This window comes from Mustela nigripes, chromosome 12, assembly GCF_022355385.1.
Source record: "Mustela nigripes isolate SB6536 chromosome 12, MUSNIG.SB6536, whole genome shotgun sequence".
Taxonomy (NCBI): Eukaryota; Metazoa; Chordata; class Mammalia; order Carnivora; family Mustelidae; genus Mustela; species Mustela nigripes.
In genome coordinates, this window is record NC_081568.1 from 96,574,877 (window position 1) to 96,646,610 (window position 71,734).

Here is a 71,734-nt window from a genome sequence, read left to right on the forward strand (position 1 = left end):
TGTGATTTCTCTCTGTCAAATTAATAAATAAAATCTTTAAAAAAAAAAAAAGAAATAAAATCCCTTTCTGGAGAAATAAAAGAACTATAATGTAACCAAGTTGGAATCAAAAAAGCTATTAATGAGGTGCAATTAAAAATGAAGCCTCTTACTGCTAGGATAAATGAGGCAGAAGACAGAATTAGAAGACCAAATGACAGAGAATAAAGAAGCTGAGCAAAAGAGGAACAAACAAGGGAAGAATTCCAGAGATAAGTGATACCATAATCAAAACAATATTAGAGGGCGCCTGGGTGGCTCAGAGGATTAAGCCTCTGCCTTCGGCTCAGGTCATGATCTCAGGGTCCTGGGATCGAGTCCCACATCAGGCTCTCTGCTCAGCAGGGAGCCTGCTTCCTCCTCTCTCTCTCTCTGCCTGCCTCTCTACCTGCTTGTGATCTCTGTCTGTCAAATAAATAAATAAAATCTTTAAAAAAATATATTGGAATATTTGGGATCCCAGAAGAAGAAAGAGAGAGGGGGACAGAAGGTATATTGGAGCAAATTATAACAGAGAATTTCCCTAATTCGATGAAAGGAACAAGCATCAAAACCCAGGAAACAGAGACAATCCCCCTCAAAAATCAATAAAAATAGATCCACACCCCCATCATCTAATAGTAAAACATAATTATAAGTCTCAGTAATGAAGAGAAAATCCTGAAAGGACCTCAGGACAAGAGATCTGTAATACACAATGGTAGAAATATTAGATTGGCAGGAGACCTATCCACAGAGACATGGCTGGCCAGAAAGGACTCACATGATATAATCAGAACACAAACAAGAAAAATATGCAGCCAAGAATACTATATCCAGCTAGGCTGTCACTGAAAATAGAAGGAGAGATAAAAAGCTTCCTGGGCAAACAAGAATTAAAAGAATTTGCAAACACCAAACTAGGCCTATAAGAAATATTGAAAGTGGTCCTCTAAGCAAAGAGAGACCCTAAAAGTAACAGACCAGAAAGGAACAGAGACAATATATGGTAATAGTCACCTTACAGGCAATACAATGGCACTAAATTCATACCTTTCAATAGTTACTCTGAATGTAAATGGGCTAAATGGCCCAATCAAAAGACACAAGGTATCAGAATAGATTTTTTTTTAAAGATTTTATTTATTTATTTGACAGAAATCACAAGTAGATGGAGAGGCAGGCAGAGAGAGAGAGAGAGAGGGAAGCAGGCTCCCTGCTGAGCAGAGAGCCCGATGCGGGACTCGATCCCAGGACCCTGAGATCATGACCTGAGCCGAAGGCAGTGGCTTAACCCACTGAGCCACCCAGGCGCCCAGAATAGATTTTTTAAAAAAGACTCATCAATAAGCTGTCTTCAAGAAACTCATTTTAGGGCGCCTGGGTGGCTCAGTGGGTTAAGCCGCTGCCTTCGGCTCAGGTCATGATCTCAGGGTCCTGGGATCGAGTCCCACATCGGGCTCTCTGCTCGGCAGGGAGCCTGCTTCCTCCTCTCTCTCTCTCTGCTTGCCTCTCTGCCTACTTGTGATCTCTCTCTGTCAAATAAATAAATTTTTTAAAAATCTTAATAAATAAATAAAAATAGTTTTAAAAAAAAGAAACTCATTTTAGACACAAAGACACCTTCAGATTTAAAGTGAAGGGGTGGAAAACAATCTACCATGTTAATGGACATCAAAACAAAGCTAGGGTGGCAATCCTTATAGCAGATCAATTAGATTTTAAGCCAAAGACTATCATAAAAGATGAGGAAGGACACTATATCAAACTTAAAGGGTCTGTCCAATAAGCAGATCTAACAATTGTAAATATCTATGCCCCTAACATGGGAGCAACCAATTATATAAACCAATTAATAACAAAATCAAAGAAAGACATTGCCAATAATACAATAATAGCAGGGGACTTTAACACCCCCCTCACTGAAATGGATAGATCATCTAAGCAAAAGATCAACAAGGAAATAAAGGCTTTAAATGGCACATTGGACCAGATGGATATCACAAATATATCCAGAACATTCCATCCCAAAGCAACAGAATACACATTCATCTCTAGTGCACCTGGAACATTTTCCAGAATAGATTACAACCTGGGTCACAAACCAGGTCTCAACCGGTACCAAAAGACTGGGATCATTCCATGTATATTTTCAGACCACAGTGCTTTGAAGTTAAAACTCAATCACAAGAGGAAAGTTGGGAAGAACTCAAATATGTGAAGTCTAAAGAGCATCCTACTAAAGAATGAATGGGTCAACCAGGAAATTAAAGAATTTTTAAAATTCATGGAAACAAATGAAAATGAAAACACAACTGCTCAAAATCTTTTAGGATATAGCAAAGGTGGTCATAAGAGTAAAGTTTATAGCAATACAAGCCTTTCTCAAGAAACAAGAAAGGTCTCAAGTACACAATCTAACTCTACACCTAAAGGAGTGGGAGACAGAAGAGCAAATGAAGCCTAATCCCAGCAGTAAAAGAGAAATAATAAACATCAGAGCACAAATCAATGAAAAAGAAACCAAAAGAACGGTAGAACAAAACTGGGAGCTGGTTCTTTGAAAGAATTAGTAAGATCGATAAACCCCTGGCCAGACTTATAAAAACCAAAAGAAAAAGGACCCAAATTAATAAAGTCTCATGAATGAAAGAGGAGAGATCACAACCAATACCAAAGAAATACAAACAATTATAAGAACATATTATGAGCAACTATACACGAGCAAATTTGACAATCTGGAAGAAATAGATGCATTCCTAGAGACACATAAACTATCAAAACTGAGCCAGGAAGAAATAGAAATCCTCAACAGACCCACAACCAGTAAGGAGTTTGAAGCAGGCATCAAAAGTCCCCCAACAAACAAAACCTCAGGCCAGATGACCTCCCAGGGGAATCATACCAAACATTCAAAGAAGAATTAATACCTATTCTCCTGAAACTGTTTCAAAAAATAGAAATGGAAGGAAAACTTCCAAACTCATTTTATGAGGCCAGCATTACCTTGATCCCAAAACCAGACAAAGACCCCATCAAAAAGAATTATAGACCAATATCCTTGATGAACACAGTGCAAAAATTCTCACCAAAATATTAGCCAGTAGGATCCAACAGTACATTAAAAGGATTATTTACCACAACTAAGTGGGATTTAATCCTGGGCTGCAAGGTTGGTTCACCATCCACAAATCAATCAATGTGATACAATACATTAATAAAAGAAACAACAAGAACCATATGATACTCTCAACAGATGCTGAAAAAGCATCTGACAAAGTGCAGCATCCTTTCCTGATCAAAACTCTTCACAGTGTAGGCACAGAAGGTACATACCTCAATATGATCAAAGCCATCTATGAAAAACCCACAGTGAGTATCATTCTCAATGGCCAAAAACTGACAGCTTCTCCCCTAATATCAGGAACATGGCAGGGCTGTCCCCTTTCACCACTGCTATTCAACATAATACTAAAAGTGCTAGCCTTAGCAATCAGACAACAAAAAAATAAATAAATAAAGCCATCCAAATCGGCAAAGAAGAAGTCAAACTCTCCCTCTTTGCATATGATATGATGCATTCGGTAGAAAACCCCCCAAAGATGGGGCACCTGGGTGGCTCAATGGGTTAAAACCTCTGCCTTCGGCTCAGACCATGATCCCAGGGCCCTGGGATCGAGCCCTGCATTAGGCTCTCTGCTCAGCAGGGATCCTGCTTCTCTCTCTCTGCCTGCCTCTCTGCCTACTTGTGATCTCCATCTGTCAAATAAATAAATAAATAATCTTAAAAAAAAAAAAAAAAGAAAGAAAGAAAGAAAGAAAAGAAAAGAAAACCCAAAGGATTCCACCCCAAAACTGCTAGAACTCAATACAGGAACTCAGAAAAGTATCAGGATATAAAATCAATGCTCAGAAATCAGTTGCATTTCTATATACAAACAGCAAGACAGAAGAAAGAGAAATTAAGGAGTTCATCCCATTTACAATTGCAGCCCAAACCGTAAGATACCTAAGAATGAATCTAATCAAAGAGGCAAAGAATCTGTACTCAGAAAACTATAAAGTACTCATGAAAGAAATTGAGGAAGACACAAAGAAATGGAAAAAACGTTCCATGGAAGAATAAATATTGTGAAAATGTCTATGCTACCTAAAGCAATCTACACATTTAACGCAATCCCTATCAAAATACCATCAACTTTTGTCAAAGACATGGAACAAATAATCCTAAAATTTATATGGAACCAGAAAAGACCCCAAATAGCCAGAGGAATGTTGAAAAAGAAAACCAAAGTTGGCAGCATCACAATTCCAGACTTCAAGTTCTATTACAAAGCTATCGTCATCAAGACAGTATGGTACTGGCACAAAAACAGATACATAGATCAATGGAACAAAACAGATAGCCCAGAAATAGACCCTCAACTCTATAGTCAACTAATCTTCAACAAAGCAGGAAAAAATATCCAGTGGAAAAAAGACAGTCACTTAAATGAATGGTGTTGGGAAAATTGGACAGCCACATGCAGAAGAATGAAACTGGACCATTTCCTTACACCACACATGAAAATAGACTCAAAATGGATGAAAGACCTCAATGTGAGACAGGTATCCATCAAGATCCTTGAGGAGAATACAGGCAGCAACCTCTTCGACCTCAGCCGCAACTTCTTCCTAGAAACACCACCAAAGGCAAGGGAAACAAGGGCAAAAATGAAGTACTGGGATTTCATCAAGATCAAAAGCTTTTGCTAAGCAAAGGAAACAGTCAACAAAATCAAAAGACAACCCAAAGAATAGGAGAAGATATTCACAAATGCCATATCAGATAAAGGACTAGTATCCAAAATCTATAAAGAACTTATCAAACTCAACACCCGAAGAATAAATAATCCAATCAAGAAACGGGCAGAAGACATGAACAGACATTTTGAGAAAGACGACATCCAAATGGCCACAGACACATGAAAAAGTGCTCAACATCACTTGGCATCAGGGAAATTCAAATCAAAACCACAGCGAGATACCACCTCACACCAGTCAGAATGGCTAAAATTAGCCAGTCAGGAAACAACAGATATTGCTGAGGATTCAGAGAAAGGGGAACCCTCCCACTGTTGGTGGGAATGCAAACTAGTGCAGCCACTCTGGAAAACAGTATGGAGGTTCCTCAAAAAGTTGAGAACAGAGGGGATCCTGGGTGGCTCAGTTGGTTGGGCAGTTGCCTTCGGCTCAGGTCATGATCCTGGAGTCCTGGGATCAAGTCCCACATTGGGTTCCCTGCTCGGCAAGGAAGCTGCTTCTCCCACTGACCTCTCCCGTCTCATGCTCTCTCTTTCTCTCATTCTCTATCAAATAAATAAATAAAATCTATTTTTTTTTAAGTTGAAAATAGAGGTACCCTATAACATAGTAATCACACTACTGAGTATTCACCATAATGATACAAATGTGGGGATCTGAAGAGGAATGTGCACCTGAATATTTATAGCAGCGATATCCACAATAACCAAAGTATGGAAAGAACCTAGATGTCCATCGACAGATGAATGGATAAAGAAGATGTGGTGAGTGTATATATATATGTGTGTGTATGTATATATATATATATATATATATATATATACAGACAATGGACTACTATGCAGCCACCAAAAAAACCAAAATCCTGCCATTTGCAACAACATGGATGGAACTAGAGATTATTATGCTAAGTGAAGTAAATCAATCAGAGAAAGACAATTATCATATGATCTCTTTGATATGAGGAATTTGAGAGGCAGGGTGGAGGGTCATGGGGGGAAGGGAGGAAAAAAATGAAACAAGATGGGACCAGAGAGGGAGACAAACCATAAGAGATGCTTAATCTCAGGAAACAAACTTAGGGTTGCTGGTGGGTGTGGGGAATAGGGTGGCTGGGGGATAGATATTGGGAAGGTTATGTGCTATGATGAGTGCTGTGAAATGTGTAAGCCTGATGATTCACAGACCTGTATCCCTGAAGCAAATAATACATTATATGTTCATTTAAAAAAAAAAAAAAAAAGAGGGGCGCCTGGATGGCTCAGTGGGTTAAGCCTCTGCCTTCAGTTCAGGTCATGATCTCAGGGTCCTGGGATCAAGCCCCGCATCAAGTTCTCTGCTTGCAGAGAGCCAGATTTCCCTTCTCTCTCTTTGCCTACCTCTACTTGTGATTTCTGTCTGTCAAATAAATAAATAAAATCTTAAAAAAACAAAAAAAAAAAAAAGAAAGAAATGTCCTAGTACTTAGTAGAGCCTCTCGGAAAAGATATTTCCCTTTGTTGCTCCTTCCAGCTGACTAAAAGTTAAATTGCGAGAAAATGGTTCATTTCCATATTTGTCACCCTCTGCAAGTGAGTCAAATCCAGATTAAAAAATAAAAGCTGGGATGGAGGGGCACCTGTTTGGTTCAGTAAATTGAGCATTCAACTCTTGATTTTGGCTCAGATCCTGATCTCAAGGTTATGGGATTGAGCCCCATCTTGGGTTCTGTGCTCAGCCTGGAATCTGCTTGAATTCTCTCTCTCTCTCTCCCTCTCTCTCTGTCCCTCCCAGCTGCTCACACCCTCTAAATAAATGAATAAATAAAATAAAATCTTAAAAAAAAAAAAAAACTGGGATGGAGGAGAAGTGTCAGCCAGCCCAGGCTAGCATGAGCCTTCCTGCCAAAGAGCAGATGGCCCACATGGTCAGGGGATTGGTTACATAAAAAAAGACTGAGAAATTATTGAGAATAATGTGGATAATGTGAATCATGTTCCTCAGTCCCAGGGAAGAGCGGTACAAATATAGAAGGAAAAAGTCTTAGATAAAACATCTAAGGTTGAATTGTAATTGGATGTATCAATGTGAATTCCTGGTTGATTCAAGTTTGTCTTAAGAGTAATGGAAAGCCACTGCGGGACTACAGGGTGAAGTACACTGGGATAAGCAGTTCATTGTAAGATGTACATTTAGAGGCACCTGAGTGGCTCAGTTGGTGAAGCTCCAACTCTTGATCTCAGCTCAGGTCTTGACTTGATCTTCTGCTCGGGTCATATATTTAAGCCCTACATTGGACTCCACACTGCGTATGGAGCCTACTGAAAAAAATTGCATTTGGAAAATGTTATGATTATTGTGGCAAAATGTGGAAAACTGACTGAAGAAGGAAAAGAGCAAAATTGCAAAAGCAGAAACGGTTTACCAAAGTGGCTAAAGCAAAAGTTGAACTTGATGGTGGTAATAGAGATGGTAAAATTTGGATTGATTGAAGAAATATTGAAAAGATAGAAAATGACATGACTTGGTGGTAGGGAAATGTATAAGATGATAGCTAAGCTTTTAGTTTGCTAAGCTGAACAAATAGCACCATCCAATGAGGTAGGAATCATTAGAAGAGAATTAGGCTTAACTGACTTTTAAACACAAAGAATTTGAGCTTCCTTTGAGACAACAGAATGTGGATTTCTGGAAACCAAGGAAAGGGAAGGAGAGAGAGGGGTTCCTGGATGGCTCAGTTGGTTAGGTGTCCAACTCTTGACTTCTGCTCAGGTCATAACCTTGGGGTCATGGGATGAAGTCGTGTTGGGTTTTGCACTGAGTGGGGAGTCGGCTTGAGATTCTCCCTCTCCCTCAGCCCTTCTTGCACTGTCTCGAAGAGGAAGAAGAAGGAGGAGGAGGAGGAGGAGGAGAAGAGGAAGAAGCAGAAGAAGAAGGAGAAGAAGAAGAATGAAGTTCAACTATGTTGAAAGCTTTAGAGAGTGAGGTAGTTGTATATGGCTGAAAAATATCCATGAGGGAACTGCTTCAGAGGACTGATAGATGGAAAAGCCAAGGCTGGCATGGGCTGAGAAGCAAGTAGGCAGAAAAAAAATAGAGGCTCTTCTCCTCCCACTACAAACAACAACAACAACAAAACACTGTAGGAAATGTACTTATATTGGCCTAAAAGAAAATGAAATAATTCTAAACAAATCAGAAATATCAAGTGAGTTCAAGCTCCACTTGGAATGAAGTTAATTTCAATCCATAGGTGTCATGATACTTAGTCTTCTGGGCTCCAAAAAAATGAAACATGCTCTAGAAAACACAATATACAATAGTTACTCATTGCCCTGCCATTCTGATTGAAAAATAAGAATTCTACAAAAAAAAAAAATAGTACAAAAAAGTCACTCAGAGTCCTTTAGCCTTCAAAGGTCATGCCTTGCTCTGTGTTTGACACATAAGATGTGTTGTCCCACAATACTTTTCTCCCATATCCAAAACCTTATCCAAATTTCAGATCACAGCCTGTCAGAGAGTCATACCACACCTTACTTGGAAAACCTTAGCATTTATGCCTTTAACCTGTAATTTTGCCAACCAGGCCTTGCTCTCAAATTAATAAATATTTTCACAATAGATTATGAAACCTCAGCAGGCACAGGAAGTGATTTCTCAATCTTTTATATGTTACTAAGACTTTTTATGTATATTCAAATTAAGTAGAATATTGTAAACTGCTCCAAACTCCATTTCTATCTCCTAGTCCTCAATTTCTCTATGAGTAATAATAACTAACATTCATTGATTACTATGTACAATTCACTATTCTAGACATTTTCCACGTAACACAAATAATCCTTCCAACAACTCTGTAATATAAATATTTCAATTCCTATTTTACAAATTTAAAACTTGAGGTACAGAAAGGCCAGTGAACAATTATTAAGTAGCCGAGTTGGGATTCACACAAATACAGTAAAAAGAGCCCACGTTCCTAAATTTTGACCAACAGAAAAATAACCCTAATACGGCCTGGTCCTATTTTACTGACATACCAGGGTTAAGTAGCATAGTTTAGCAGCAGGATTTCATAAAAGATACTCTTGTCCACTCAATCACACGTTGTCCATTTTCCCTGCCCTCTTCCGCTGTTTTCCGGACGGCCCAGAGGTGGCGCTGCAGGGACAGGTAAGCGCAGAGGCAGAGTGGATGGGAGGGGCCGATCCGTCACCCGGCGGTAGGCGGAACCTAAAGAAGGGCAAAAGAAAGCGAGTGTTCGGTTGTGCGCAGGCGCAAGGCTGGGCACACCTCCCCCCCCAGGAGTGAGGGCTGCTGGGCCTGATGACGTGGCCTGGCAACGTCCGCTCCGGTGCGCCTCCAGGGAACCCGGCGCCGCTGGAACTGCCCGCGGCCTAGTCCCGACGCGCTTGTGCTTGTGAGCCAGAGCCGGGTACAGCGGCGGCGGCGGCGGTCGGGCCTGCGGGGACACGACGGGGCCGCTGCCATGGGGGAGTGACGCGCCTGCGCCCGCTTTTCCGCGGCAGCGGCGAGACATGAGGAAACCCCGCGGCGGGGGCAGCGGCGGCGGCTCCTGAGCCCCGGAATGGAGGAGAAATTCGGAGGGGAGGTGCTAGCCGGCCCCGGCGGCGGTGGCGGCGGCGGCGGCGGCGGCCTTGGGCCCGTGGACGTGCCCAGCGCTCGGTAAGAGACGGACGCGGCTCGCGCCTCTCTCCCGCGCCTGCGTTCGCTGGCTCGCTCACTCGCGCACCCGGACGCGCGCGGGCACCCGCGTCGCTCCCGTCCCGCTGACAGCGCGGAACGCCCTCAGCCCAGCACGCGTCCCACAGGGGTCCGTCCCGTCCCGGCGCTGCCCGCGCCTGCGGCTTTCATTGGCTCCCCCGTTGCCCGCTGCAGAATGAACGCTCTAAAGCCCCGGGAGGTTCCGCTTGAGTTTCTGGTTTCCGAGGTACACCGTTAATCTTCCCTCTGCCAGCCGGTTCACGGGAGGGGTTTTTCTGGTCTGTGACAACCCTTTCCGTTGGCTCTTTCTCCCTGAAATAGTAGTTTAGTGGCTAGTTAACCTTTCTGACGTCTCCCTGCGTAAGTGAGGGGAAGGTGTCACCAGCTTCAGGCGAAGAAAGCAAAGTACAAACGGATGAACTTCGACATTCAGGTTAACCCCGCGCATCAAAAATTCAGCCCGTCATCTAACTTTCTTTTCCTTGGCTTCTTTTATTTTATTATTAAATAAGAAATGTGTGCTCATTGTTAAAAACAAACGCAAACGCTACAAAAATTCGTAGAATAAAAAGCGAAAATTCCTCTTTACACTGCCTCCTTCGTATGTTCCCACAAACCTCCCAGAGGTGAGTACAGTAACCACTTTCGAGCGTGTCCTTGAGCTGTCTTAAGTTGTGAGGTAGTGTCAAAGAGGCATAAAATACTGTCCGACGGTGTTGTTGGAATTTGGTATTCATTGTCTTCATTTTTAATGAGGTTCAGTTTTTTTTTCGTTCTTCAGTACTTTTTTTCAGATTTAAAGTTTGCTTTGATAAATTCTTTGGAACTGTAGAAATAGCATTGCTAATATAATTTTTTTTAGTGGAAAATAACATTTAAAATGCTGGGACAGAACTTAGGTCAACTGCATTTTTGTAGTTTAAGTTTAGTTTTCTAATCTCTTATAAATAACAGCATATCAGATACTGTTTACTGAGGTATGACAAGTAAATGCAGTTGGCGACTCATCTAGATTTTGGTAGCAGAGTGGGGCAAATGCTGTAAAGGACAATAATAGGTCTGTTAACAAAACTGGACTAGGGTGGTAAAGTATAACCATGTTAAATTTTCTGAAGTTGATAACTTTTCTGATTTTATAAGAAAATGTACATATTCTTAGGAAATCAAGTATTTAGAAGTACGATATAAGTAACTTATTTTTAGTTGAGGAAGAAAAAGCCTGTATTTAGAGAGATAATAAGGCAAATGAGACATGTAACAATGAGGGAATCCAGGTAAAGGGCATACTATTCTTGCCACTTTTCTGTAAACTGGAAATTATGTTTAAACAAATAGTTTAAAGTTACTGTTTATTCAAGAGATTATTGTCTTAGGTAGATGGGGCAAAGAGTCTTTTGCTATCCTGTTGTATTGCTTAGCAGAACTGCCCTTCTATTGTAGCTCATTGCAGAATCAAATTCAACTCAGGAGTGGTGAATTTTTAGTAGATTACAAATTGCACGAATTTTCCTTTGTGTAGACTAATCAAATACTAGTTAAAATCTGCAACAAAAACTAGTTTAAAAATCCTTTAATTGTGGCTATTTTTGTGCCTGAATTCACCAATAAAGAATTGTTTCAAATATTGCTATCTGGCTTCTGTACGACCTCTTTGCAGGAAAGAGGGTTACAGTCAACATTTGTTGAACAACTGTGTTCGATTTGCTTTGAGTGTAGCATCTCACTTAATACAACAGTGCTGTAGACTACCTAACACACCCTTGTTTCACAGATCAAGAAACTGAGACAAAGAAAAAAGTTTATTTTCCCAACTAGTAAGTGGGAGTCCCTTATCCTAAACCCCATTCATTTCACACACTGTGTATTATTTGCTGGAGAACCATGATCTGCTGCAGTGGGCAAAGCTAAGAAGCACATTTAAACCCAAACCGAAATTTCAGTAATTTCAGGTTTAGAGAACCAGAGATTTTTGTACTCTTTCACATAAAAGACCAATGATAACGTTTAATGAAACTAGTTAATGGCAAATAATGATTCATCAGTTGGGTAGGTAGAATGTATCTCCCTGAGTCCCCCAGAGTCAGTGAGTGACTCAAGGGCCACTGCCCCTGTTGAAGAGCATTTCTCTCCTAAACACCCTCCCCCATCTTTCCCTTTTAGTAAATGAAGCTGTTCACTGTTTTCCTGCACAATATGAACTGCAGATATCTACTTACTAGTATGTGGTTATTTAGCCTTATCTAGTGTTTCATCTGTAGCCCAAGAGGAAGACCTCACTAATGAGGCTTTAAAAATCAGTGAGTCCAGAGGTTCCTGGGTGGCTCAGACCCTGTTCTCAGGGTCTTGGGATTGAGCCTCAAATCAGGCTCCCTTCCCAGCGGAGAGCCTGCTTTTCCCTCTCCCACTGTTGCTCCCCATGCTTTGTCCTTTCTCTCTTTCTGTGTCTCTCTCTCAAATAAATAAGTAAAATCTTTTTTTAAAAAATTAATGTTTTAGGACCACCAGGGTGGCTCAGTGGGTTAAAGCCTCTGCCTTCCGCCCAGGTCATGATCCCAGGGTCCTGGGATCGGGCCCCACATGGGGCTCTCTGCTCAGCAGGGAACCTGTTTCCTCCTCTCTCTCTGCCTGCCTCTCTTCCTACTTGTGATCTCTGTCAAATAAATAAAATCTTTTTTAAAAATTGTTTTATAAATAAATTAAAAATAAAAATCAGAGTCCAACTTTTAACTAAATGTTAAAATAATTTTCCTGAAAAAAAATTTTTTCCTGATTTAATAATGGTAGCAAAAATCTGGAACATATATTACATGAAAAGTCATATAACTAGCAACATATGTATATGATTGTAAATATGTGAATATATGAAATATGCATATTTCATACATGAAGATGCAAGGGAAAAGGTTTGAAAGGATGACCGCTTGGTCACCTGTGAGGAGAAAATTAGGAATGATTTTATCTACAACTTTAATAACAAGCAGCTACTCAGAAATTACTTTTATAATCTTTATATTTTAAAAATTAAAAAAGGAATAAAGAGAATTGCTGTCAGATCATAATGGTAATGTTATCAAGAAGTATTTTACTTAGGGGCACGTGGATGGCACAGTATGTTGAGCGCCCAGCTCTTGGTTTCAGATCACATAGTGATCTCAGGGTCATGAGATCACTCAGCATTTTGGGCTCCAGGTTCAGTGTGGTGTCTGAGAGTCTCTCTCCCTCTGCCACTCCCACTCATGCTCTCTCTCAAATTAATGTTCCTTATTACTAAATCTTGCCTTTGAAGTGCCAAATTTTTAAAGTTTAATTAATATTTCAAACGGAAATTACTTAGAAATTGGGCACCTGGGTGGCTCAGTCAGTTAAGCGTCTGCCTTTGGCTCTGATCATGATCCCAGGTGGGATCGAACCCCCACTGCCCTCCCATCATTCCTGCCTCAGCAGGGAGCCTGCTTCTGCTTGTGCACTTGCACCCAGGCTCTCTCTCTGTCAAATAAATAAATAAAATCTTTTTTTTAAAAGAAGAATTTCACATGTTGTCCTATCTTTTTAAAACAAATATATTAAATATAATTTACCTTTTCCTTGATCTCTGGTCATTCTGACCATCATCTGGTTAGCTGACCTTACATACAGTCATTCATCAAAGGCTTGTTCCTAGTACTAGTATTTTGCATATGCTACTCTCTGCTCCGCTTTCTTGTTAGTCTTTATTTTTATTTTTTTAAGTATGCTCCGCACCCAGCATGGAGCCCAATGCGTGACTTGAACTCATGACCCTGAGGTTGAGACCTGAGCTGAGATCAAGTGTCAGATGCTTAACCAACTGGGCCACCCAGGTACTCCAAATTCCTACGTAGTCTTTAATATACACTGACTCGTCCCGAACTCTAAAGATGGACCTTTGCTTACCAAGTTAGTTAGTTGCTTCCAGTATTCTTTTAAAACTGTATTACATATTAGGTCACATAAATACTTGTTTGGTTGCCTGTCCTCCTTAGGCCTCAGACTCCTTGCAGACTGGGTCTGTATTACACATTAAGTGTCGCAGATAGCTCCTAGAAATATGTTTATAGTTGTAAGTAACCTAAGGAAAAGAACTTTAAACAAATAAGGAGATATTCTCACAGAAAAGAAACCAGACATTGTAGGTATTTGGTCAGCACCTAAGTGATATCATCTAGGACCCAGATTCCTTGTCTTTACTCTCTGCCATCCTACCCGTATTGGCTTTCATATTCAGGCTTGTTATAAGATGGATAAGTCTTATAGATAATGTTAACATTTTGATAACATTTTTTAGATAAAGGTCCTCCCCTGAAGGCAGAAAGAAGACAAGTATTTCCAACTGCATCTTCTCTTTTGATCAGGAAGAGGGAAGGCTATGCTTGAAGCCACCGTGTCAGTCTTCCCTTAGGTCTCATTGGCCATGTATAGCATTTGTCATACAGTAAGTGTGCAAAGAATATTTGAAGAATGGCTGTATAGCCCCATGGAGAATATACAAGGCTCTTTGCTGACATTGAGAATTCCTGGACTGCTGTGATTTTTTAATATACTTCTGTTTTTCCTGGTCTTTGTTTTTTCCCTCCCTGTCTTGACTTTATTGTTCTTTGTGTCCTTGCTTCTATCCTGCTGCCTTATTATTACACCTAATTAAAAGCTTAAGGAGTAAAGCCCCTGAGGTTTTGAGTGTTGCTATTTGATTTCTTTCTTTTCTTTCATTCTGAGTCTGTAGCTCAGTTGCTGATTATTCAGATTGCCAGAAGCTTGGTTGCCACTTAATGTACTGTATTATTGCATTATATATGTTACTGTATGAGATATCACCATATCACAAAGTATAGTTGTAGAATTAACATTCTTTTTTTTTTTTATAAACATTTGCTGAGTACATATAATGCTGGTCTCTGTGTTGGGAACTAATAAACAACAGATTTCTAGCTCAACTTTTATTTTCATTGGCTAATTTTGAATTGCTACACTGACTAGAATATTTAATTAGTATTAATATAGTTAATATGCTCAGTGTACCGAAGTCTATGTGACTTTTTTCTCTAGCTTAAATGGTCCAAAATATAAATAAATCTTAGGTTTTATTTATTTTTTTTTTAAAGATTTTATTTATTTATTTGACAGAGAGATCACAAGTAGGCAGAGAGGCAGGCAGAGAGAGAGAGGAGGAAGCAGGCTCCCCGCTGAGCAGAGAGCCCGATGCGGGACTCGATCCCAGGACTCTGAGATCATGACCTGAGCCGAAGGCAGCGGCTTAACCCACTGAGCCACCCAGGCGCCCCAGATTTCCCTTGTTTTACTGTGTTTTTAGCCAGTCTGCAGAGAGTTCAAAAACAAAATACACTTGATTTTTTGTTGCTATTATAGCCATAACTTTAAATTTATTATTCTTTGCCATATTCCTTTTTTCATTGAGATAAAATTTACCTATAATAAAATGCATAGATTTTAAAGGTACAAGTTTTCATTTTTCACAAATGTGTATACCTATGTAACTTTCAGTATAGTCAAGCTATAGAACAATTTTTTTTAAAGATTTATGTATTTAGAGAGAGCAAGCATGCTCAGGGGGTGGGGCATAGAGGGAGAGAAAGAATCTTGAGCCGACTGCCTGCTGAGCACGGAGCCTGACGCCTAACAGGCTTGATCCCATGACCCTAATATCATGACCCCAGCCAAAATCGAGTCCGGCACTTAAACAACTGACCCACTCAGGTGCCCCAAGCTATAAAACATTTTTGTCATCCCAGAAAATATGCTTGATCTTTGAAACATATTTGAATGTTCAACAAATGAGTTTAATAGGAATTTCTTTAAGGTGCTTTAGGATGTGACGTACACGTTATTCCACAATAACATTTTTATTAGCTTTTGGGTGATTAATTATCACATAGTTAAAATCTCCAGACTACACTGTAAAACGCCCCCCAGATGGTGTTCATAATAAGAAAAAGCACTTTGGTCAAATCTTCTTTTTTTTAATTTACTATAATATTATCTGGACTAAAACAGAAAATGAGCCATCTTGGATGGTAAAGATACTGAGATTCATTCTTTGAAGAACTGAAATTTATTTTAATAATTGCATCAAAATCTTCCTAAAATGTGTTTTTTGTGCCTTCTTAATCAAATTACTGTATGTTTACAGTAATATAGTTTAGCTCTTGTTAATTCAGTGCCATCTTACTGGGTTATACATACTCATCAGTTTTTATATAATACCTTGATATCCCCATTGTATGCCAAATTATTTTAACTTTGTTTGAACGACTTCGGTTTCTTTTAAACTTCTGGGTTTGTTTTTGTATTTTTTCTTCCACTGATAGAGACTTCTTATCCCGGTCAGTATGCCAGACGTGGAAATCCTTCACACATCGTGTTTTGTTTTGTTTTCCCTTACACCTCCTTTTTCATATAGTAACACCTGTTTGATGTAAACTTAAGAAGTCATGTACTTGAGTGGCTTGCACAAGATGTCCTATTAGGGTGAGGGAAAAAATACTAAGGATTTCACCACTTTTTATCTCATTCTTTTTAATTTCTAATTTGTGTATGTTTTATAATGTATATAACATCAGTACAGTAATACACTTTTACAACATAGAGATTAGTAGTGGGTTTCATGTGCAAAATTTTTTTTTTACTGCTTGAGAGTAGATGATCAAAGCTTACTGCTACTACTAGGCTAGAAGACTGAAGTAATTTCTTCCCTAATTTCAGGTTTTTTTTCAGGAGCTCTTTTTTTCTTCCTTTTTATGGCAGCGTAATTTTTTCATGCATTCAGTATTCTTATGTCTGAGAGAATGTTATTTATAGTTCTTTTTGTTTTCTGCTGCTGTTACCTATGATCCCTTTATCTTTTTGGTTTGTTGTTGACTTTGATTGGTCCCTCCCAAGCTTATCTTAAAAGGGGCTTAAAAGATTGATTATCTATGTTTACCATTCATATTTGAGGGAGCCCTAAAAAACTAATTAGAACACCTGGTGGGGCTTGTCCCTAGTGGATCCCTAAGAGGGTTCTGCTGAGAGATTGCAGCCTGGCTGTTAGGATATTAGAGGTAAAAGACGAAAAAGAGGTCGGGTGGAGTTAAGAAGGAAAGTTCCTTTTAATTTCCATGATTTTATTCTAGCACCTCACCCCTCATCTCTGCTTTGCCTTATGTCTAGACCTCTCCAGAGACTAAGCCTCATGTGTCCTGTCATGATTGAGGAGAGCTAGTTGCCTGGCTATGATGGGTAGGAATGTGGGGATCCAGCTACCTGGAGGACTTGTTGAAGCTGCTTCTCTTTTCAGCTCCCCAGGCCTTTCTGAGGTGCTTCAGATTCCTGAGCTTTTACACGGCTCTGTAGGGCAGGTTGCTTAACTTTTCAACCATGACTCTCACTGCACTCATATAGCAAAGCAGAGGAGGGGCAAACCTAAGGCCTTTACCTTTCCTCTTCTAGTTTCATCGCAGAAAGAGTTTGATGTCTCTTTTTATTCTCTTTGTTTGAAGTAACTGTTAAGTTTTAAAAGGCAGATTAGAAAGTAATCTGGGCAACTCAATTAGCCAAGAACATATTTATTTTTAGTTTGGGCCCCCCCCTTTTTTTTAGCAGATTGTGTCTGTTAAAAAAGAATCTGGAAGTATATGTACCAAGATATTATTAGTTGTTATGTGGATGGGGAGTTGTTTGGTTTTTTTTGTTTGTTTCATTTATTTTAATGAGTATTTGTGGTTTTTATAATAATCCCTAGTGTATAATGAGGAAAAAAAATTACAGAGTTGTGATTTTAATGATACTAAAACTTGTTTCTGCTTTTACTTTTCAGATTAACAAAATATATTGTGTTACTATGTTTCACTAAATTTTTGAAGGCTGTGGGACTTTTTGAATCATACGATCTCCTAAAAACAGTTCACATAGTTCAATTCATTTTTATATTAAAACTTGGGTGAGTGTCTGTAGTTCTTTTTTCCTTAATGTTTTATTTATTTGAAACTCTTGTTTTAACTGATTATCTCTAGGAAATTTTAGATAAAGTATTTTGTGCTTTTTATTCCTCTTTACACAGTTATGATTAAGTTTTCAAAAAAATAAAATACCTAAGGTTAGATGTACAAAGAGAATGACTGTTTTTTTTTTGAAGACTGTTATACTATAATAGCTTCCCAAAACTCGACTTGTGCTGTAGTTTGTGTTAAAGAGGTTTTTGCACCTTTCTTTCAATGTTCAGCTTAATAGAGGTTTGCTGAATTTTCATGTCTGTTTCAGCATTCAGTCTATGCAGGATTTCACATCATTTATCCTCTGAAGAGCTCTACTGTACACCCCTGGGAGAATAAGAGTGAAGAAGGCAGATAATTTCTTAGTATTTTCATAAAAATGGTTTTGACCCCACAGGCTTCTGAAGAGTCTCCAGTCCCTAGGGATTCCCAGACCATACCACTGGTGTAGGTCAGCCTTCCAGCAGGCATAGAATGTAACCTGAGACTTGTTCTGGCACAGATGTTCCTTATTTTCTAAGTTTAACTATGCTGGGCTTTGTTCACAGTATGCTCCCTTCACAGTACAGGCTCCTCATATAAAATAAGTTTTACATTATTCTGCACATAGTAAGAAATTCTTTCTGAATAAAGTTTCTTTGGACCTTGAGCTTGATGGTGACCACTCTCTGTAAATAAAAATCCATTAAGACTACAGGAAGTTAATTTAATTACTAAAATTAAGTGACCATTTTGGGCATTTGAAAGGTGAGGGCATTCTTCATTTCTGTTATTTCTAGACTGTTACTAAGTTTTGGAGAAGATAGGTTGGGTTTTTTTGTTTTGTTTTGTTTTGTTTTTTCGTATTTCAAAATATGAAAAAATATTGAGACTCCTTTCTTTTGTGGCTAGTGAACTGATTCTGACAATTACAAAATTACTGATTCTGGCAATTACAAAATAAGAGTTCTCCAGATATTGCAGTGAAAGCCTTAGTATTATTAAGCCTTATTATTAGAAATATTGTTTTCCAGTATAATTTTTTAGAGGGTAACATATCTTTCAAGTTGTAGTATATTTATTTAAAGTGAGAATCTTTACTTAACATCATACTTTATATATAAGATAAATATTAATATACTAATATTTATATTATATAATGTTTCCTTATTCACAGGACTGCATTTTTTATGGTTTTGTGTCAAAAGCCATTTTCTTCTGGAAAAAGTATTACCAAACACCAGGTGAGTTTTTGCCACAGTCCTTTTTTCCTAGCACCTTCCTAGACATTGGGCCAGGAGAAATGCTCTTTCGTTGATCAGATTACTTAAATGATTTAAGAACACAGCAGAACATTTCCAGAGTTAAGTTGCTTTTGACTTGCCTTTTAGTATCAAGTCTTCAAGAGTAAACTGTAAAGTATTAAGATAACAGAATGTTTAAAAATGGAGAAGAGAGTAGAAAAATTTTAAGGTCTAAAGTAATTTTTTTTTAAATGCAAGACTTTATTCTAAAGATTTCTGAATGAGATGTGGAGACATGGCCCAAAGCCTAGGACATATGTCATTAGGAGGCAGATAAACCATAGAGGTTAAGAATGAAGCCTCTGGAGTCAGCCAGATTTCATGTTGTGTTTGTCCTCTTTTCGAACTCTTACTTGGAGCAAGTTTCTTAATTTTTCTCTACCTCAATTTTCTTACCTGTAAAATGGAGTTAATAATACCTTTTAATGGAACTGTGAGGAATAAATTAATTAATACATATAAAGTTCTTGAAATAGTGCCTGGCATATAGTCAGCAAATAATACGTATTAGCTGTCACCCTTATCATCATCATTATTTTCTTTAGGCACCTGAGGTTCAGGATGCATACCAGAAATCTCCTGCATTCTGTATTGTCATCTCATATTATTACCTCTTTGGACAATAGTTAGACCCTACTACATGTTTACTTTGTGCAACAACTTAGAGTCCTGTGCCATGACTTTTTATTAGAATGACAAATTTACGTACCTCTGTTTTAGAGACCATGCATGTTTTGAAAAACAGGATTAATATTTTAATGCCCATCATAACTTTTTTCCCTCTTTTCAAGTAATTCAACCTCCGAATATCTGGTGGAAAAGAATTTAAAGACTAAAACATTACGTGTTCTAGCAAACTAGTGAGAAACTAATGAAAAAAACCCACAAATTTGTATTTTATAGAAAAAGATCTCAAGATCTAAGAACAGACAAGAACATAGAAAATGGAAAACACAATGCTGTCTTACAAATCTAGATTTAGTCAAGGGATCTTAACATTTTCTGTTTCAGTTCAAAATATGTGATTATTTTTAAAAATGTAATTATTGGGGTGCCTGGGTGGCTTAGTTGTTAACCATCTGCCTTCAGCTCAGGTTATGATCCCAGGGTCCTGGGCTCAAGCCCCTCATTGGGCTCCCTGCGCAGCAGGAAGCCTGCTTCTCCCTCTTCCATTCCCCCTGCTTGTGTTCCCTCTCTTGCTCTGTCTCTCTCTGTCAAATAAATAAAAATCTTCATTAAAAAAAATTAAAAAATAAAAATGTAATTATTTAGCCTTTAAAATATTTAAGTGCTACCATTATTTTCTTTCCTTGTATATTTTATTTAAGATTTCGAGATACTAGCAAAATATATATGACTAAAATTTTTAACTTTTTATTTCCATTCATAGTGGATCAAAATATTTAAACATGCAGTTGCTGGGTGTATCATTTCACTCTTGTGGTTTTTTGGCCTCACTCTTTGTGGACCACTAAGGTAAATAAAAAATGCATATTTTGAATGTTTATTTGTTTTTCTTAATTTTTAATATTAGTTTTATTCCATTATATTTTATGTCAGGTATTTTAAGTTATATATAAATGCTTCTCTTACTCCTATAGCATTGGTTACAACTCAATATTTATACATGGGGCGTTGCTGACAGAACCTGTTTAATATGTGGACTATCTTTTGGTGAACACTGTAAATGTACTGTTCATGTTCTGTTGTGATATTATACTAGTTAAGAGTCCAAACAGTTTCAGAAAATTTTTAACATAGGTGATTTTTTATCATCCATTGGTGATCCCTTCTAGCACATGATTTTAGAAACTTAAAGGTCTGAAATGGTAAATGAAATCAATCAGTAGGAAAATCTTTGGGGCACCTGGGTGGCTCAGTCAGTTATGTGTCTGCCTTTGGGTCAGATCATGATGCCAGGGTCCTAGGATCAAGCCCTGCGTCAGGCTCTCTGCTTACTTGGGAGCCTGCTTCTCCAACTCCCTCTGCCTGCTGCTCTGCCTGCTTGTGCGTATGCTTTCTCTAAAATAAATAAATAAAATCTTTAAAAAATCTGGGGATGCCTGGGTGGCTCAGTTGGTTAAGTGTCTTCCTTCAGCTCAGGTCATGATCTCAGGGTCCTGAGATCAAGTCCCACATTGGGCTACTGGCTCAGCAGGTAGTCTGCTTCTCACTCTACCCTTCCCCCTTGCTTGTGATCTCACTCTTTCTTTTTCTCTCTCTCTCTCTCTCAAATAAATAAAATCCTTTCTTAAAAAATTTCTTTTCCGGGCGCCTGGGTGGCTCAGTGGGTTAAGCCGCTGCCTTCGGCTCAGGTCATGATCTCAGAGTCCTGGGATCGAGTCCCGCATCGGGCTCTCTGCTCGGCAGAGAGCCTGCTTCCCTCTCTCTCTCTCTGCCTGCCTCTCCATCTACTTGTGATTTCTCTCTGTCAAATAAATAAATAAAATCTTTAAAAAAAAAAAAAAAATTCTTTTCCATTAAATTATATTTTGTTCTGTATGTTATTAAATCACTGACTGTCCCCGTGTGTTAGGTAGGGAAGAAAGGTGGAATATTGTTAAATTTTTATTTGACTTCTCATTTATACTTATATTTCCTACTTACAACCTGTCACAACCACCAGCTCCTCTGCCGACACTGCCCCTCTTGTTCTTTTATGAAAACCATCAGGGGCCCCTGGGTTTTCAGCTCAAGCCATGATCTCAGGCTCCTGAGATTAAGCACTGCACTGGGCTCTGTGCTTAACATGGAGTCTGCTTGTCCCTCTCCCTCTGTTCCTTCCCCTGCTTTTGCACTCTCTCTCTCTTAAATTAATTAATTAAATTTAATTTAATAAGCAAAAGCAGCCATCATGCTGGGGTCCTTAGGTGGCTCAGTCAGTTAAGTGTCCAACTCTTGATTTTGGCTCAGGTCATGAGATTGAGCCCTTATCAGCCCTCAACCAGTTAAACATCTAACTCTGTTTTGGGGCTGGTCATGATCTCATGGGTAGTAGGATTGAGCCCCACATTGTACTTCCTCTGTCCCTCCCTCTTTCTCTATAAAAAAACAAAAGACAAAAAAAAGTCAGGATGTCTTCTTGAGTTTCCCTCTGTCCCTCCCTGTAGCTCTCCTTTTGGTCACTCCTCTCTCTCTCTCAAATAAATAAATAAATCTTCAAAAAATAATAAAGGGAACCTTCATGTATCTAGCACCCAGCCCCCAATACCTTTGAAACCCTGTGTGCCACTCCTGACTGTGTCCCCATCTCCCCCTACCCTTGGGTGCAATCAGCATCTTAAGTTTTGTTTTTCTTTATTTTTTAAGATTTTATTTATTTGACAGAGAGAGGAACAACCAGAAAGGGAACACAAGCAGGGGAGAGTGGGAGAGGGAGAAGCAGGCTTCCTGCTGAGCAGAAAACCCAACTCTTTGTAGCTCGATCCCAGGACCCCCAGCATCATGACCTGAGCTGAAGGCAGATGCTTCATGACTGAGCCCCCCCAGGCACCCCTTAAGTTTTGCTTTTCTTCGTTTTCTATATAGTTTTTTCACATATGTATCTTTTTTCACGTTTAACTTTGCAAGTTGTTTACTTTGTATGAGTAGAATTCCATTGCATGCATGTTCTACAGCGTACTTTTCCTACTTACTTATTTATTTTTAAGATTTTTTTTTTTGACAGAGATCACAAGTAGGCAGAGAGGCAGGCAGAGAGAGAAGGGGGATCACAAGAGGCAGAGAGACCGAGCAGAGAGCCCGATGTGGGGCTCGATCCCAGGACCCTGAGATCATGACCCAAGCTGAAGGCAGAGGCTTAGCCCCCTGAGGCACCCCGGTGCCCTACTTTTTCCTTTAATGTTATATTTGAGACTTGCCCATATTGATGCATATGATGTATATATGTAGTTCATTCATTTGATGGCAGTTTTTTGAAATATGATATATATACTGTAACATTCATTCTTTTTATTTTAGTCCATTTGGGCTGTTATAACAGAAATACTTTGTCGCCTGGGTGGCACATTTTTTTTTCTTTTTTAAGATTTATTAACTTATTTTATAAGGAGCATGATTGAGTGGGGTGAGGAACAAAGGGGGAGAGAGAAGCAGACTCCCCACTGAGTGCAGAGCCTGATGTGAGGCTCGATCCCATGACCCTGAGATCATGATCTGAGATGAAATCAGGAATTGGAAGCTTAACCAACTGAGCAACCCAGGTGCCCCATAGACTGGGTGGCTTTTAAACAACATAGATTTATTTCTTAGTTCTGGAGACTGGGAATTCTAATATCAAGGTGAGGCAGATTGTCTGGTGAGGGACTACTTCCTGGTTCATAGACAGCTATCTTTTCTCAGTAACCTCACATGGCAGAACAGGCAAGGAGAATACTCTTATGGTCTTTTTGATGAGGACTCTAATCTCATTCATGAGGGAGGGTTCCACCCTCGTGACCTATATACCCCAAAGGTCCCACTTCCAAACACCATGACACTGGAGGTTCGGTTTAACATGAATTTAAGGGGGACTCAAATATGCAGTCTGTACCACATTTGAAGTGTACAGTTCAGGTGCACCTGGGTGGCTCAGTGGGTTAAGCATCTGCCTTCAGCTCAGGTCATGATCCCAGGTCCTGGGATTGAGCCCCTCATCAAGCTCCTTGATTAGCAAGGAGCCTGCTATACCCCCGGCTTGTACTCACTTACTGTCTCTCTCTGTCAAATAAATAAATCTTTAAAAAAAAAAATTCTCTTAATAAAAAAATATGGCATACAATTCAGCATTTCTTAATATATTCATAGAATTTCATTCATTTTTATTGTTGTGTAATAGTCTGTTGAATGGGCATATTCCTTATTATTTATTCTCTTATGAGTGACATTTAGGTTGGGGCTACTGCGGATAAAGCTGATAGGAGCACCCTCTAAGTGTTTCCTGGTACACATATACAAGAAATTGATGTGATATAATCCTATAAGTTATACCATTTCAGCTTTTATTCTCCTTTTTTTTTCTTTTTTTTAATTAAAATTAAGTAGGCTCTACGCCCAACCATGGTACTTGAACTGACCACCAAGATCAGGAGTGAGGTGCTCTACCAGCTGAACTAACCAAGTTACCCTAGTTTCACCCTTTCTGGGGTAGATAAGGCCAGAAGATAGATTATTCCAAAGCAATTGTCCCTATTTATTTTTCTCAGTGTTTTGTGAAATCAAGGAGAAATATTTATTTTTTCTTACTGCAGTTGAATTCATGCTTCTTGGTGAAAATCAGATATATTTTGTGAATGATAATGTTGTATTTTTATAGGACTTTGCTGCTATTTGAACACAGTGATATTGTTGTCATCTCACTACTCAGTGTTTTGTTCACTAGTTCTGGAGGAGGACCAGCAAAGGTAAAATTTTCTGTTATTAGTTACTTGAAAATTGAAAGTTATACATGTGAAATATTATCCAAACCAATTAAATAAAATGTTTCACCATTTAAAAGAATGCAGGGGCTTTTTCTGCTAATTTTAACTTTTTCTTACAAACTTTTTTTTACTTTTTATTCTGAAATCATCATATATCCAGGGAAGTTGCAAAAATAGCACCAAGAGTGCCCTTCACTCAGTTTCAGTGGTAATTTCTTACCCAACTCAATTACACTATCAAAACCAAGAAATTAACATTGGTACAATTCATAGACCTTATCAGGACACTGAACAGATTGATCACCACGAAGATTTCCGTCATGCTGTACCCAAGTCTCTTGCTCACCTCGTTTTTAACCCTTATCCATAATCTTTAGAAAACACTTATGAACACTTGTTATAAAGTCTGATGGATATTTGCCCAACATTTTGCCAACTAGGCCTTATTTATCTTAAGTAATTTAAGTACTATCCTTTTTTGGTCAAGGAGTCAAGAATCTGCAATTCCAAATTTTTGTATCTGCAGTTTTTTGTTTTTTGGTTTTTTTTTAAGATTTTATTTATTTATTTGAGAGAGAGACAGTGAGAGAGAGCATGAGAGGTGAGGAGGTCAGAGGGAGAAGCAGACTCCCCATGGAGCTAGGAGCCCAATGCTGGACTCCAGGATCACGACCTGAGCTGAAGGCAGTTGTTTAACCAACTGAGCCACCCAGGTGCCCCAGTATTTCTTTTTTACTAGATAGTTTGCTGTGCATGGTGCATTGTCCCAGTTATAGGGGAAAGGAGAAATAAAGACAAATAATATGTAGTAGTCCCTGTTCTTTTTTTTTTTTTTAAAGATTTTATTTATTTATTTGACAGACAGAGATCACAAGTAGGCAGAGGCAGGCAGAGAGAGAGGAGGAAGCAGGTTCCCCGCTGAGCAGAGAGCCTGATGTGATGTGATGTGGGGCTCGATCCCAGGACCCTGAGACCATGACCTGAGCCAAAGGCAGAGGCTTTAACCCACTGAGCCACCCAGGTGCCCCTAGTAGTCCCTGTTCTAAAAGGAGCTGTTGAGGCTAAGTAATGAGGCAGATGAATAAAATTAAGTGAACAAAGTAACATACCAGGTAGAGCAGAGAGACCACCTAACCCATAGATTTCAAATGGGATCATTAATATTAAAGCAGATGCCACTATTTAATCTCACTCATAGAATACTCTAAAATAAATATCAAGTAGATTGAAGTATTTTGTCAATAAAAATGTATAATATACAGATATTAATGTAATATAATAATATGTAAATACATAACTAACTATAGTATAAAACACTATACATAAATGTGATATACTATAGTATGTAAAACATAAACAGCCATAAATGTGTATAATATATAAAACATCGATACATATATAATATAAAATGTAGATGGATAATTAACTACAAGCAAAGAACTTTCTACATAAAAGCCGTGGGGAAGGGGTGCCTGGGTGGCTCAGTGGCTTAAGCCTCTGCCTTCAGCTCAGGTCATGATCTCAGGGTCCTGGGATCGAGGCCCACGTCGGGCTCTCTGCTCAGCAGGGAGCCTGCTTCCCTCTCTCTACCTGCCTCTCTGCCTACTTATGATCTCTCTCTCTGTCATATAAATAAATAAAATCTTTTTTAAAAATTTTTTAAAAATAGGGGTGCCTGGTGGCTCAGTGGGTTAAAGCCTCTGCCTTCGCCTCAGGTCATGATCTCAGGGTCCTGGGATCAAGCCCCACATCGGGCTGTCTGCTCAGCGGGGAGCCTGCTTCCCCCTATCTCTCTGCCTGCTTCTAGCCCACTTCTGATCTGTCAAATAAATTAATAAAATCTTTAAAAAAATTTTTTTTCTAATAAAAATAAAGCAGTGGGGGAAAATCACAATGGGAAAACTTAGTACATTTGACTTCATAGCAATTTTAAGTTTCTGTGTAACAGAAATCGTGCAAACAACAACAGAAAACTACCACAAGTAAAAGTTTTATGTTTCTTTCAAAATATAAATTAGTAAAGTCAGTTAAGAAAAATGCGTAAGATTCTCAATAAAAATGAGCCAAGGGCAGGGAAAGACAACTCACAAAAGAAATACAAATGACTTTAAAACATTAAAAAAAAAAAAAAAAAAAAAAAACTGAGTAGCCCCTGGCTGGCACAGTCGGTTAGGCATCAACTGTTGGTTTCAGCTTAGGTCATGATACCAAGGTTGTGAGACTGAGCCCTGTGTAGGCGCCTTGTTCATTCAGTGTGGAGTCTGCTTGACACTCTCTCCCTCTCCCTCTGCCCCTCCCACCTTTCTCTCAAATAAATAAATCTTTTTTTTTTTTTAATATTTCATTTATTTATTTGTCAGAGAGAGAGAGCGAGCGAGCACAGGCAGAGTGGCAGGCAGAGTCAGAGGGAGAGGCAGGCTCCCTGCGGAGCAAGGAACCCGATGTGGGACTCGATCCCAGGACGCTGGGATCATGACCTGAGCCGAAGGCAGCTGCTTAACCAACTGAGCCACCCAGGCGTCTCTCAAATAAATAAATCTTTTAAAAATATAATTAAAAATAAATAAAAATTTTTACTGCCCTAATACTCAGAAATGAGAATATGAATCGTACACATCATGCCATTAGTGTCTATAATGAATCTGGGCATCTATCCAGGAACATAGCATGTATTTTTTTCTTTGTTATGACTGAAGCCCTACAAAATTCTCAGTTGCCCTCTTTAACAAAAAATTAAATTATATTCTGGCTTTGTTGATATTGTCATATTCTAGTTTAATGAAAATTATGAAATTTTAAATTGTGTGGTTTATGTATACTGACATTTGTCAAGATATCCATCTACCACACTAACAAAGAATTTATCAAGTGTAGTGGTAATCATGTTCATGAATAAAATAGGATTCTCACTTTAAATTTTAACTTTTATTTGGGGCCCCTGGGTGGCTCAGTGAGTTAAAGCCTCTGCCTTCAGCTCGGGTCATGGTCCCAGGGTCCTGGGATCGAGCCCCGCATCGGGCTCTCTGCTCTACGGGGAGCCTGCTTCCTCCCCTCTCTCTCTCTGCTTGCTTCTCTGTCTACTTATGATTTCTCTCTCTCTGTCAAATAAAATCTTTAAAAAAAAAAAAAAAGATCATTTAAATTTGAACTTTATAAATAAAATCTTTAAAAAAAATTTTAACTTTTATTTAATGAAAATGTGTGGCAGTATACTTGTAAATTTGTTTTGTTTTGTTTTATACTTGTAAATTTATAAATACAGAATGTATCATATTGATATTCAGATGGCTTTTATACCAAGCATTCTGAAGTATTTGCATAAACTAGGCAGTATGTTCTTCCTAATTTTCTTTTGTCAAAATCCTTTTCTGAGATGAGAACATAAACTTATAAAAAAAGAATCATCAGCTTTTAAATGCTCTACACTTTTGCTGAATATGAGAAATGACTTGCTAATTTTCCTAATGTGCCTCTTACTCTTTTTCCCTAGAAGAATGGCAACTAGAATATTGATATTATTGTAAATTAACTGTCTTCTCTATCACTTACATGTTGTAGAATAAAATAAGTTCCTACTAATTATTCTGTAGCTGCTTGGGCTTTTCAACCAGAAGCAAAGTAACATTTAGGAAAATTAATTCTGCAAACACTAATAGTTTGTGCACAGTAACCCGGCTAGCCCTCTTAGCAAGGAGACAGTTCAGGTTGTCATTCCTATGTGTCTTAAATGCCTTCAAAATATCCTGCAGAATTTGTTGGAGCTCTTTACTTGTTTATGTTACTGTTAATACTGCAAATTTAGGGGCGCCTGGGTGGCTCAGTCTGTTAAGTGTCTGCGTTCAGCTCAGGTCGTGATCTAGGGTCCCGGGATCAAGCCCCACATCGGGCTCCCTGCTCAGTGGAGAGCCAGCCTCTCTCTCTCCCTCTGCTGCTCCCCTTGCTTGTGCGCTCACGCTCTCTCTCTCTTTCTCTGTGTCAAATAAATAAATCTTTTTTTTAACAAATAAAATCTTTAAAAAAAAATACTGCAAATTTATATTGTATAGTAGAAGGGCTTTAATGTGAGATGTTATTTTTTCTTTAAATATTTATTTAGAAAATAATTTTTCTTTAGCATTTATATAATCATGGCCTTGAATATCAACTCTTAAAATAGCCATCCTTGCTAATATTTTCTTCATTTTCAGACAAGAGGGGCTGCTTTTTTCATTATTGCTGTAATCTGCCTATTGCTTTTCGACAATGATGATCTCATGGCTAAAATGGCTGAACACCGTATCCTTTTACAATAGATTGAAATACTTTAGTCTTGCGGAAAAATAGAAGACTGGCAGAATGGGACAAGAAGGAGGATTGAATTAAAATCAGTCATGAAAAAATAAAAATAAAATCAGTCATGAATGAAACTTCCATGGGTTAATGTAGGTATTCAAATAATGAGTAAATTTAGAACAAATTAAGTATTTTATAGCATTTCCATCAATATCTTCTACAGGGACAATGAAAGACTATTTTAGAATATCCTAGTGCTTAAAAAAAATTTTTTTTTTACTTGCTTGTCAACAAAATCACTCTGTTGGCTACCTTGTAACAAATTTAATGATTTAAATGATCAATTTAGGGCGCCTGAGTGGCTCAGTGGGTTGAGCCACTGCCTTCCGCTCAGGTCATGATCCCAGGGTCCTGGGATCGAGTCCCGCATCGGGCTCTCTGCTCAGCAGGGAGCCTGCTTCCTCCTCTCTCTCTGCCTGCCTCTCTGCCTACTTGTGATCTCTCTCTGTCAAATAAATAAATAAATTCTTTTAAAAAAAAAATAAATAAAAAATAAATGATCAATTTAGAAGTCAGTTGCAATTATTAAATATAAACTTCTTTGAAATTTATTGAAAAATCTTTGACATCTTTGCCTGAAAGAAAAAGCTGAGTTCCTTCACCTAGTAATCACTCTCTTGCTCTAAACTCTTACGTCTAGTCGAGCTTCCACTACTCTGTAACCTCAGCTTTCCAGTCAAATATGTATACTCATTTTCCTCTACAAACAGACTTGCCTTGTTTTTCCCTGTCTATACACCTTTGCCCACTCCATTCAGCTGACCTTAGAATACCAGTTTTGATTCTTCTGGTTACTGATACTGTCATAAAGCCTGTCATTTAACTAAGTAACAGTTTACTTTGTTACAATGAAAGAGAGTGGTGTGACTTTGCAGAACAGGTTGCTTGTGATATGCCACCCATGCCCCTTTCTGCTTGCTACTTGCTTTATTGAGGTTTATGTGTTTAGTGATTTAGAAACAGATTTAGGACTGATTTGACATTCTCTGAAAGAGCAACCTTAATTTCATGACAGTAGTGGTCCAAGAAATTCCTTGCTCTTGTCCCTTTGTCATAACTTACAGTATACATGCATTTACTTTTGGAGGTTGACTTCTAAAATTTAACAACTATTTCTCAAGGGCTATTCTAATTGTTTTGGAGACAACAAAAGAAATATAGGCCGTCCCAATTTGTAAATCATTTCCCCAAATTAAATTTTTAATTTTTTTGTTTTTAAGGGCAATAAACTGTTGGCAAGTAGTCAGGTTTGGGGCCCCCAAACTAGTCTATTGTCAGCCTAAAATAATGTAGCTAAAATTATAAGAGGACTTCAGGATTCAAGGAGTTAATATTTGGGGTTATTTTTTTTCCTTTACTGCAACTCACTTAGCTGAAGGACATCATGACAGTGCTCTAACTCACATGCTTTACACAGCCATTGCCTTCTTAGGTGTGGCAGATCACAAGGTATGTTCTTTTCTTTGTTCCTAATGTGATCGAGAGATTGTAAAAAAGTAGAGCAACTATAGCTTTAAAAGTGCACTTGAAATAAGTTGCAGTAATTTACAGTACTGCCTGACATTTAAGTAGTTCAGTAATGTGGGGTATGGAAGAGAGACATTAATAGCTCCATTTCTTCAAATATTATGTATTTAAGGATTGAGCATTGGCTGTGTGTTTCTAATGAAACTTATCTAATTTTACTCATAGGGTGGAGTATTGTTGCTAGTACTGGCTTTGTGTTGTAAAGTTGGTTTTCATACAGCTTCCAGAAAACTCTCTGTAGATGTTGGTGGAGCCAAACGTCTTCAAGCTTTATCCCATCTTGTTTCTGTGCTCCTCTTGTGCCCATGGGTCATTGTTCTTTCTGTGACAACTGAGGTAAGAGTAGGAATTTATTGGTAATAAGTAAAATGATTTGCTCTTACTTAAAAATTTTAGTTCAGTACATTGTATTTTATTTCACTTTGAGCTTGCAAGTATCTTAAATTATCATTGCTTTTTATGACAATTTTTGGAAAAATTTTGGGGTAAATTTTACTGTTTATAGAAAATACAAATCAGGTACTATTCCATTTATATATTCATCCTATTCCTGTGGCCCAAAGGAATCAATTTAAGAATATGTATTTATTTTAGAGAGAATGGGTGACCTGGGGGAGGAGCAGAGGGAAAGGGACAAGCAGACTCCACACTGAGCCTGTTGCAGGGCTTGATCCCACAACCCTGAGATCATGACCTGAGCAGAAATCAAAAGTCGGACGCCTAACCAACTGAGCCACCGAGACGCTGAAGAACCTGTTTAATAGTTACTGTGTGTTACAGACAAGGATTGTGGGTCACCTAGAATTTATATAATCATTAAACCATAGCACTTTTATTTTTAATACTTTGGGGGTTACTGGGAAATATACTAATATTTTACAGCTCTTAGCATTTTATGAATCATATTGAGTTAGAATATTTGTTTAAATATAAAGGGATTAACTAAAGCATAAGACATGAACTTTATTCCAGTGCAGTACTAACAATTTATTTTTTTTTTCTTTTTTAATTTCTAGAGTAAAGTCGAGTCTTGGTTTTCTCTCATAATGCCTTTCACAACAGTTATCTTTTTTGTCATGATCCTGGATTTCTATGTCGATTCCATTTGTTCAGTCAAAATGGAAGTTTCCAAATATGCCCGCTATGGATCCTTTCCCATTTTTATTAGTGCTCTACTTTTTGGAAATTTTTGGACACATCCAATAACAGACCAGCTTCGAGCTTTGAACAAAGCAGCACACCAGGAAAGCACTGAACATGTCCTGTCTGGAGGAGTAGTAGTGAGCGCTATATTCTTCATTTTGTGTGAGCATTTTTCCCCTTAGGAAATTTCATCTCATGGATTCTGATGTTGAAATAATTTACTTAGTTTGGGAATTTGTTCAGGGCTTGCATTTAGTGCCAACAGATGCCATCTTGGTTTTGGTAGCTTAAACTTTCAAAACATTTTTAATGTTATTTTTTCCCCTTTTTTAAAAGCTGCCAACATCTTATCATCTCCTTCCAAGAGAGGACAGAAAGGCACCCTAATTGGATATTCTCCTGAAGGAACACCTCTTTATAATTTCATGGGTGATGCTTTCCAGCATAGCTCCCAATCGATCCCCAGGTTTATTAAGGAATCACTAAAACAAATTCTTGAGGAGAATGACTCTAGGCAGATCTTTTACTTCTTGTGTTTGAATCTGGTAAGATTTTTATATATTTGTGACATTTCCTAAAAACTACATTTTCTTTCAGTAATAGGAAGATTACAGGATCATATTCAGACTACTTAAGCAAACCATTTCTGAGGCATTTTAGATGCATTAGTTTAGTGTACTATTTTATTTTATTTTTTTAAGATTTTATTTATTTATTTGTCAAAGAGCACTAGCAGCCAGAGTGGCAGAGAGAGAAGCAGGCTTCCTGCTGCACAAGGAGCCCAATTTGGGACTTGATCCCAGGACCCTGGGATCATGACCTGAGCTGAAGGCAGAGACTTAACCCACTGAGCCACCCAGGCACCCCCCTACCCCTGAGATTGCTAACATTTTATAGCCTAGTGTATTAAGTTCTACAGACATGAATGAAACTATCTCTATTTCAATAATTTATAAGATGAACATATCTGATATAGTATAGTATCTTACAGTTTGTTTGTTTGTTTGTTTTAAGATTTGTTTATTTGTCTGACAGAGAGCGTGCACAAACTGGGGTAGTGGCAGGCAGAGCAGGCAGGAAAGAAGCAGGCTCCCCACTGAGCAAGGAGCTGAATGAAGGACTTGATCCCAGGACCCTAGGATCATGACCTGAGCCAAAGGCAGATGCTTAACCAACTGAGCCACCCAGGTGTCCCTGTTTTACAGTTTATATGAAATGAAATGAAGTGGCAGTTATATCTTTAAGAAAGGTTTGCATAATAAAAGGTGGCTCAGTTGGTTAAGCCCCTGCCTACCACTCAGGTCAGGATCTCAGAGTCCTGGGATTGAGCTACCCACCTGGGCTCCTTGCACCGAGGGGAGTCTGATTCTCCCTCTCTCTCTGCCTGTTGCTTCCCTGCTTGTACTCACTTGCTCCCTCTCCCTCTCTGTCTCTCTCTCTGTCAAATAAAAAAATCTTTAAGAAGAAGTTTGTTTAACTAAAGGGTTAAAATTCTCATGATTAAGTTCTGTTAAATCTCTTGAGACAGTATTTCCTAACATCCTCTCCTGTTTTTCTTTAAAATTTATTTTTTAGCTTTTTACCTTTGTTGAATTATTCTATGGCGTGTTGACCAATAGTCTGGGTCTGATCTCAGATGGATTTCACATGCTCTTTGACTGCTCTGCTTTGGTCATGGGTCTTTTTGCGGCCTTGATGAGTAGATGGAAAGCAACTCGGATTTTTTCCTATGGGTAGGTACACTGACCATCAAGGTGATATAATACAATGGAAAAATCTAAGGGCAAATTCCATCTTAGGGAATAAAATTTTATTACTCATACAAGTAATTAAATATAAGTAATTTTTAATTACTTTAATAAAAGTAATTTTTCAGAGCTTTAGTTTTCTTTAAATTGGAGTAGATACAAGGAAATAAACCAAGCATATCATCAACAAGTAAATGGCAGTAAGCTCCAGATTATATTCTCTGACTAATTCCTCTTGTATGGAGAGAACAGAAAATCAGTTAGATTTTGAGCTCTTTGCCTAACAGTTTATTTGAGACAGTGGAATGTGCATGGTCATTTGTATCTTTGCCATTAGAAAGAGTATTCAAAATTTGAAGAGGCTATGCATGAAATTCCCTTTCATCAACAATTCAGTTCAACAAATACTAGAATCCTTGATTTGTACAAAGAATTTTGGTAAGACCTACCCTGAATAGATTGATAAATTCAGCTCTTTCAACTGTTAACATTGTGAAAGATAGGTGAGCCAAAAATACAAATAATTTTGGTACAAAGCAGTCTGTATGTTATGACAGGTACAGAACCCATCAAGGGAGAGCCCATTAAAAGGAGAGAAGGAACTTCTTGCTAAGAAAGGCTTTATGTAAGGGGAAACATTGAAGGACTTTGATAAATATTTGTATTTATAAAAAAATATATATTTATAATTGCAACAAACTAAAGTACAGAGAGACTCTTCCAGCATTAGTATGATATTTAAAATCTTGGTAATTTTGTGATCATATTATTTATGTATGTAGTTGAAAATTTGGACTTATATCCTCTTTTTTAAAATAATATTTATACTTTAAAAATATTTGTCATTTTTCTTTCCTAAAAATATATTCTACATTTTTAGGTATGGCCGAATAGAAATTCTCTCTGGATTTATTAATGGACTTTTTCTAATGGTAATAGCCTTTTTTGTGTTTATGGAGTCAGTGGCTAGATTAATTGATCCTCCGGAATTAGACACACACATGTTAACAGTAAGTCTTTATTCTCCTGTTTGAATTTCTATTCATACCCCATACAGTCTTTTCTATGCTGAAGTTTATTTGTAGTTACTGATCTAGGAAGCTTTTATTTTTTAATTTAAATTAACATAATTTCTTTTTTTTTAGGATTTTATTTTTTTCTTTATTTTTTTTTTAAGATTTTATTTATTTATTTGACAGATCACAGGTAGGCAGAGAAGCAGGCAGAGAGCCCGATGTGGGGCTCAATCCCAGGACCCTGGAATCATGACCTGAGCCGAAGGCAGAGACTTTAATCCACTGAGCCACCCAGGCGCCCAAGATTTTATTTATTTATTTGACAGAGAGAGCACAAGTAGGCAGAAAGGCAGGCAGAGAGAGGGGAAGCAGGCTCCCCACTGAACAAAGAGCCCGACATGGGGCTGGATCCCAGGACCCTGAGATCATGACCCGAGCTGAAGGCAGAGGCTTAACCCACTGAGCCACCCAGGCACCTCTAAGTTAACATAATTTCTTATCTTGTCTTTGAATTTATGCCGCTGACTCTTAGAAATTAATCCTTTTTGCTGGTATTTTAGTTAGAATATTATATGACAGTCTAAAACCTAAGATTTCTTTCTGACTTATTAAATTTTTTTCTGTGAAGATGTGCTTTATAGGGGTACCTGGCTGGCTCAGTTGTTGAGCATCTGCCTTTGGGTTGGGTCAGGGATTGAGCCCTGCGTGGGGCTCCCTCCTTTGCAGGAAGCCTCCTTCTCCCTCTGCCATTCTACTTGTTTGTGTTTTCTCTGGCTATGTCTCTCTCTGTCAAAAGGAAATTAAAAATCTAAAAATAAATAAAAGTAAATTCATTTTTAAAAAGAGGTGCTTTATAGATACCTGAGGAAATTTGCAAAATATTAGAGATAGAATCAGAAAAATACTATCACTTTATGGGCGCCTGGGTGGCTCAGTGGGTTGAGCCGCTGCCTTCGGCTCGGGTCGTGATCTCAGGGTCCTGGGATTGAATCCCGCGTCGGGCTCTCTGCTCAGCAGGGAGCCTGCTTCCTCCTCTCTCTGTCTGCCTGCCTCTCTGCCTATTTGTAATCTCTCTCTGCCTACTTGTAATCTCTCTCTGTCTACTTGTAATCTCTCTCTGTCAAATAAATAAATAAATCTTTAAAAAAAAGAAAAGAAAAATACTATCACTTTAAAGGCTTTACTTTGTTGATTGTAGTAGTTTATAATGTTCTCCCTGGACCTTCAAACCTTTGCATATGCTATTTCTTGTAGTTGGCATGCCCTTCCCTCACATCTGCCTTCCAGCCTTTGTCAGGACTTTGTTGATATGTCTCTTCCAGTGAGATATTTTCCATTAATCCCTCTTTTCAGGGCGCCTGGATGGCTCAGTCATTAAGCGTCTACCTTTGGCTCAGGTCATGATCCCAGAGTCCTAGGATCGAGCCCTGCAACAGGCTCCCTACTCCACAGGAAGCCTGCTTCTCCCTCTTCCACTCCCCCTGCTTGTGTTCCCTCTCTCGCTGTGTCTCTGTCAAATCAATAAAATCTTTAAAAAATATATCCCTCTTCAAAGACTTTTTTGTATATTTCCCTTTCTCAGTATTCCTGTTATATCTTTTTTTTTTTTTTAAAGCAACATTGACTTATAACCCTTTGTCTTTCTTCCACAACTAAAGATATAAGTGAAGTATCTTTAGGACCTGAATTTTCTCTCATTAACACTTAAACTAGCACCTGGCTTGCAGTAGGAAATTAGCAATTAATTGTTGGATGACTATAAGCAGTTATGAATCTGGTTGCTGGAAGCATATATTAATAAAATGCTTTGATTACAGTTTAGAAATATATTTTGAATTTTAAATGCTTATATCTTTTACCTTTAATGTTTGTTATAGAAATTTTTGCAAAACATATTTGCACAGATGTGTAAAGGTGCATGATTCCTTGTGCCTTTGCTCATAATGGTGACAAAAAAAATGTCCACCAAGGAAAAGACTAGTTAAATAAAGAAATAAAGCTGTCATTCATAGGATACTGTATAGCCAATAAAAAGAATGAGGCAGGGGCGCCTGGGTGGCTCAGTGGGTTAAGCTTCTGCCTTCGGCTCGGGTCATGATTCCAGGTTCCTGGGATGGAGCCCTGCATCGGGCTCTCTGCTCAGCAGGGAGCCTGCTTCCTTCTCTCTCTGCCTGCCTCTCTGCCTACTTGTGATCTCTGTCTGTCAAACAAATAAATAAAATCTTTATTTAAAAAAAAAAAAGGAATGAGGCATATTATATACACTGGCATGAGAAATACTTATAAACTGTACTAAGTTAAAAAAAATTCCAAAGCAGCATTATAATGTGATATTATTGCTGGTTTTAAAAGGTGTTTATGTATGTATTTTAGTGTGTGCATAGAAAGTACACCATTCTCTCATTGACTGATTTTGGGGGGTTACATGCTTACACTTTCTACATTATTTTTTTCTGATGAAATCTATACAAATGAAACATTTATCATTAGAGGAGGAATATTTGAGATGATGGAGTCTCTGTATATAATATTTGATTTTATTCAAAATTTAGGAACCATTTTCAAGTTCATAAAGCCAACTAAAATTTTAAAATCAGACAGATAAATGGTCTGAGCCTCATTAAGAAGTGTATAATTTCCATTCATGTTTACTAAAGTGAATCTCTTGTCTTATAATCTTTGGAAATTAATTTGAATTATCTGTCCCCATTATTTTTATATATTCTTTTTATAAATCAAGTGGATTTCTCTAAAGGAGAAATTATAATATATGGTAAATTAAGTAACACCCTGAACATCCAAAATCATTTTATAAGAGGATAGTAAAGGGTAACTTTGTTTATCCTTTAGGGTGTTATATGGCATTATTAAATCAAGATAATTCCATTCACTTCTTTAAAAAAAAAAAAAAGTGAAAGATTACTATTACATGTTTGTTTTTCCATTATACCTTTTTTTTACTTTGGGAAATTTTACTATGTTTTAAGAAACACAATAAGATTATATATATTTGGAATCTACTAGTTAGTAAATTATAATCATTGCCTTACAAACTGAAATTCATCTGGTAATATAAACAAGATTTTAGCTAGAGTGCATACTTGCTCTAGTAAGCAGTACTTTCAAGCTCTATTTAAATGAAACAAAACTCTAGTATAACTTATTCATAAATCATGAACCAGATACATGTTCTTTATTGATTAAAGCAAGTCCAAATTCCTCTACTTGTCAAAACTTTGCTATTTGAAAGTTAAAATGTTTCTTCTAAAATATTCTAAAATCTCCTTTTTAAAAATTTTTGATATCCTTGAGGGAGACAAACCATTAGAGACTCTTAATCTCACAAAACAAACTGAGGGTTGCCTCAGGGAGTGGGGTAAGGAGAGGGTGGTGGGGTTATGGACATTGGGGGAAGGTATGTGCTATGGTGAGTGCTGTGAAGTGTGTAAACCTGGTATTGACAGACCTGTACCCCTGGGGCTAATAATATATGTTAATTTTTTTAAAAAAGATTAAAAAATAATTTTTTTGGATATCCTTATTGAACTTAAATTTTACCAAAAATACTTTGGAAAACTGTAAATAGAAAAACATATTTAGATGTACAGTAGCTTTTAAATAACAAATATATTTTTTAAATTACAAATTTAAAGGCTTTCTTTTCTCCTTTTTCTAGCCAGTCTCAGTTGGAGGGCTGATAGTAAACCTCATTGGTATCTGTGCCTTTAGCCATGCCCATAACCATAACCATGGAGCTTCTCAGGGAAGCTGTCATTCATCTGATCACAGTCATTCCCACCATATGCATGGACACAGTGACCATGGGCATGGTCACAGCCACGGATCTGCAGGCAGAGGCATGAATGCTAACATGAGGGGTGAGTCCTTGCCAAATACTGTCCTATTTTTCAACTGTGTTCTGAATTGACACTGTCTTATTTTTAGTAAATATTGGGTTTCTGGTTACAGTTTTATTTTAGAGAAACACTCTGTGGCTTAAAAAAATGTCTGAAGCCATCTGCTTTAGAAAATGCTCACATTTCTTCATAAATGTCTATTTTAATCAGATAATTGTATTATAGAGTCCTTTTCATAGTGACTTTTGCATAAAAATTATTTGGAAGGGAAATACTATGTCATTATGAACTTTCACTACAAAAGAACCAGGAAATTTTTATTTTACTATAAAATGTATAGGGGAAGTATTATTTACTGTGTTGAATTATTTATTGTGACTATTTAATTTGGGTATTGTCAGAACTTGGCTTCTATGTGATTTCTAGGAAAACCACACCATCATAAAATTCACCAGTCTGAGCTGTAGTTCCCTATATCTTTCTCTTTTTACAACTGTGCCGTGAATTCTTTGAGAGCAGTGACCGTGTTTTTTTAAGTACTATCCCCAACAAAATCAGGTGCGTAGTAGGTACCCAGTAATATTTATAAAAAGGATAAAAGATCGAGATGTGTTTTAATTTTTAATGTTTTCATATTTTATTTGTAGGTGTATTTCTACATGTTTTGGCAGACACACTTGGCAGTATTGGTGTAATTGTATCCACAGTTCTTATAGAGCAGTTTGGATGGTTCATCGCTGATCCCCTGTGTTCTCTCTTTATTGCTATATTAATATTTCTCAGTGTTGTTCCACTGATTAAAGATGCCTGTCAGGTTCTACTTTTGAGACTGCCACCAGAATATGAAAAAGAGCTACATCTTGCTTTAGAAAAGGTACTGTGTGTAATTTATTCACTATATTTTTTCCTTTTAAAATAGCATTTGAGGGCGCCTGGGTGGCTCAGTGGGTTAAGCCACTGCCTTTGGCTCAGGTCATGATCTCAGGGTCCTGGGATCGAGTCCCGCATCGGGCTCTCTGCTCAGCAGGGAGCCTGCTTCCTCCTCTCTCTCTCTACCTGCCTCTCTTCCTACCTGTGATCTCTCTCTGTCAAATAAATAAATAAAATCTTTAAAAAAAATAAAATAGCATTTGAAAAAGTAGTAATAATAAATAAATAAAATAGCATTTGAAATTGAGTAAGTTGACTCAACTAGAAATGTGCAAAATATGAATTAAGAAAATACAGTTTTATTTAAAAGACATAAAAAGGTTTAGTTGGTTAAGCATCTGACTCTTGATTTTGGCTCAGGTCATCGTCTCAGACTCGTGAGATCGAGCCCTGCATCAGGCTCCACGTGGAGGCTACTTAATATTCTTAGTCCCTTCCGCCCCCCATTTGTGTGTGCACACACACACTCTCTTTCTCTCTTTCAAAAGTAAATACATACATATATGCATACATACATACATACATAACTAACATACATATAAAATAGGGTGTGAGGGGTGCCTGGGTCGCTCAGTGGGTTAAGCCTCTGTCTTTGGCTCAGGTTCTAATCCTGAGGTCCTGGGATCGAGGTCCGCATCCGACTCTGCTCAGCAGGGAGCCTGCTTCCTCCTCTCTCTCTGCTTGCCTCTCTGCCTACTTGTGATCTCTGTCAAATAAATAAATGAAATCTTTGAAAGAAGAGAAAAGAGGGGTGCCTGGGTGGCTCAGTGGGTTAAGCCTCTGCCTTCAGCTCAGGTCATGATCCCAGGGTCCTGGGATCGAGCCCCGCATTGGGCTCTCTGCTAAGTGGGGAGCCTGCTTCCCCCTCTCTGCCTGCTTCTCTGCCTACTTGTGATCTCTCTCTCTCACTCTGTTAAATAAATAAACAAAATCTTTTTTAAAAAAAGAAAGAAAGAAAGAAAAGAAAATAGGGAGTGAATAAATGGAGAGATTTTTCTTGGATGGGAAACTATTATGAAGTTGTCCTATTTCTTGCATTTAAATCTCAGTGCAGTTGCCTTTCCTGGGTTTCTTTTCTTTTGTTTGTTTTTGTTTTGGGGGAGAATAGGTAATCCAGTATTACTTAGAGACTTATTTGGAAGTGTTAATGCTTGAGAATAAAAACAACAAAGATGTAAAAACTACAGAATTAACTAATAGGATCCCATTCTGTGATTATAAAGTTACAGAATTAACTAACACAAATAACAGTTTTATTCTTGCACAGCAATAAACATATAAATCAATTTTTTAAAAATTGGTTGTCCAGAAACAGACCCAGGAATTTATGGAATTCAGTTTGTAGCAATGGCATTTCAGGGCGCCTGGGTGGCTCAGTGGGTTAAACCGCTGCCTTCAGCTCAGGTCATGATCTCAGGGTCCTGGGATTGAGCACTGCATCAGTCTCTGCACTCCTTGGGGAATCTGCTTGAGATTCTCTCTCCCCTCTTCCTCTGCCCCTCCCCCCACTAGTGTGTGCGCTCTCTCGCTCTCTTACTCTCTAAAATAAATAAAATGTTTTTAAGTGATCTCTGCGCCCATCGTGGGGCTCAAACCCACAATCCTGAGATCACAGGTTCTACTGACTGAGCCAGGCAGGCGCCCCTCATTTTTTTTTTTTCCAAGTAAGCTTTACAACCAACATGGGGCTTGAATTCATGACCCTGAGAAAGAGAATTTGATACTTTTTTTTTTTAAGGTAATCTCTACACTCAACATGGGCCTCAAACTCACAACCCCAAAATAAAGACTTGCATGTTCTTTTTCTTTTCTTCTTTTAATTTTTTTTTTAAGGTTTTGTTTATTTATTTGACAGAGATCACAAGTAGGCAGAGGCAGGCAGAGAGAGAGGAGGAAACAGGCTCCCTGCAGAGCAGAGACCCCGATGCGGGGCTCGATCCCAGGACTCTGGGATCATGACCTGAGCCGAAGGCAGAGGCTTTAACCCACTGAGCCACCCAGGGGCCCCTAATTTTTTTTTAAAGATTTTTATTTACTTAGGGTGCCTGGGTGGCTTAGTTGGTTGAGCGTCTGCCTTCAGCTCAGGTTGTGGTCTCATGGTCCTGGGATCAGGTCCTGCATTGGGCTCCTTGCTTAACAGGGAGTCCACTTCTCCTTCTCCCTCTCCTGCTTTCTTTCTCTCTCTGTCAAATAATAAAAACCTTGGGGGGGTATATTTTTACTTATTTATTTGAAAGAGAGAATAGAAGCAGGGGTAGCAGCAGGCAGAGGGAGAAGGACAAGCAGGCTCCCGCTGAGCAAGGAGCCCACATAGCACTCAATCCTAGAACCACGGGATCATGACCTGAGCCAAAGGCAGATGCTTAACCAACTGAGCCACCCAGGCACCCTTGCCATATCATGTTAAATTAGGATCTGCTGATGAGAAGTTAATATCTTGAATGTTTAAGAAATAACATCTTAACCCACTGTTTTCGTAAATTTGTGAAGTTTTCTCACCTACATCCTACTAAAAAGAAAAAAAAAGTTTTGCTTTGTTTTGTTTGTTTTGTTTTGTTTTTAAGATATTTATTTATTTATTTATTTGACAGAGATCACAAGTAGGCAGAGAGGCAGGCAGAGAGAGAGGAGGAAGCAGGCTCCCCACCGAGCAGAGAGCCCTATGCGGGGCTTAATCCCGGGACCCTGAAATCATGACCTGAGCCAAAAGCAGAGGCTTTTAACCCACTGAGCCACCAGGCGCCCCAACTTCAAAATATTTTTGTTTTATTTTGCCTTGTTTTTATTTAAGGACTCTCTGCCACTAGTGTGGAGCTTGAACTCACATGTTCTGCCAACTGAGCCAACCAGGCACCCCATCTTCAAAATATCTTAATATGGAAAAGCACATTTTCTTCCCTGCTCAGAGGACAGAGCCTGATTCTCTCTCTCAAATAAATAATAAAGAAAATCTTTTTAAAAATTTTTAAAGCTATTTTGAAAATAAAAATGGCAAAAACTGTTTTGTACTGCTTTGCAAAATTTTCCCCATTTAGTTATGTCATGTTGATAAATACCGTCATACACTTTTAATGCATGTAGTGTTACAATGTATGCAATATCTGTTACTTAATCAGTTCATTTTTAAACATAGAGGATATCTTTTAAACATGTTTATGTAACCATTAATATATGAATGTGTGTATAAATGTGAGGAAACCAGGTAGTCCACTCAAAATATCCAGTGTTTAGAAAAGGCACAGTACCTCTTAAAGAGGTGAAAATGGGTATGCAACTGTTGAGTGTAAAGACACCTGTCACCCCCATTCATTTCCTGTTCAGACCTGTCTTCCCTGACATCATTCCCATTTCAAAATATTTTAGGCACCTTTACTTCAAACAAGTTATCCCTTTCTTTTCTTACTTCTTTGCTCTCCTTATTATCTTTTTACTAAAATCAGCTTAATAGTAGTTTCTTGGACCAAAAAGTTTGCTTTCTGTTAAGTAAATCAGCTTTTTAAGTCCATTTACATCATCTCTTCTTTTATTTGACAGATACAGAAAATTGAAGGATTAATATCATACCGAGACCCTCATTTTTGGCGTCATTCAGCCAGTGTTGTGGCAGGAACAATTCATATACAGGTGACATCAGATGTGCTGGAACAAAGAATAGTACAGCAGGTGATAATCTTTTGTCTGTAATTAAAGTAATCTCATTTGAGTTAATTCATGCAAAAACTGGGACACATTATAAATTACACAGTTGAGTAATCAATTAACTGTTCAAAAACACCAATCTTTTAGCTGTTCAAGGATAATATAACTTACTTTTTATGTCTAGATTTGTTTTCCAGCCCAAAATGGTTAAAATAAAATTAAGTTTTAGTGCTTAAATGACAGGCTTAAGTGAATGTAAAAAAATTTACTTATGATCCACATTGGCTCCCAATCGATTATCCAGAAATAAATTACTATAAATACAGATTTAGATTAACAGTAATTACAGTCAAGTTGGCAGCATTTAACGCTGTGATTGGAAGTAAGGATCAAAGCAGTTCCCTATATTCCTATTCTAAACCTACCATATTAGAAACAAAAGCTATTTCCCTTTTCAAGTTTGAATGTCAGGTCAGTAATTTGGCCGTCTAAAGAAATATAGCTAACATTTGACCAAATAAATAATAAATATTACTTTGAGGATTATCTTTGACTATCTGTGGCTATGAAAAAAATGTAATCTCAGTTATAAGATATGCACTAAATGTATTAATCTAAATGCTTTAAAATGTATGGGTTTTGATAACAGGTTACAGGAATACTTAAAGATGCTGGAGTAAACAATTTAACAATTCAAGTGGAAAAAGAGGCATATTTTCAACATATGTCTGGCCTAAGTACTGGATTTCATGATGTTCTAGCTATGACAAAACAAATGGAGTCCATGAAATACTACAAAGATGGTACTTACATCATGTGAGATAACTCAAGAATTACCTGTGGGATATGAACAATGAAGATTAATTTACTCGGTATTTATAATATTGCCAGAAGGAAGAAAATTGCACATAATTGTACAGAAACATTTGCTGTATTCGAAAAAAATTCTAAAGCTCCCTGCTATTGGATCAAGGAATCTTTCTTAAAGGAAATTTAAATACAGAACGAAGCATTAATTGTACAAGTAAAATAATTACTTGAATTATGTGTATAACAGGAATCTTAAAATTTGAGTGAACATGATGTATCACATCATCTTCAAAAATGAACATATAATGATGGATTCTAATGAAGACCAAAATTACTTGTGTGTTTACTTTCTGTCAGAAAGCATCTCCATTGTAAATAATGTATTTACATGTTTATTACAAAGACCCAAATGAAAAATTTTTAGTCAATTTTTTGCATAGCCCTAGGATAAAATAGGAATAAAAGTTCTATATTTATGGATTTTCTGTATATAAAACTGGTTTCTAATTATAACTTAAATCCATTAAGTAAAAGCTGTATTGCCACTTTAAATGTAAACTAAATTATTTGGGAGAAACCAACCACTGAAATGAGACAAGCATTGAGAATAGGGAAGTATATAACATTATTGATGTATTACAAAAACCAACCACTCTGTAAAATAAATTTTTTTACTTTTGGTAATATTTGCAAATGAATAATTACTTTATTAGGGTAAAGAACTTATACTAAGTTGTGTGCATGTTATTCGATCACTTGTCTTCTTCTTCTGAAGTAGAATATTCCATTTCTTGTTATGCATCTGCCATTCCACGTTGCTTGTCAAGCTGGGATCCAAGCAATGCGAGGGTTCTCATTTTTCATTTAGCTCCATATTTTGTGAAACAACCAGCTGAGAGAATCATAAATAATGTCAACTCACATTTGAATTTTCTGCCTTAAACACAGCTTCTTTTTTTAATTTCTGGGACATGTGGATCTATAAGAAGTGTCAAAGAATAGGTAGTTATTTTAAATTTAGTAAGTAAATCTTGTCCGTAAGTACTTTTGCATCATGAAATCAAAATATCTACCCTGTAACTACTTTCTATAACAATATCTAATTTATATTTTTTCATTTCCAATTTAAACTGAATGTATAGTCTGAAAAAATGTATGATAAAGAGATCTATAATAATATATGCAGTTTTATGAACACCAAAGAATGTTCAAAAGAAACTTTGAATACCTATTTATAAGCATTTGAATATTTTCATTCATATAATAGGAATTTTGATAAGTAGGATGAATTAATTTTAGTATGGGTGTTATTTTTTTAACTATACCATAATGGCAAACATGTATTGTAAATCCTATTTTTATCTTAACAATTTTAATATGTGAGAGGTTCTAGAAATTTGTTACAAGTTATTTTGATATTCTTTGTCTTATCCTTACACATTTTCTGGTCCAGAATCTTCAATACATAATTAAACTTTTTGAGTGGTGGGAAAATAATTGCATATTGATGTTTTAATGCAATTTTGGTATGTTAAAAAATTTTTAAGTAGATAGGTACAATACATATTGCATCGTTATTAAAATTGCCATGTCCTAGGAGGCATATAACAGCAGAAAAGTTAAGTTACTGTGATGAGAGATAAGGCAAGACATAGGGCATGGGCTGAAGGGGATGCAGATTGGAAGTAGGGAAACCAGTATTAAGAGCACCAGGGTGCGGGTTCTAACTCTTACAAACATTGTGACTTCAGGCAAATCCTTCTCTGGGTATCTTTTTTTTCCCCTGGTACATAAAACCAGAATAAAATTTGCTCACATTCATAGGATTATGAGGAGCAAAAGGAATGATGTATGTGAGATGAATTGGAAAAAAAAATTTCTTAAAGTTGAAAAGGGCTCAGTAAAATTGAGGAGTTGTTATTATTCTAAACCTGCATTCAATTTGTCTATTTTTTCCTATTAAAATCAGTATCCCAAGAGATAAACTGTATTTAAATTGTATAAATAAGTTCAAAATAATACCGGAAGCAGCAGCCTGTTTAACAGTTCATTTGCCCCAAGGGTGGTGGTGGTGGTTTACCACACCTATTAATTTGTCTCCTCTTCCTTTACTCTCTAGCCATTGTTTTTCCTATATTATCAATTTGGGAGCTCATGATTTCCACTTAGAATTAACTTTAGGGATGCCTAGGTGGCTCAGTCGGCTAAGCGGCTGCGTTTGGCTCAGGTCATGATCCCAGAGTCCTGGGACAGAGGCCCACATTGGACTCTCCTCTCAGTGGTGAAGCCGCTTCTCCTTTTACCTCTGTCATCCCTCTGCTTCCACTCTCTCAAATATATATAAAAAAAAATCTTAAAAAAAGAATTAACTTAATACATCTGTTATAAAGATTTATTATTCCTTTTATACAGTCAGATTTTAAATTTCCTAATTTTTTTATAACTTTTTTTTTTTTAAGATTTTATTTATTTATTTGACAGAGAGAAATCACAAGTAGATGGAGAGGCAGGCAGAGAGAGAGAGAGGGAAGCAGGCTCCCTGCCGAGCAGAGAGCCCGATGCGGGACTCGATCTCAGGACCCTGAGATCATGACCTGAGCCGAAGGCAGCGGCTTAACCCACTGAGCCACCCAGGCGCCCCTTAAATTTCCTAATTTTAACAGAATAATGAAACTAATTATAATTAGATATCTCTAAGCGTTCTGGTTAGAACCCTGGTTCTGGTTAAATTTAGATGATGATTCTCCCCTAAAACTTATACTACAATAATGCAGAGATAATTTGTTTTTACTAGTTAATGGTAACATGGTTCAGAATTCAAGAATAAATGGCAAAAAAACCTCACACCCCTGTCACTCAGATACACAGCTCTCCTCTCTAGAAATTACCACACTTGTCAGTTTATAGTATATCCTTACAGATACCTTATAAATGTACAAATACATATATGTATTTTTTACTTAGAAATTATTCTGGGGCACCTGGGTGGCTCAGTTGGTTAAGCGGCTGCCTTTGGGTTGGGTCATGATTCCAGGGTCCTGGGATCAAGCCCATCATCCGGCTCCCTGCTTAGAAGGGAGCCTGCTTCTCTCTCCCTCTGCCTGCTGCTCTGCTTACTTGTGCTCTCTCTATCTCTCTGTCAAATAAATAAAATATTTTTTAGGAAAAAAAAATTATTCTAAACATTAAAAAGCAGTCCATTTTTTTTTCCCTAGCTGCATAGTAACCCTAGTGATGCAGTTTTTTTGATTGGTTCCAATGTTTTGCTGTTATAGACTACTGATAGACAGTTTTGCCCAAATACTATTTTGCATATGCACAAATAAATATATAGAATATATTCCAGCATGTAGGATTTCAGAGTCAAAGGGTTTAGGACATTTATAATATACTAAATTGTACCCTGTAGAGATTTTAACAGTTTACCTCCCCTCAGCAATGTTAGATGTCTTAAAATATTTTAAGATGGTGCTTGGCTGGCTCAATCAGTAGAGCATGTAACTCTTCATATCAGGGTGGTAAATTTGAGCCCCATGTTGGGCATAGAGATTACTTAACTGTATAGATAAATAGAGCTCATATAATAAAAATTATTTTTTTAAGGTTTTATTTATTTATTTGACAGAAAGAAAGCACAAGCAGGGGGAGTAGCAGGCAGAGGGAGGAGGAGAAACAGCCTCCCAGCTGACCAGAGCCTGATGTGGGGCTCAATCCCAGGATCCTGGGATCATGACCTGAGCCAAAGACAACCACTTAACCTACTGAGCCACCCAGGCGCCCCTCACATAATAAAAATTCCATCCGAATTTTTTTTTTAATTTTTAAGATTAAATTCTTAAAATTTAAGAATTTTAAGGCAAACTTTTTTTTTTAAGATTTTATTTATTTATTTGAGAGACAGAGCACAAGTAGGCAGAGAGAGAGAGGAAGAAGTAGGCTCCCTGCTGAGCAGAGAGCCCGATGTGGGGCTCGATCCCAGGACCCCGAGATCATGACCTGAGCTGAAGGCAGAGGCCTTAACCCATTGAGCCACCCAGGCACTCCAAGGCAAACATTTATTAATAGTCTTAATTCATATGCAAGTTAAATATGCAGAGATTATACATAGATGCTAAACAGATTCCAGTTATAAAACCACTAATGTTCATTTTTAGAGTGATTTTTCAGAAGGAAATTTTTCTAGTAAATACTGTGTGATACAATTAAAATGGTAAAATTGGATTTTTTTAAAAGATTTTATTTATTTGACACAGAGAGAGAGAAATCACAAGCTGACAGGCAAGCAGAGAGAGAGGGGAAGCAGACTCCCTGCTGAGCAGAGCCCGATGTGGGGCTCGATCCCAGGACCCTGAGACTATGACCTGAGCCGAAGGCAGAGGCTTTAACCCACTGAGCCACCCAGGCGCCCCTGGATTTTTTTTTAATCAAATTTTTTTTCTGTGATTTTTTCCTTCCATGCACAGTACAGTTTCTAAGACAGGTGATCAATATTATATTTTCTGCATGTACAAATACGGTATCCTGTTACTTTTCTTTTCTACTGTTTTTGTTGTGGTACACTTAGGTACACAGTGAAATACATTTTAAGTGCTCAGTTCAGTGAAGTGAGGATATGGAGCAACCGGAACTCAGTGCAAGTGGGATAATGAAATGATACAGCCACTTCGGAGAACTGTTTGCATTTCTTTGAAAGTTAAACATATATCTACCCTGTGACCTAGCAGTTGTTCCTTAGGTGTTTACCCAGGTTTACCCAAGAAATGGAAAGGTGTGTCACAAAAAGACTTGTACAAGAATGTGCATAATCATGATAACCAAAAACCAGAAACAACCCAAATATCCATCAACAAGAAGATGGATAAAATTATAGTATATTCATAATGGAGCAGTACTCAGCAGTTTAAAAAAATATATACAGTTTCAAAAATATAGGTAAATCTCAAAAACACTATGTCAAGTGAAAGCTGCCAGACTCAAAAGAGTTCGTACTTTATGATTACATGTACTTAAAATCCAAGAACAAAGCCTATAGTGATAGAGCACAGGAAATAGTTTGTATTTTCTATTTTTGTCATAAAAAATTATCATAAACTTAGATGTTTAACACTAACTGTCTTATAGTCTGTACGTCAGCAGTCTAATACGGGTCTCACTGGGCTAAAATCAAGGTGCTGCAGGACTTTTCTTTCCCTAAACTCTGGGGGAGAATCGATTTCCTTGCTCATTCAGGTGATTGGCTGAATTCACTGTTTGTAGCTGTGGGACTGAGGTCTCTGTTTCTTCGTTCATGTTCCTGGTTTCTAGAGGCCACCTGTATTCCTTGGCTTCTTCCATCTTCACAGCCAGCAACAATGGATCATGTGCTCCTCACATCTGAAATCTCTCCTGTTTTCTTTCCCCACTGTTATATCTTCTTCTGACCTACTTTCTGCCCTCCTCTTCTACTTTTAAGGATTCATGTGGTTCTACCAGGCCCATCCAGGTAATCCAGAATTATCTCCTATCTCAAGGTCTTAAAAGTCCCTTTGCCAGGTAACATATTCAAAGGATGTTCATATTCTCAGGTTGTAAGCATTCTGGAGGGGGAGTGGCTCATTATTCTGCCTACATGGTTGCCTTGGGGAGATAGAATTTGTTGAAAAGGAGCAAGGGGCATCTTTTTTGAAGTGAGGGGAATGTTCTATATCTACACCTAACATAGGTATGTATAATTGTCAGAATCTTCTAAATTATACTTTAATTTCTATATTGCATATTCTTTAAATGTTCTTATAATTTGTTAGTGATTATTAATTTAGAAGCTACTATATGCTAGGCATGATAAAAGCAGTTGACATAATCATCTCATGCATTTTTTCTCCTAGTACTCTGGCATTATCAAATACTAAGTTTGTATTAACAGCTGTAGTTCAATAATGCAGTATGGTGGAGCAGATTTTTTCAGTTACATATTCTCCACTTTATTGCTATTTTCCATTTAAGTGGAAAGACCAAGGTTTCGCCTACAACAAAATACAATACATAAGACAGTCAGTATTAATACTCACATAGGGAAAACCTGTCTAAGAAAAAAATAAAATTCAGTTGTGGTTTTTTAAGCATTCAATAAATTCATTTATACTCAACAAGAATTTACTGAAACCCGTTATACCAAGACACACTGCTATAGGGCTAAAGTCATCAATGAAACAAAATTCTGCCCTAATGGAGGAGACAGGCTAATATATGAAAAACAGTTTGTAGTAAATACTAAAGAAAAGCAATAAATTATTGACCCCTTACCATGTATCAGTTGGCCAATGTCCAAAGCAATAAATATATAATTATCCCATTTTATAAATGAGGAAACTAAGGCAGAAAAAGGTTAATTAGGGGCCTCTGGGTGGCTCCCTCGGTTAAGCACCTGCTTTTGACTCGGGTCATGATCCCAGGGTCCTGGGATAGAGTCCGGAGTCAGACTCCCAGCTCAGAGAGGAGCCTGCTTCTCCCTCTACCCTTCCCCACCCCACCTCCATTTGTGTTCTCTTTCTTGCTTGCTCACTCAAATAAAAATATTTTTTTTCAAGATTTTATTTATTTGACAGAGACATAGAAAGAGAGTGAGAGAGGGAGAAGCAGACTTCCCACCAACCAGGGAGCCTGATGTGGGCTCCATCCCAGGACCCTGGGATCATGTCCCAAGCTGAAGGCAGACACCCAACAACTGAGACACCTAGGTGCCCCAATAAATAAAAATCTTTAAAAAAAGAAAAGGAAAAGGGGAGAAGGAAAAAAAGGTTAATTAATTTGCCCCAAATCTTACACCTGCTAAGTGGTAAAGCCACCTTTACAAACCAGGCACTCTGTTTTCAGGACTGACACTCAACTGAAGCAGAATACAAAGAGAGATTGGCCAAAGAGGATCTCTATGGAAGAAGACATATGAGAACCTGTTTTAAGTAAGGAGGTAAACTAGTGTCCTAGACCATATTCTACCAATATCCACTATTCTAGACAAAGTATCAAATGCAAAGGCATCTGAGGAAGGAAGTACCTAATGTGCTAGAAGAGTAGCAAGAAAACTCTTGTGTGATAGCAAAATGAGCCAGATGGTGTGAGGACATGGAAAAGCAGTGGAGGGGCTTTGAGGAAGGGACTGGAGCTGAGAGGTTTCTAAAGAATCAAGATAGGAGAATGACAGTGCAATCTAGGGGGGAGTTAGAAGGCTTTTGCCAAAATCCAAGGGAGAGAAGACAGTGACCTGGACTCAGGTCATGTGGACTCAGGACTTGTGATATGTTCATTGCCTCTTATTTTTAAGTTTGCTATTTAAGATTTAAAAAAAAAAAAAAAAAAGATACAAACTCTTTCTTCAATACACTTTATTAAAGCGGAGAAGATAGGATGAAAATAACTATAATTCAAGATTTAGAGAGATTGGGTGCCAAAAGGGAGTGGCAAAGTTTAGATTACTCTTAGCTGAAGGAAAAAGGTAAAGTTTCACAGAGGAGGTGGCATTTGATGGACCTATAGGACCGGTGGAAATAAGATGGCAAGGGGCTTAATTCCACCAGAGCTGTGTAAACCCATTAGTTCAGTTTTGTGGATGGGATATGGAAATAATGGAGTAGTTAAGAGCAGGGTGCTGAGGATACTTGAATACCAGGTTACAGGTTAACTACAGACCTGTAGATCATCACCTGGAGGTTAACTGTCCAGCTGTGTGAAAAGCATTAGCCAAATTGCACCAACCTACTTTTCAAGTAGGGAGTCCCATTTTGAAGTTTGCTTAGATTTTCCATGGGAGCTATCGCCCTCGGCGCACAAGGACGACAAGACGCCCCAGTTCAGATGCATCTTCCTTCTCTTTATTTCCACAAGTCTACACACTTATATACGCTTACATGACCAATCAGCGAGCAGGGTACAGGAGGGAGCGAATCAGGCTGTGCACCTAAACGAACAACTTCGCTAGCAACCAATGCTGTTTACTTCCTCTTTGGGCATTCCGCTTAGTCTCACGAGGCAATCCTAACCTGGCAACTAGCCAGGCGCCATCTTTTAATGGCAGAGGCCGCCCTGGCCAGAGGCCTGCCTCCGACAGGAGCAATATGGAAATGCCTAATCTGAAAGACTGCAGGTTGATATGGGCTAGACACTGGCCTAGGAATCAGGCTTTCCACCACAGCTGTGATCTAAAGGCCACTCATTCTCTGACATAAAGTGACGGTGTTTGGATCTAGTAAATATAAGATGATCCCCTTCAGTCCTGTGAAATCAAGGTCATAGTCCTAAATTAAGGAAACTGTCTTGCTAAAGGCACCTACCTATTTGGACAAGAGAGGCATTAATGGCCTAGTACATAGGAAGCAGAGTGAATGACACAAAAAGGTCTGATGTGGCCTCTGTCCATAAAAGAAAGCAATAGTTACTGAGCATATAAAATATGTAAAAGAGGGGCACCTGGGTGGCTCAGTGGGTTAAGGCCTCTGCCTTCGGCTCAGGTCATGATCCCAGGGGTCCTGGGATCAAGCCCCGCATTGCATCAGTTTCTCTGCTCGGCGGGGAGCCTGCTTCCCCCTCTCTCTCCATCTGCCTCTCTGCCTACTTGTGATCTCTCTCTCTCTCTCTCTCTGTGTCAAATAAATAAATATTTAAAAAAATAAAATAGGGGCGCCTGGGTGGCTCAGTGGATTAAGCCGCTGCCTTCGGCTCAGGTCACGATCTCAGTGTCCTGGGATCAAGCCCCGCATCGGGCTCTTTGCTCAGCGGGAGCCTGCTTCTCTCTCTCTCTCTGCCTGACTCTCCGCCTACTTGTGATTTCTCTCTCTGTCAAATAAATAATAAAATAAAATCTTTAAAAAAATAATAATAAAATATATAAGAGAAAGAAAAGATATATGCTGGAGAAATGAATGAAAAAACACTTAAGAAGAGGAAGAAAACCCTCCCAGGAATATTACAGAAACCTAATGGAAGGAGAGGGCATACACTGTTAATAATCAGGAAAAATCAGTGGAATTCACTATGATTTTGAGCTTGACTTGGCCACATCCCAATTACATGACCAATCAGCTTTAAACCAAGCTTCAGCTTCCTCAAGAGCATCACAGAGGTTTCAGAGGATCTGTGATCTTTCATCTATGCCCACCTCTCATTCCACCAAACAGCTGATTGTAAAGTACAGCTGGGCACCATCACAAGACAAACTGTGCTGTCAAGCTTCTGCTCTGTATCCATGTTACTCAGGCTACAGAGCGTTCTGTACTAGACTACTCACTCCACAAAGCCTGACTACTGAGTACAGTATATTCAAAACACAGGGAGAAAAGACTGCCCAGGGGAATCCTTACTTCAGTTGCTGGCACTAGCATGGGCCCTCCCGCTCTCTATCACCCCTCTTTTGCCACTCTTCTTTTATCTGCTTTTTATCTTCTTTTATCTGCTTCTGTGTTCTGTGTTCTTGCCATCACTTAGCACACAAGATGTGTGTTAGAACAATCCTTTTCACTACAAGGATTAAAGTTAGGCTTTGGGTCAGCGGGCTGGCTCAGTCGGAGGAGCACGTGACTCTCATCTCAGGTGTTAGAGCCACACATGGCATAAAGATTACTAAAAAATATTTAATAAACTTTAAATAACATTTAATAAATTAGGGTTTGTAACTAAAGATTTCACAATGATTGGAATATTTAGTTGTGAAATACTTCACCTTGGGGCATAGCTTATTCCCAGAGCAGTGACTGAAAACAATATAAACACCACCACCACCACGACAAAAACAAAACGTTCCCTTGGGGCGCCTGGGTGGCTCAACTGGTTAAGCATCTATCTTCCTTCGCTCAGGTCATGATCCCAGGGTCCTGGGATGGAGACCCGGCACTGGGCTCCCTACTCAGTGGGGAGTCTGTTTCTCCCTTTTCCTCTGCCTGCTTGTGTGCTTGCCTGCTCTCTCTCAAATAAATTAAACCTTTAAAAGACAACAAAAGAAAACCCAGTTCCCCTGCTAGACCACTGTGACTAATCTCTACAAAAAGAGCCTCAATGCTAAGTGTTTTTACACAAGAGCTAGTTCAAGAAAAATTTAAATACCTATAGCCACATTCTAAATATAACAAAAACAATTTTTCGGGTCGCCTGAGTGACTCAGTCAGTAAAGCCTCTGCCTTTGCCTCAGGTCATGATGCCGAGGTCCTCAAGTCAAGCCTTGAATTGGGCTCCCTCTCAGTGGAGAGGCTGCTTCTCCCGCTGCCTGCAGCTCCTCCTGCTTGTGCTCTCTCTCTCTCACTCTTGCTCTATCCCAAATAAATTAAAAGAAAAAAAATTTTTTCACTACCTTCTCATGTACCAATTCTTTAACACTCTTACCTCTGTAAACAAACTCGCATGTTCCCAACATCCATCCACATACAGTATGACAGTGTGCGTAGAAGCAGAGAGAGCATGAAGTCTTGCTCTCTCAACACAGCATTCTGGTTTGGGGTTTTCGTTTGTTTTTCTGTAAAAACTGAAAGATTCTTAAAGTTCAAAGAAAGGAAAACAGAAAATAGAGATAAGTATCCTCCCTTGCTTGAGACCCAAAATCAACCATGCCTGAAGCTAGGTACTGCCTGGACTTTCCACTTTAGAGAGCCAATAATTTTCCTTTGTGATTTAAGTCAGTTGCAGTTGGGTTCTTATCACCTGCAACAAAAAGTCTTTATAACAGTATTCTGATGCAAATGCACTCTTGGTCTTTTAAACCCAAGTCCCTCTGTTTCCCCCCACCTCTCTGAGAGATGAAAAGGGAAGAAAAGAGGCTGATGAGAGAAAGAAATTTTATCTAATACAATCATATTGTAATACTTTATCTTCATATCTGCAAGAATGTGTACCTTAACAACAGGTATCCCTAGAATCTAGTACAGTGTACAAAACGTAGTAAAACTAAAAATCTATTTATTGGTTGAACAATCTTGATTTACTCATATTCTGGAAAAAAAAAAAGATTTAAAGATTCTTTTAAAATCTTTGTACTCTTGGGGTGCCTGGGTGGCTCAGGGGGTTAAAGCCTCTGCCTTCAGCTCGGGTCATGGTCCCCGGGTCCTGGGATCGCCCCCATTAGGCTCTCTGCTCAGCAGGAAGCCTGCTTCCTCTTTTCTCTGCCTGCTTCTCTGCCTGCCTGTGATCTCTGTCAAATAAATAAATAAAATCTTAAAAAAAAAAATCTTTGGACTCTGTCTCTCTGTCAAAAAAAGGGCAGGGGCGCCTGGGTGGCTCAGTTGGTTAAGCGTCTGCTTTCGGCTCAGGTCATGATCCCAGGGTCCTGGGATCGAGCCTCGAATCAGCTCCCTTGGTGGGGAGTCTGCTTCTCCCTCTGCCCCTCCCACACTCTCTCTCTCTTTCTGTCAAATTAAAAAAATAAAATCTTAAAAAAAAAAATCTTTGTACTCTGGCGGCCCATGGGGTATCTCAGTTAAGTGTCCCATTCCTGGTTTCAACGCAGGTGTACTCAGCAGAGAGTATGCTTCCCCTCTCTCTCTTCACCTACTCATGCATTCTCTCTCAAATAAATAAATATTTTTTTTAAATAATAAAACTTTAAAAAAGGCTTTGAAGGAGCACCTGCCTTCAGCTCAGCTCATGGGTGCTAGAATCAAGCCCCATATCGGGCTCCCTGCTCTGCCGAGAGTCTGCTTCTCCCTCTTCCTCTGCCTCTCCACCTGCTTGTGCTTTCTCTCTCTCTCTAATAAATAAATAGAATCTTAAAAAAAAAAAAAAAAAAAAAGTAACTAACAATTTTGTACTCTTATATGTGCACAGAATATTTTTAAAGGATACCCAAGAACCTTTTAATACATTTTCCTCTATGGAGGAGTACTTCCTATATTGTATAACCTCTCTAACTGTTGTTACATATAGCATCCAAAACCTTAGGGGAAAAAAAAGCCAACCTGCTCTCAACAATTCAAGGGACAGTGGTAAATGTTAAAGTATCCATTAGGGCATCTGGCTGTCTCAGTCAGTGGAGTGTGGGACTCTTCATCTCAGGCTGGTGAGTTCAAACCCTATGCTGGGTGTGGAGCCTACTTAAACACAAAGAAAAAGAGGTGTATACCCTAGCTCTACCACTGGAACTGTGTCCCACTGAAGAAGTTACTTCATGATGTTTCCATGTATCCTCAGTGTCCTTTTTCACTATTTCCAGCTCCATCTTAATGTGAATATCTCACATTTTCAGTCAACCAACCACTCGCTGTCTTTAACTTAATCTTTCAGTTAGAAATGTGCATGCTTTTATTTATTCACTTATTTTAAAGGCGAAAGAAGTTTATTGAATACACCCCAAGGAAGCAGCGGGCAGGGCAACAGAGGAGAGGCTTTCTGCTATACATGTTTGGGTTTTTTCCCCTAAAATTATCATATATATATATATATATATATATATATATATATATATATATATATATACAGAGAGCCCACCTGATGCAGGGCTCGATTCTAGGATGCTGGGATCATCACCTGAGCTGAAGACAGATGCTTAACGACTGAGCCACCTTGTTACCCCTAAAATTATAATATTTAGAAATTGAGGGCACTTGGGGGGCTCAATCTACTAAGCGTCTGCCTTCCACTCAGATCATGATCTCAGGGTCCTGGGATCAAGACCCACGTTGGGTTCCCTGCTCATCAGGAAATCTGCTTCTCCCTCTGCTCCTCCTCCCTACCCCCTCAAAAAATTAATTAATCTGAAAAAAAATGAAATTTCAGGCACCTGGGTGGCACAATGGTTAAGCATCTGCCTTTGGCTTGGGTCAGGATCCTGGAGTCCTGGGATTAGGGCCCCACGTCCGGTTTCCTGCTCAGCGGAGAGCCTGCTTCTCCCTTTCCCACTCTCCGTGCTTGTGTTCCTTCTTTTGATGTCTCTCTATCAAATAAATAAATAACCTGAAAATAATAATAATAATGAAAGAAAATAAAATTTCAAATACACACAAAATGGAAAGAACAGTATAATCATCCCCTATATTTTCTGCTCATTACCTAGATCTAACCATAATTAAAGCAAATATGGAAAATTTTAGCTACATTTGTGTATATATATAAACGCCCTAGAGTAAGCTTACATTTGTAATCATATTATGATATTAAATTTATTACTACTTATTATATTTATTATACATGGGTTAATTAACAAGAATTCATTACTATAAGTTTTGTCTAGTCAAGTTTCAAACTTTCCCAATCATTCCAAAATTCATCCCCAAATTTCTCTTTTATACTATTTTGTCCCAATTAAGATTTAATCAATTTTGTATGTTCTGTTGTGCATGGTTTTAAAAAGTCAAATTGTTCTGGGGCGCCTGGGTGGCTCAGTGGGTTAAGCCGCTGCCTTCGGCTCAGGTCATGATCTCAGGGTCCTGGGATCCAGTCCCGCATTGGGCTCTCTGCTCAGCAGGGAGCCTGCTTCCCTCTCTCTCTCTCTCTCTCTCTACCTGCCTCTCCATCTACTTGTGATCTCTCTCTGTCAAATAAATAAATAAAATCTTAAAAAAAAAAGTCAAATTGTTCTTTAAAATTTAAAACAAAATCAGCACACTCTTGTTCCCCATTCTTGCTCTCTAAAAGAAACCATTTTCTATTCTTAACTGTGCAATTTTTCATTTACAGTCATAATTTCGATAATGTCCTTATAATACTATTTTGGGGAAAAACAGTTTTGTTTTTTAAAGATTTATTTAAGAGAGAGAGCACAAGGGACCAGTCAGGGCAGAGTAGGAGCAGAGGGAGAAGCTGAGGGTCTATCTCAGGACACTGAGATCAGGACCTGAGCAGAAGTCAGCTGGTTGACCATCCAAGTTCCCCTGAGATACAGTTTTAAAAATTGCCCACTAGCTCTTTGCAATGGAAGATGCGGGTTTAATACCACCACAGGAAAACATGCACACACCTACACATCCCTCTCTCTTCCCTACCTGCCCAATATAGCTGAATCATAATTTCTGATTAAATCAATATTCAGTGTTCCCATTATTATGACTATGATTTACTGCAGAGCCCTATGTACCATATTATGATTACATTTCCATCTTTTCTTTTAACAACTTCTAGCTTGCTCCAGATTTAATGTTACCTTGTTCATATTCCATTTGCTTAGTTTTTTCTGTACCCATCACTAATTTATCTCCTATTTTATCAGAACTGTAAATCTCTGCTTAGTATGTTCAAATACATCAGGTGATTTTTTTTTTTTTTTTTTTTGCCTGGAGTTGTCCCAGTTAGAGCTCAGTATTCTTATTCTTGCTCTCCACCATGCCCTGATTGATCTCTAGGCCTACTGGAATTTTTTTTTAAGATTTTATTTATTTATTTGACAGAGAGAGAGATCACAAGTAGGCAGAGGCAGGCAGAGAGAGAAGGGGAAGCAGGCTCCCCGCTGAGCAGAGAGCCCAATGCGGGGCTCGATCCCAGGACCCTGAGAGCATGACCTGAGCCAAAGGCAGCAGCTTAACCCACTGAGCCACCCAGGCACCCCTAATGGAATATTTTATTTATTTATTTTTTGAGAAAGAGAGCACATGTGCACACGCAAGCGGGGGCAGGAGCAGAGGTAGTGGAAGAGAGGATCCCAAGCAGACTCCACACTGAGCTTGGAGCCTGATGCGGGGCTCCATCCAGCAACCCCCAGATCAAGACCTGAGTCAAAATCAAAAGTCCAATGCTTAAGTGAGGGAGCCATCTAGGCACCCTGAGGCCTACTGTAAAGAGCCAGCCTGGGATCCTATAAGTCTTGGGAATTTCTTTTGTTTTTCTGCTGTGTTGGAACTACTGTATTTTAGATTCCACATCGAACTCTTTTTATTTTCATCCTTGTTTTGGAAGACACACCAATAATTTTTTAAGAAAGGTACACAGGAGATAATTTTTAAGATGTTATAAATCTGAAAATGCCTTTATTCTATGTGATGGTTGTTTGATGGTTTGGCTGGGTACAGAATTATAAATTGAAAATCATCTTCCCTAGAATCTTCTAGCTTTCAACATTGCTATTAAGAATCTAATTCCAGGGCACCTGGGTGGCTCAGTGGGTTAAGCCTCTGCCTTTGGCTCAGGTCATGATCTCAGGGTCTTGGGATCCAGCCCCACTTGGGCTCTCTGCTCAGCAGGGAGCCTGCTTCTCCCCCTCTCCCTCTGCCTGCTGTTCTGCCTACTTGTGATCTCTCTCTCTCTCTGTCAAATAAATAAATAAAATCTTAAAAAAAAATCTAATTCCATTCTGATTTTGGATCCTTTGTATATGCTATCTGATTTTGTTTCCTTTTAGGTTCTTCCCTTCATTCTTTTTTTTTTTTTTTAAGATTTTATTTATTTATTCTACAGAGAGAGATCACAAGTAGGCAGAGAGGAAGGCAGAGAGAGAGGAGGAAGCAGGCTCCCTGCTGAGCAGAGAGCCCGATGTGGGACTTGATCCCAGGACCCTGAGATCATGACCTGAGCCGAAGGCAGCGGCTTAACCCACTGAGCCACCCAGGCGCCTGGTTCTTCCCTTCATTCTTAATGTTTTATGTCAGCATAGTGTGTCATAGGATCCATTTTTTTTTTAAAGATTTTTACTTATTTATTTGAGAGATAGAGAGACCAAGATAACACAGAGGGAGAGTGAGGAGAAGCAGACTCCCCGCTGAGCAAGGAGCCAGATGAAGGATTTGATTCCACGACCCTGAGATCATTACCTAAGGTGAAGGCAGATGCTTAAACGACTGAGCCACCCAGGAGCCCCGCAATCCACCTTTTGTTCATTTATTTTGCAGAGTGCTCCGACATGAATGCATGAAACTCATGTTCTTTGGTTCTGGGCAGTTTTCCACTATTATATATTTGACAGTATCCTCTCTGAATTTTCTCTGGTCTATTTTTCTAGAACTATTAGTTGTGTGTTAGACCTTGTGGAATGATTTTTAATTTTCTAAGGTTTTCTGTAGTTTACCTCTTTGTCTTTTTATCTTTTTAAAATCTTTTTATCTTTTATCTTTTTTGTCTTTTTATCTTTTTTTCTGACCTTTCCTTTAAAACCTATGGCATTTTTAATTTTTGCTGTAATATTTTTAAATTCCCAGCTCTCTTTTATAAAGTTACTTGTGGATGCATTATTCTTATTTTTCTAATGATATGAGTGGTAAGTCATTTTCATTTTTAGCTTGTTCACTTAAAGTTTCTTTTTTTTTTTTTGTTTTGGTCTCTTTCTTTCCAGTTGGAGCATGTCTTCAAATGTCTGGTGCTCACTGGCTGGCTATTAATAGTTACAAATTAGACACTAAAATGTTGATTAGAAGTTCAGGTTCACAGGATGCCTAGGTGGCTCGATGGTTAAGCATCTGCCTTCAGCTCAGGTCTCAGGGTCCTGGGATCAATTCCCTCAACTCCTTGCTCAGTGGGAACCTGCTTCTTTCTCTGCTTGCTGCTCATCCTGCTTGTGCTCTCTCTCTCACAAATAAATACTAAAATCTTAAAAAATAAAAAATTAAAAAAAGAACCAGAAGTTCAGAGTCAGTGTGCAAGTTGGTCAAGCTTTGCCCTCCCGGTGATCAAACCATTTCTTTGGATACCCTAACCATCAGTATGTTTGAGACTTTTCTCTGGGGCTGGTCCATTTCCAGAGAAGCCTGCCCTTATCTTGTTTTGGAGGATATAAGTTCAGCTACCTGCATTTAGGGGACTGAGTGGAAGAAAGGAATTTACCGTTTGGTATCGAAGAATTTTATTTCCTCCTCTTTCAGCTTGCCTGGTGCCTGAATCCAGAGCTCCTTTAGTTCAGCATCCCTGAATATAAACTTCTAGTTTATTTTATATATATATATATATATAATTTATATATATATATATATGGCTAGGACCGGAAAAAGGCTGCACCCTCACTGCACCCAGATGAACAGGAGAGAAGCAACAAATTCTGTTTGCAACTCCACCTATACCATCAATTTTGTAGGCTCCTGTTTACTCCAATTCATGAAACGCTGGAGTCTAAAACCGGAATCAGTTTGATTCTTGGTTTTCCATTGCCAGCTTAGATTTCAACTTTCTTGAGCAGACAGCTCCTTCTATTACTACTTTTCAATTGGCTTTTCTGCTTCCAAAATGTCTTTAGTGTATCCTCACCTATCCTTGAGAGTTGTGCATTTTTTTAAATCCCTTTACTGTCTTTGGGAAGAAATAGACAATATGTATATTTAGTCGGTCCCAGTAAATCACTGATCCCTCAGTGAAACATCCATCACCTTCTCTTCTCTGAGACATCACTGTTTGATCTTCTGCCTCTCTGATCTTATTGCCCAATTTTCTTAACTGGCTTCTGCCATTTTGTTCAATCTTTAAATACGGAGGCCCCCAGGGCTTGCTCCTGGCATGTAGGCTTCTTTTCATTCCTTCTCTAGATGATCTCTTCCATGTCAGGATTTAAATACCATCTACAGCCATCTAGCTCACACCCTGAGCCTGTCTAGTGGACCTCTTCTCCTGCCTATCTTTAAACATTCCAAATACAGCAGAATTCTTAATCTCCTACCCATAACCTGCTACCCACTAAAAGCTGCTCATCTCTAAGTCTTTCTGTTTCAGTGACTCAGGCCCAAACCTGGGAGTTATCTTTGATTCCATTTTCTCTCACTCCCAAGTAGGCAAGCCATCAAGACCCAGCAAATCTACCTCCAAAATTTATCCAGAAGCCATCCCTTTCTATGTAGCGCTCCTAGCACCATCCAAGCCATCATCTTTCGCCTGGCCAGTTACAATAGCCTCTTATGGCTCCTCTTGCTGCTCTTCTCCTTCCTCCTCCTTCCCACCTATATACATTCTCTCCACAGTAACTAAGGTAATCTTTTTGAAAGATGGATGCCACCTTGGCTTGAAACCCTCTAAAGCCTTCCAAGGTACTTACATAGCCCAGACTCAAACCCCTGGGTTTACAAGGACTTGTATAAATTTATTCTTTCCAATTTCTTCAATCTCACTTCTACTCTGTCCCCTATACTCTAGCCATACTGGCTTTTCTGAACATGACAAACTCATTCCTATCACTGGGTTTTCACAGGCTATCTCCTCTATCTAGAATGTTCTCTTTCTTGTCATTTACGCCTCGGCTTAACCTAGGAGTTAACATCACCTTCTTAGATTATCTCTGAGCACCAAGTTACTCTACATCACTTCTTTTAATTCTCTGTCTAGCCCTGACTAGTATCTGGCCTCTTTCTTTCTTTCTTTCTCTCTTTTTTTTTTTAACTTCACTTACTTGTTTACTTGTTTCATTTCTCTTTTCTCCTACTGGAATATAAGGTTTGTGAAAGTGAAGATCTTCTCTGTTTCATTCAGAGCTGTATTCCTAGCACTTAGAACAGGGCCTGGCATGTAGTCAGCCCTATTAACTTGGCCAGAGGAGAGAACATTGAGTTCATTGACTTCACATTGAACAGTTCTCTGAGGAGAAAGTCACACAAGGTTTTGTTTTGCTTTGTTTTTTTAAATATTTATTTATCTGACAGAGAGAGAGAGAGAACACAAGCAGGGGGAGCAGCAGTGAGAGAGAGAAAAGCAGGCTCTCCACTGAGTGTGGAGCCTGACGTGGAGCTAGATCCCAGGACCCTGGGGTCATGATGTGAGCCAAAGGCAGATGCTTAACCCACTGAGCCACCCAGGTGCCCCAATTTTTAAGTATCATAAAGAAAGGAGGTGATCCATGATACTTAGGCTAGTTAAACATCAAAACTAGTATACTGTGGGACGCCTGGGTGGCTTGGTGAGTTAGGCCTCTGCCTTCCGCTCAGGTCATGATCTCAGGGTACTGGGATCGAGTCCTGCATCGGGTTCTTTGCTCAGCAGGAAGGCTGCTTCTTCCTCTGCCTCTGCCTGCCACTCTGTCTGCCTGTGCTCTGCCTGTGCTCACTCTGAGAAATAAATAAAATCTTAAAAAAAAAATAGTATACTGAATAGAAATGAGTCTATAGGTATGTACATAGTTGGCAAGATTTCTCAAATTTGGCACCTCCTGAATATTGATATTTTGGGCTGGTTAATTATTGGCATGTACTTGGGAGGGTGGGAGCTATCCTGTGCATTGTAGGAGAAGCTGAGGGAAGTATTCCAGATTAAAGGAAGCTAAATGTAACATCTTGCCCTAGACTGCATCCCGTCCTGGAGTAGGGAAAATACTATAAGGGACCTTACTAGATCAATTGACAAAACTGAAAGATAAACTAGACTGCATGAAATATTTAATAATATGAAGTTAAGAAGTTAATAACTATTATGGTTATGTAGGAGAATATACTTTTTCCTTAGGAAATACACACCAAAGAAGGGATCAAGGGCCATAAATATATATAATTTACCCTCCCATGTTTAGGAAGAAAATTTTTATGTACAGTTAGACATAGATCTACATACAGAAGGAGAGAAGTAAATGATAAAGCAAATGAGGTAATATGTTAAGTATACTTGATCTGGGCAAAAGGTATACATGTGTTCCTTGTAATATTTGTGTTTGCAACTTCCCTAAATTTGAAATCCTTTTTTTTTTTTCTTAAGATTTTATTTATTTGACAGACAGAACACAAGTAGACAGAGAGGCAGGCAGGGGGAGAGGGAGAAACAAGTTCTCCACTGAGCAGGGAGCCCAACATGGGGCTGGATCCCAGGAGGCTGGGATCGAGCTGAAGGCAGCTGCTTAACTGACTGAGTCACCCAGGCGCCCCGAAATTATTTTCAAATACAAAGCTAAAACAAAAGATTGGCTTTGGGAAGAAATTCGATTAAAGCAATCTGGCAGATTAAGAAATTGAAAATTTTTTTTTTTTTTATGATTTTATTTGACAGAGATCACAAGTAGGCAAGAGAGGCAGCAGAGAGAGAGAGGGAAGCAGGCTCGCTGCTGAGCAGAGAGCCCGATATGGGACTCGATCCCAGGACGCTGGGACCAAGATCTGAGCCGAAGGCAAAGGCTTTAACCCACTTAGCCACCCAGGCGCCCTGAAATTGACAATATTCTCAAGAGACAATTAGTGTTGTGAAAACATCAGGGATCCAAAAATAACCGAAGTTTATTTCCCATTTACTAATTTGTAGCTCTGGGAAAGTCACTCTAAACCTCTCTCAGCTTCAGGTCCTTCACCTAGAGGGCTGCTGGATAATGAAATGGAAATGTACCACACGCCGCCGCAAAAAGGAAAGTGTGTAACAGTAAGTGGGACTAGAGCCGGAACTGCTTCTCAGGTCTCCAAATCAGGCTGCTTCACTGTCACTCATGGTAGGGACACCAGCCGTCCTCCAGGTTAGCTCCCCCGGCGCCCAAGACCTCCCTTCCAGGTGGGCGGCGCACCTCCAGCTCTCCTCTCCAGGTGGCAGCGCAGCTGCCCAGGAGCGAAGGCCTGGCCCCGCCCGCTCTCGAACGTCTCCGCGGGGTCGCCCGGGAAACGCATTCTCGGAGGAACGGGCAGCCGCCAATGGGAAGGGAGCGAGTGCCACGAACAGACCAATAAGGAGGGAGCAGTGCGGGGTTTAAACCTGCGGCGGGGCCCGGCTCCTCCCGGCGTGCTGCGGAGGAACGGCTGTTGAGCTGCGCGGGGTTCAGGTCCCCGGCTGGTTGGTGACTCCCGAGTTCTGCTTCTCCCCACTGAGCTGCTGCCTGGTGAAGAAGAAGCCATGGCGCTCCGGGTCACCAGGGTGAGCTGCTGCGGACGGCGCTGCGTGGCTTCTCGTCCTCTGTCCTCTACTGGAGCCCTCCCTCCCGCCCCCCCAACACTCCCCGAGTGGACTAGGGCATCGGTTTGGGAAGGAGGATGGGGGGATCGGTGGGCCCCTGGCACGGTGGGGAGCCTTTGGGGGTCCGAGGGAGAGAGGGAGAGAACGGGGCTGTTCTGGGATAGATGTTCGGCGCGAGGAGGGAGGGCGGTGGAGGGTCGACGGGAAACCTCTTTTAAAACATGGTAGAGGGCCCCTGAGTGAGCTCCCAGCAGCCGCGGAACCCCCTTCCCAGAGAGAAGGTGCCTGCGGTTGGAGGCTTTTCCGATTTCCTTTCAAATGTAAATTAAAATATTTCAGAGTCGCCGGGGACTACACAGGCAGCCCCTCAATAGGGGAGTGAGGAGGTTCTGGGAAGAAATAAATGGGCTTGGCACAGCCGAAGCGTAGATCCTGGAACCCCAGTGTCCCTTGGGAACCCATTTGTTGCAGCCAGCGTTTATTCTGAGAAGCCTCTCTCTTGCCCCGCCCCACTTTCCCTGACCCTTGACTTAACTCTACCGTGGGCGGGCCGGCTCTCAAAGCGGTCTTGGTTCTTTCAGAACGCAAAAGTTAATGTGGAAAATAAGGCGAAGATCAGCATGGCAGGCGCAAAGCGCGTGCCTCTGGCCACCACTGCGGCCTCCAAGCCCGGGCTGAGGCCGAGAACAGCCCTCGGAGACATTGGTAACAAAGTCAGCGAACAACCACAGGCCAAATTGCCTCTGAAAAAGGTAACTATCTTCCTGCGCCGACTTCTCTCTCCCTAAGAGACCGCCCTACAACAAGGACCTGTGGTGGAGAAACATTTCATTTCCCGTCCTTTCATCCACAGGAAGCAAAAACTTTGGTTCCTGGAAAAGTTATTGCTAAAAAATTACCTAAACCTCTGGAGAAGGCACCCGAGCCTGTGCCAGAACCTGAGCCAGAACCTGAGCCAGAACCTGAGCCCGTTAAAGAAGAAAAACTTTCGCCTGAGCCTATTTTGGTAAACTTACTTTGCCTTTCTCCATCCGGTCTGTTGGGTGTCTCTTTCCCCTCGTTTAATAACCCATGGGATAATAGCATTCGAACAAATAGTGATACTAGTAATGTATAGAGTATTTGGCAGGAGGTGGTCTCCGCTCTGCACTTGAAGGGCTTTTAAGTGGCATATTCTTCACATGGACTCTCTCACTTGTATTAATACCTCTACCCTTTAGATAAGGCTTAGAGAAGTGTTAAGTAATTTTTCTAGAGTCGCCCATCTCATCAGTGGCATCTGTGGATGTAAACCCAGGCCATATGGCTGCAGAATCTAGGCTCTTCAGCATTTTGTTACACTGCCCTTTACCCCCTGTGAATGGTATTAAGTGAGAGCTGCACGGACTGAAGATTTTGCAGTCTTTGGTACATGCCATCAGACCAAAATTCCTTGACTGACACAGATTATCTTGAATCCTTTTACTCCCTAATGTGGCCACTGAGTAATTAATAACCCTGTAACAGTGGAATAGATAAAGGTGTAACAGGGAAAGAAAATGTAGCTTTTCAGAGAGTAGATGAGTTTAACAGCCTCAAAACTAAAACTTAAGAACTTATTAAATATCAATTACATTAGCGTATCTACTCCTGTGAAGGAGAAACAGGGCACTAAAAGGGGCTCCTTTGCTGAAATTACAATGAGCTCATTTGATGAAGCTCTAATTTTAAAATGTAGTTAAGGGGGTGCCTGGGTGGCTCTGTCCATTAAGCATCTGCCTTCAGCTCAAGTCCTGATCCCAGGATCCTGGGATGGAGCCCCTTGTCAGGCTCCCTGCTCAGGGAGGAGCCTGCTCCCTCTCCCTCTGTTGTTCCCCTGCTGCTTGTGCTCTCTCACTCTAGCTCTCTCTCAAACAAACAAACAAATAAATAAAATCATTTTTTTTTTTAAAGATTTTATTTATTCATTTGACAGAGAGAGATGACAAGCAGGCAGAGAGGCAGGCAGAGAGAGAGGAGGAAGCAAGCTCCCTGCTGAGCAGAGAGCCTGATGCGGGGCTTGATCCCAGGACTCTGAGATCATGACCCGAGCCGAAGGCAGCGGCTTAACCCACTGAGCCACCCAGGCGCCCCAAATAAATAAAATCTTAAAAGAAAAGTAAACTAAAACATAGTTAAGGAGTATCTCTACTTGGTAGATAGGTCGATGCCCACTTCACGAATCACTTAATAAAGACAATTACATCTTTAAATTAGAAAACAAATAATAGTTAAAACCAGTTGAGAAAAATGATCTGTAAAGTCTTTCAGTCCAATTCCTTATATCGAAGAGTAGGAGATTTGAGGCTATTGCTTTAGTATTGACATTCTGAACATAACATACAAAGCCTGGAGCATGCAGTGTCTCTTAATTGGCCATACCGTCTACAAGAGAATTCCTTGAAAGTCCCATACTGATCCTTGACTTTGCTCTCCCACTTAATAAGAAAAGCCCTTCTCACTCTCATTCTTTTAGTTACCTTTTCATCCTTCAAAGCAGCTCAACCATCAACTCCTGAAACTGCCTAACTTACCCTCACCCTTGTTCCTAGGATCAGTCTCATTTCATTTACTTCTGTCTCCTATATTCAAAGCCGTTTGAGGACACTATAAAGGCAGTGTCTATAAATAAATAAATAAAAATCTTTAAAAAAAAAAAAGGGCGGTGTCTAGCATAGAGCTTGACTAGAAGAAAACGCCAATAAATATTTGAACAAAAGGATAGCTAGAGTTTGAAAGAAATGGCTAATAATAATAACTAACTAGGGATGCCTGAGTGGTTAAGCGTCTGCCTTCAGCTCCGATCATGATTCGAGGGTGTTGGGATGGAGTTCCATATCCGGGCTCCTTGCTCAGTGGAGAGCCTGCTTCTCCCTCTGCCTTTGCCTATACTCCCCCTGCTTGTGCTCTCTCTCTCTCTCTCTCTCTGACAAATAAATAAATAAGAACTTTTTAAAAAGTAATGAACTTTGTTAATCCTAAGTAGTCAGGACAGAACTTGTGTTTTCCTGGGCAGTGAGAAGCAGTCCATGTTTTGATATAAAGACTACAGACTGTCATTCATTTGGGTAGACTTCACATGATCCTGATCCTAATAAACAGATTGTTTACTTATTTCCTTTGGAGGAAAGTCTAGAATGTGATTTTGTTTGCTTTTTCTCTGTTTTACCTGTCGGTTTGGGTTCTGCTAACTTAAAACTCTCAGTCTGTTTTGGCTTTTTGCTTTTTTTTTGTATTACTCATGTCCTAAGGAGAGATTGAATAAATTTGAAAAAAAGATACTTTTCCTTTAAGAAAATGAATTATGAATTATATGTCTATTTAACAGTTGGTCTCTTGAGTTAGTACCAATAATTGGGCCTTCATTTCCAGATTGTATGCTTCTCTTTGCTATTATTTCAAAAAGTCTTTCTGTTTCAAGGTTGATACTCCCTCTCCAAGCCCAATGGAAACATCTGGATGTGCCCCTGCAGAAGAATATCTGTGTCAGGCATTCTCTGATGTAATTCTTGCAGTGAATGATGTGGATGCCGAAGATGGAGCTGATCCAAACCTTTGTAGTGAATATGTGAAAGATATTTATGCTTATCTGAGACAACTTGAGGTCTGTATTGTTTTTAGAATCTTTTTTTTTTTAACTGCATTTAGCTTGATAAAGACGTTTTTTCCACTGAGAGTTTATAATAATTCAAGCAGGATGTGAACAGTATTTCTTAACAGTAGATTCCATTTCAAATTCTCCTTCATGGAGTAGCAAAAATCAAGTCACTGTGCTCACTTCAGCAGTACATACACTAAAAAATCAAGTCACTAACCAAGCCAAGGACATCTGTATTTGCCATTTGAACAGGTAAAGTACAAAGTGACAGTGGATAATAACCGTAACTCTAACGAATGTCCACAGGTTGAATGATATATTTATGTCTATCACAGTTAGGAGTGGGCAAGTCCCAGGCTCAAGAGTTTGAGGATTAGAGGCAGGAGATGGATGGTAATGAAGAAAATGCTGAAAAATTATAACCAGCAGCAACACAAGGCATTTTGCGTCAATGTGGCTAATGTGCATGTGATACCAGGGAAATTGTTCTTTGTGTCCAAGAGGGTATACTCGAAGTTTTTGGTTTTCTTTCATTTCATATCACTTCTGAAACTTTCTATTAGTGGCTTTAGTCCCCCACCTCAAGACAAGGTAGCGTTCTGTATACTAACAAGCTGTATACGACCAGATTTGCCCAGTCGTTTGTTAATAATGCGTTCTCTTTGGGCATCCATTTTCTAGAGGATTGTCCTATAGAAACATCCTTGCTAGGACCAGCCTTCCACTTTGGGTTTTTTCTCCCTTCTTTTTAATAAAATTATAACTTTGGCTGAGTGGGTTTAGCAGGTGCATGTGCTGGTCCTTGATGATTCATTATTTTTCCCTATGGTGTTTTGGGGGTTTAAATCCTAGAGTGGGAAAGTGGGTAGCACATAGGTTCCAGCTGATCTGGAAAGTAGCTGCTGCTGGTTTTCTCTGCTTCACACAGCTCAGGTTCTGGATTTAGAGTCATAAGTGAAAAGATGAGATGATGGCATGATATCTTTGTCTGGGATGAAATGGGTACAAAGTGTAGGCAAGTAGCAGTGACGGTGGGTTGAACATAGTGAAATCTGTACAAAATGAAAAACCTGTCAAACTGTCCTATTTAATGTTGGCTTTCTTCCTCAGTGACAGCTTTATGTAGTGACTGTATAAATAATTAAGTTGAGGACTGTTAGAGATTCTGAACTCTCCATTACTGTTCTGTGGTGACTAAGATTTGTGGACAGAAATGTCACATGGAGTCTTGCTTCTAAAGGATAATCAGCATTCTTTTGCAGGAAGAGCAAGCCATCAGACCAAAATACCTACTGGGTCGTGAAGTCACTGGAAACATGAGAGCTATCCTTATTGACTGGCTAGTACAGGTTCAGATGAAGTTCAGGTTACTTCAGGAGACCATGTACATGACTGTTTCCATTATTGATCGGTTCATGCAGGTGAGCATAATTCAGTAATTGAGGATTCTCCCTTTAGGGTCCTAGCAGAGTCATAAGAAACAGACTTTTTCAGGGGCGCCTGGTTGCCTTCGGCTCAGGTCATGATCTTAGGGTTCTGGGATCAAGCCTGGCATTGGGCTTCCTGCTTAGTGGGGAGTCTGCTTCTTCCTTTCCCTCTAACCCTCCCCCCATGCTCATGCTCTCTTTCTCTCTCTCAAATAAATAAAATTAAGAAGAAAAAAAAAAGTATTTCACAGCTAACATCTGTTTTGGGGTAGTGCATTCAGATTTTGCTGTGAGAGTGTTTTTCCCATGTTCCCTTCATAGCTCTCTTGTCTCCTTTTTCAAGTATGTATTAGTTGTTCATCCAGTTGGAATTCCCATTGCAGAATAATTGTGTGCCCAAGAAGATGCTGCAGCTGGTTGGTGTCACTGCCATGTTTATTGCAAGCAAATATGAAGAAATGTACCCTCCAGAAATTGGTGACTTTGCCTTTGTGACTGACAACACTTATACTAAGCACCAAATCAGACAGATGGAAATGAAGATTCTAAGATCTTTAAATTTTGGTCTGGGCCGCCCTCTACCCCTGCATTTCCTTCGGAGAGCATCTAAGATCGGAGAGGTACAGTTCTCTTTGGTAACCTTTAGTATGGTACATGATGAAATATTGCTAACCAAGTAGATCTAATTCAGCTGACTTATAAATCTGTATGAAGAAGATATAATGTTCTTTATTTCCAATTTTCATTAAGGCCTTCCATGGGGAGTTGCATTTGAGAGTTAACAGACAAACATTTGTGATTATAGTTACAGGCATACTGCTTATTGCCAGTACAGAATTCTCTAACGGAAGTTGAGAGACCTGTGGGTTTTGTTTCAGGTTGATGTTGAGCAACATACTTTGGCCAAATACCTGATGGAACTAACTATGTTGGACTACGATATGGTGCACTTTCCTCCTTCTCAGATTGCAGCAGGAGCTTTTTGCTTAGCACTGAAAATTCTTGATAACGGTGAATGGGTAAGCTCTGTCACAAAGACTTAGGTTACCCTGAGTTTTTTAATTATAAGTGATGTTTGTATGAATACTGGACTTTTTACATTAAAGGACTATCCTAATGGTTTCTAAAATTATAGCATCTACTGAGAGAATGATTAAAAGTGATATTTTGTTTGCCATGTGTTCATAAGATACTCCCACTTCATTACCTAATTTCATCTTTTGATATAAATGAAGACACTCAGGTGAAATGACATGCTAGAAAGTTCATTCATATTCATTGATTCACCAAATATTTCTCGTATGTGTCATATGCTACCCTATGCCCTAGGAGTAGAACTATGCATGAGAATATTGGTGTCAAAGGTGAGCACATGTGTATAATAGATTTAAGTATAGGATCCTAGAGAAGCATGAAAGAAGAGTGTTTGGGGAGGAAGGCATCTTAAATTTATCTTAAATTTGTTATAATCAGTCCTAAGGAATCTCTTCCTACTCTACTCTTGACTAAGATACAGAAATATTATGAAAACCATTATTGATGAGCATTTCTAACATTAGCTTTTGTTGCCATAGACACCAACTCTACAGCATTATCTATCATACACTGAAGAATCCCTTCTAAGTGTTATGCAACACCTAGCTAAGAATATAGTCATGGTGAATCGTGGACTTACAAAGCACATGGTAAGTCAGGGATACTGTAAGATGTTGAAGGGGATGTGGGAGGGTACAGAATGAAAATACTTAAGATTTCATGTCTGTAAATGCATGGCTTATTTTTCCTTTTTTATTTATTTTGTGTGTGTGTGAGTGAGAGATGGGAGGTGGTGGTGGGTACAGAAGGAGAGAATTTTTTTTTTTTTTTAAATTTAAATTCAGTTAATTTAGGGGCACCTGGGTGGCTAAGTGGGTTAAAGCCTCTGCCTTCAGCTCCAGTCATGATCCCAGGGTCCTGGGATAGAGCCCCATATCGGGCTCTCTGCTCTGCGGGGAGGCTGCTTTCCCCCAACTCTCTCTGCCTGCCTCTCTGCCTACTTGTGATCTCTGTCTGTTAAATAAATAAAATCTTTGGGGCACCTGGATGGCTCAGTTGTTGAGCGTCTGCCTTCCGCTCCGGTCATGATCCCAGAGTCCTGGGATCAAGCCCCATGTCAGGCTCCCTGCTCAGAAGGAAGCCTGCTTCTCCCTCTCCCACCCCCCACTGCTTGTGTTCCCTCTCTTGCTGTCTCTCTCTCTGTCAAGTAAATAAATAAAATCTTAAAAAATAAATAAAAATAAAATCTTTAAAAAATTTTCAGTTAATTTATATATATTGTATTAGTTTCAGAGGTTGAATTCAGTGATGGATCAGTAGTATGTAACATCCAGGGCTCATTATGTCATGTGCCTTTTTTTTTTTTTTTTTTTTTTTAAAGATTTTACCCATTCGTTTGACAGAGAGAGATCACAAGTAGGCAGAGAGGCAGGCAGAGAGAGAGAGAGGAGGAAGCAGGCTCCCTGCTGAGCAGAGAGCCCGATGTGGGACTTGATCCCAGGACCCTGAGATCATGACCTGAGCCGAAGGCAGCGGCTCAACCCACTGAGCCACCCAGGCACCCCATCATGTGCCTTTCTTAATACCCATCACCTAGTTCCCCATTTCCCTACCCACCTCCCCTCCAGCAACCCCCAGTTTGTTTCCTAGAATTCAGAATCTCTTACAGTTTGTTTCCATCTCTGATTTCATCTTATTTTATGGGAGAGAGATAATCTTTTTTTTTTAAGAT

The 71,734-nt window shown here is 39.1% G+C and overlaps 2 protein-coding genes and 1 long non-coding RNA gene across 4 annotated transcripts in view; 2 read left to right on the plus strand and 1 right to left on the minus strand.

The window, feature by feature from the left end:
- Nucleotides 1-7,941: 7,941 nt before the first annotated feature.
- On the minus strand, nucleotides 7,942-10,003 carry LOC132028695 (uncharacterized). Its single transcript, XR_009407498.1, has 3 exons — nucleotides 9,557-10,003; nucleotides 8,844-9,036; nucleotides 7,942-8,100 (listed from the first exon to the last, which is right to left on the minus strand). It is a non-coding gene; the product is annotated as an uncharacterized LOC132028695 (long non-coding RNA).
- Nucleotides 9,071-44,712, plus strand: SLC30A5 (solute carrier family 30 member 5). Of its 2 annotated transcripts, XM_059418003.1 has the most exons (16): nucleotides 9,072-9,489; nucleotides 17,357-17,479; nucleotides 18,688-18,754; nucleotides 20,205-20,290; nucleotides 24,108-24,195; nucleotides 28,401-28,488; nucleotides 29,918-29,994; nucleotides 30,238-30,408; nucleotides 31,089-31,377; nucleotides 31,552-31,760; nucleotides 32,791-32,948; nucleotides 33,844-33,973; nucleotides 37,656-37,857; nucleotides 38,484-38,710; nucleotides 42,301-42,429; nucleotides 43,055-44,712. In XM_059418003.1, exons 1-16 carry the CDS (start codon nucleotides 9,392-9,394, stop codon nucleotides 43,223-43,225), a joined length of 2,313 nt encoding a protein of 770 aa, XP_059273986.1. In that variant the 5' UTR covers nucleotides 9,072-9,391; the 3' UTR covers nucleotides 43,226-44,712. The 2 variants fall into 2 exon arrangements, with proteins under 2 accessions (XP_059273987.1, XP_059273986.1); XM_059418004.1 differs by lacking the exons at nucleotides 32,791-32,948; nucleotides 33,844-33,973 and having other exon boundaries at nucleotides 9,071-9,489.
- Nucleotides 44,713-63,719: 19,007 nt separating this feature from the next.
- The window catches only part of CCNB1 (cyclin B1), a 9,717-nt gene continuing 1,702 nt past the window's right edge, over nucleotides 63,720-71,734 (plus strand). Inside the window, exons 1-8 of the mRNA XM_059418005.1 lie at nucleotides 63,720-63,885; nucleotides 64,506-64,676; nucleotides 64,778-64,930; nucleotides 67,364-67,546; nucleotides 68,803-68,961; nucleotides 69,351-69,587; nucleotides 69,846-69,986; nucleotides 70,542-70,652. Coding sequence (XP_059273988.1) covers nucleotides 63,865-63,885; nucleotides 64,506-64,676; nucleotides 64,778-64,930; nucleotides 67,364-67,546; nucleotides 68,803-68,961; nucleotides 69,351-69,587; nucleotides 69,846-69,986; nucleotides 70,542-70,652 — 1,176 coding nt within the window. The 5' untranslated portion in view covers nucleotides 63,720-63,864. The remainder of the gene's footprint in view (nucleotides 63,886-64,505; nucleotides 64,677-64,777; nucleotides 64,931-67,363; nucleotides 67,547-68,802; nucleotides 68,962-69,350; nucleotides 69,588-69,845; nucleotides 69,987-70,541; nucleotides 70,653-71,734) is intronic.

Excerpts from the sequence above, each read along its gene's own strand:
- SLC30A5 (XM_059418003.1), top strand. The coding sequence starts at position 9,392 with ATGGAGGAGAAATTCGGAGGGGAGGTGCTAGCCGGCCCCGGCGGCGGT. Across the intron at positions 20,291-24,107 it reads ACTCTTTGTGGACCACTAAG|GACTTTGCTGCTATTTGAAC; the intron begins GTAAATAAAAAA and ends GTATTTTTATAG. Across the intron at positions 29,995-30,237 it reads TAGGTGTGGCAGATCACAAG|GGTGGAGTATTGTTGCTAGT; the intron begins GTATGTTCTTTT and ends TTTTACTCATAG.